General features: G+C 39.5%; 4 protein-coding genes and 1 long non-coding RNA gene across 6 annotated transcripts; 4 read left to right on the top strand and 1 right to left on the bottom strand.

The window, feature by feature from the left end:
• Positions 1 to 13,956: 13,956 nt before the first annotated feature.
• Positions 13,957 to 34,121, bottom strand: CkIIalpha (casein kinase II subunit alpha). Of its 2 annotated transcripts, XM_020957098.2 has the most exons (3): positions 33,887 to 34,019; positions 33,156 to 33,310; positions 13,957 to 15,305 (listed from the first exon to the last, which is right to left on the bottom strand). In XM_020957098.2, the coding sequence occupies exon 3, from the start codon at positions 15,173 to 15,175 to the stop codon at positions 14,165 to 14,167; it is 1,011 nt and encodes a 336-aa protein (XP_020812757.1). In that variant the 5' UTR covers positions 15,176 to 15,305; positions 33,156 to 33,310; positions 33,887 to 34,019; the 3' UTR covers positions 13,957 to 14,164. The 2 variants fall into 2 exon arrangements, with proteins under 2 accessions (XP_020812757.1, XP_020812758.1); XM_020957099.2 differs by lacking the exon at positions 33,156 to 33,310 and having other exon boundaries at positions 33,887 to 34,121.
• A 5,904-nt stretch (positions 34,122 to 40,025) lies between these two features.
• Positions 40,026 to 40,653, top strand: LOC147644634 (uncharacterized). The gene is made up of 3 exons (XR_015270187.1): positions 40,026 to 40,163; positions 40,240 to 40,320; positions 40,422 to 40,653. It is a non-coding gene; the product is annotated as an uncharacterized LOC147644634 (long non-coding RNA).
• A 10,521-nt stretch (positions 40,654 to 51,174) lies between these two features.
• Positions 51,175 to 51,672, top strand: LOC147644633 (uncharacterized). The gene has a single exon (XM_086826065.1). It carries the CDS (start codon positions 51,175 to 51,177, stop codon positions 51,670 to 51,672), a length of 498 nt encoding a protein of 165 aa, XP_086682191.1.
• A 702-nt stretch (positions 51,673 to 52,374) lies between these two features.
• On the top strand, positions 52,375 to 53,209 carry LOC147644632 (uncharacterized). Its single transcript, XM_086826064.1, has 2 exons — positions 52,375 to 52,913; positions 52,990 to 53,209. Exons 1-2 carry the CDS (start codon positions 52,375 to 52,377, stop codon positions 53,207 to 53,209), a joined length of 759 nt encoding a protein of 252 aa, XP_086682190.1.
• A 5,983-nt stretch (positions 53,210 to 59,192) lies between these two features.
• On the top strand, positions 59,193 to 59,579 carry LOC147644631 (uncharacterized; the record flags this gene model as incomplete). Its single annotated transcript, XM_086826063.1, has 1 exon — positions 59,193 to 59,579. A coding segment is annotated over exon 1 (387 nt), but the record flags the coding sequence as incomplete, so codon positions are not given.
• Between the last annotated feature and the right edge of the window lie 12,510 nt (positions 59,580 to 72,089).

The following is a 72,089-nucleotide window of genomic DNA, read 5'->3' as shown; positions in this document are numbered from 1 at the left end:
GTTGTAATTTATGAAAAGAGTTACTGTGCTTGCAATTGTATACCTCGATTCCAATCTGCTCTTTACATGTTGGCAAACTCACTTGCTTCAGCCGCCAATCATGAGATTGGTGTTAAACAAAAGTGTGGTATAATACTGCTGATGCATTTATCCAGGACAGGACTACAGTTGATTTAATCCAAAGGTACCCAGATACCCTATCATTAGGCATAAGTAAGTCCTTTCTGACTCTGTGGGTCAGTTCAGCTCGATCCGTAATGACGTGTTGTTTGTGATCCTGACTCAAACAGAGCTCTAAACATGGCCATCTGAATATTGCTTGCTTTTATTGACACTTTGTCTGTGGCCAGTAGGTTTTAGCTACGTACGGCCTCGGCAATGCTTTGCTTTATGGTCACATTCTTTGTTTTTGTACCCATTTAACGCGTTCGGGTATTGTTTTAGATATGTTGGATAATGACTCCTTTTGCAGAATGTTCAGTTTGGTAACTTCCCAGCGCTGGCGGAAGTACAAGTTGGTACTTCTTGTTCTCTTTTTGATTGTTGGCCCTGTTTCCAGTACTCGAATTCACTGTTTGTGTGTTGCCACAGGAGACGATTAAGAATCGTGTCGGGGAATGTTGTACGCGTCAACCAATGCTTCCCATGCGCTCGTGTAGATTTCTTTTTTTATGATCAATATGCTTTATCAATCTTTCAGCCTGTTCAGTAACGGTGGTTTTGAAATACCACATTATTCGTACTGTTGGCATGGTAGTGTCATGAACCATGAATTTGAATAAAGTTAGGGGTGTTTTATTCGCTTTTGTAAGCGGAACACGCTCCTATTTGCAACCATTCTTAGGTCGAAGGAATCAACAAATGTTAAAAAATGACTTGGGGGATTTCTAAAACTCTGAGTTCTAGTTAAACGGATTTTTCTTTAAAGTGTTGCTTTCTTGACGACCTTGAGAATGTCCAGGAAGGTTCCCAAGAGTTACTTAACATTTTCTGTCGGAATCACCAAATGTTGTGAGGAGGCTTTGAAGCCTGGCAGATACTGCATAAACTATTGCCTTTTGCTGTCGAAACTAGTACTTATATTAGGTGGACTGATAGTATGTGTTGAAGATCTGAAGACAGAGAGACAGCCTCTGATGAATGAGTAATGCTTCTGTTTGTGGTGAGAAAACTTACTGATTTTATTAATGAAACTTAACGGTATTTAGAGATAACAATGGTTTGACAAAAATTCGAATGTTAATAATGTTTAAGAAGTATTGTTGGTTTCGGTGTCCTATTCTATGGAGCTGAGTAAATTGCCCCACTCGTCTTCCTCATGTCAGCAGAATATGCATATGCTCATGACCTGGTAATTCATACTTTATTTTATGACAAAAACATATTGCTGCTATTGTGTATGATTTTTATCGCTTATAATTATTGCCGCGACTTAACAAAAATACTTAATTTATGGGTAATTTTTGTGAAGTATGTGAATAATTTAGCCTTGTTGTGTTTTAAACTTTTACAACTCGCATTCAGATATTCGATTTCTTTTTTAAATCCACGCAACGGAAGAAAAAATAGACACTTGCTTAAATATATATACATATATAAAAGAAACCCGTTTGCCGTTGTCGCCACATACCATGAAAACAGCTTGACCGATTTGGCTGTTTTTTTTTAGTTTTCTAATACTCTGTATAAGGTTCTTACGGAAACAAATATTAAGTAAATCTCTCAGAAAGATTGAAAAAAAAACATTTAATTATGTCATCTGTAATCGGTAATCTATTGATATCGATAACAAAAAAATCTGTGGTAATCAGTGACAACACATCCACCTCGGCTTGACCGATTTGGGTGAAAATTGGTAGGGACGTAGCTTAGAGCCAGGAGACGGACATAGGATACTTTTTATCCCGTTCAACAGAAAAGCGGGACATCCACCGCTGATATATTTTTTGCAAACCAATATATCAAGTAGTCGTTTCCTAAAATTTCAATTAAAACAAAATAAATGATGTGTTGGCATTTGTCTTTAAGGTGGTAAGTTGAAATGTGTTAATTATGTGGATCGTGCATTTAAGGTTATAGTCAAAAAGAACGACATGTATTCACAGAACTTAAACGAAGAAAGACAAAATATAATAAGAGAAAACGCGTGAGGAGACGAAGATCATTGGCACCAACGAAAAACTACAGTGATGATGAAAATTTAGATATTGGACCAATGACTACTATATGCCAATATTGCAATGCGTTAAAGTTCAAAAGATAAACGCCGGATTGTGCTGCGCAAGTGAAAAGTTAAAGTGGCTCCATTACTTTTCAAATATAAAACAAAAATAAAAAAATTAAGAATTTTTGACAGCACCTGTGTGCATCATCGATAGTGCAACTATACTCTCCTAGTGAGGGCTGCTGGAAGCAGGTCCTCTTTAGAGCTTTGATTGTAGTCTGGCGGACCTGGGCAAATATCTAAAATGCCACCGTACCCACTTACTTATGGGTCGTAAGAGGCCTTGCCGTAGCTTTGGGGCGAAGCTGCGGTCAACCTTTTCAGTGCCTCACACCTCTGCGCTTGCTCGAGAAAAGAGGGCGTTTATGAATACAAACCCCGAACACTGTCAGAGATCAACGAGAAGAAGATGCTGAGCAAGTAGTGCTCACAAATCCAACAACACATGTGTGGCTCAGTTGGAAACCACCGCAGAGACAGTCTGGCTATGGTTTTCTGACCTTCACAATGACGGTCGTCTGCTGTCTGAGAAGTGGGCGGAGATTGAAGCAAAGTTGACCGACATGGTATCCATCAGGTTGGTTAACATGCCGACCAGTCCCATTCCATTCTTCGATTCCTCATCCGTGATAAGGGGGCACTGGGTAATCAGGCGCGACGATGGGTTTTCTAGAAGCTCTTTAGCGGACTGTGTGGCAAAGATGGCCATATGTGGTGGCCTTAAGAATAGGCAAGTCCATGACAAGTCGAGCCAGCCGGTACGACATAAGGAAGGCCGATGTATTTGAGGAGGTCGATGACACCAACAAGTTGTTGGACGATATGGTCATCGACTATAAATCCCCAGATGCTCCCACAACTACTATCGAAACTTTTAGCGACTCTCACGATCGTTCTAAGGGATTAGGACATTAACATTGTTCTGATACAAAAGCGTTGGACAAAAGCAAATCACCGGAGTTTTGATTACCTCGGCACTGGGGAAACTTTCAAGGTTGGGAATGGGTTTTAGATCTCACCTTGCAGATTAAACAGGTTAAATACAAGGTCGAAACTTGGACAGTATCGACACAAAACTTTTTCCCAGACCATAGGTACATTTTCTTTGGCTTATCGGCACCGGTAAGTTAACCGGTACCGAGAAAAAACCCCGTATGACAGATTGGGGCAAACTCGGCTAAATTGTCAAATTTAAAGTCAGCAGCAGGAGGATTAAGATACAATCCTTCTTAAAGGAACTCGACAAATAGGTGGCGGACCTTACGAACGGTTTCCTAGAGACATGTATGGATTCATTCTCGAAGAAGCAGTACCCATCGTGGAAGTCCTTCAGCACAAGCTATGAAACCAGGGATTGGGAAACATACAAAGAAGCACAAAAAGTATACAAAAAAGCACTATTCAAAACCAAGGATTCCAGGAAGAGCTATTGTGAGTTACTATAAGGCATAAAGGACTCGGCGAGATTGAGAAAAACTCGTGCCGAAGGGTACACAAGCCCTACCCTTTTCAGTAGAGCAGACGATACGGCTACACTGACAGTAGAGGAGTCACTAGAGATACTAGTTGACACTAACTTTCCAGGGAACCAACGAGAGAGAGAGAGAGTCGACAGAAACAGCGCTCAACGAAGTTCTAGATCTTGTCGCGAAGGCACTAAAATACAAGCAAAAAACGATGGTCGCCTTCCTAGACATTCAAGGAGCGTTCAGTAACGTTAACGCCGATTTCATCCTGGGCTCCCTGAACTTGTTAGATATTGAGTGGAGTGGATCGGGGTTATGCTAAAGAGCAGGACGATTAAAGCCGAACTATGTGGCACTTACCTAATAACACATTGGAAGAGCTCAATGTGGGCGGTGTCAAAGCAGTAGCCTTGGCAGATGACATGGTACTGATACTTGCTGTCCTTAGGCTTTATCCTATCAGCGGAATAATGACACCTAAACAAATGGGCAAAAACCTGCGGATTAGGTATCAACCCCACAAAAACAGAACTGATGCTCTTCACTAGAAGAACCAAGATACCAACAAATAACATGGCCAGCGTAAGCGGCTTAGAGTTAAGACTAACAGAGCAACCAACCGACCGAGGAGCACAGCCGTGACGTACGGCATGTTTACGTACTAGATAGACGCAAGAGTAGGAAAATTAGTAACTGAACGAGGGGGCTCTCCACGTCTCCGTGAATAAGTTTATGTAAAAAGACGACGCCAAGCATCGTTCTACGGTTAACTAGGGAGGGCAAATTAATTAAGAAGTCTAAGTCTAAGTCTACTAGAGTAAGACGGCAATCTTAAATGAGCATCCCAGGATTAGCAAAAAAATCTTTTGGATAGATTCAATGCGATTACTATGGACTCCGAATTGAGGACTCCAAACACAAGAACCATACTCCAAAAGGCGAACGAATGATGTGACGCCTGTGGCTTTGTTAACCATTCCAGAAATATGCTCGCAGAACGAATGTTTAGGATCTAGTCGGACACCTAGATCGTCAACAAGAGAGATTATTTCCACAGCGCAGTCGTTAACCATATAAGTGGCAAACAGGGGAGTGACACGTGAAAATGTCATCAGTTTGCCTTTAGAGCTGTTGATATGTGAAGAGTTAGCGTGACACCACGTATAAAAGTTGCTAAGATCTAATTGTTAATCTGACTGGCATGAACTATCCCTATACTGCACCCAAAGTACTCTAGATTTTGTTAGAACCCGCGGCAGGTTATTGATAAACAGCGTGGCTACCTTGTGGGACGCCAGACGTGACACTGAGGCTCTTGGACTGAATATTTTTGAACAGAACCTTATGAGTCCTGTCACTAAGATAGCTCGAAATCCACTTCAGAAGGAAACCTTATAGAATCGAGTTCCCTTACAAGAAGAGAAGAAATTAACCGAGTCGAAAGTTTTACTAAAGTCTGTGTAGATTACATCGGTTTGAAGGTTACGTTATAAACCTCTAATAACAAATGAGGTAAGTTCGAAAAGATTAGTTGTGGTTGATCTTCGCCTGATAAAACCATGCTGAAATAGGGAAATGATGAATCTGCATAACAAAAGATTCCTTCCTAATGGGAAATTTTGAGGATTCTAAAGATAATTCGTAATTTGCACCAGTACTGAATTCTTTCATTTTTCCGATCGCGGAACGCCGTTGTCTCTTCTGGACACGCCACGCATAAGAAGTTACCGACAATGGGACGCGCGTCTTTGACACGGCAGCTGTCAAGCTGCATCGACGAGTCTTTAGCGGCGAGTTTCCGCCTGCCCACTACCAACAGTGGAAACGAGCATACTTGTTCGGCCACAGTGGGATCCAAGGCCGATAGATTGAGCCTCAGCTTCGTATTCGCACACAAGTCCGGAAGATGAGTGAGACGGTGCGGGCCCACTTTCGGGGCATTACTCTGGCGGGCAGCGGTTTTACTTACCGACGGTAGTCTTTGTGGTCCTGGGCGCAGGCTTCCTGAAGATCTGGGACGGACTGCCGCTGGCCCAAAGCACCGTCTTCGGATGGATAGTGACCGGAGCCTGCCACCAGCCGTAGATGCAACGACCCTGTTGCAATCCGTGTGATTGCCAGGGGGCGGAATTTTTAGGCGAGGGGCCCACTCTGTTCACGTAGCCTTCCGAGCGTGTCCGCGCTCACCCCTCTTGGTCTCACGCTCCGCTGCAGGTTGCGGCCGCCGTACAGACCACGGTCAACAGTTGTAATCATTAAAATTGTTTCTGTGTGTGACCGGTAAAAACATCTGATATGGGGATCACACATGTATGGTTTTTTTTTGCATCACTTGCAATTCCTGTTAACTGTAAACGGAGCGGCATCGAAACTCACTCTTTCGCTTCTGAATAAAAAAAAGAGCAGGAAAGGGGGTTATCAACTGCGTTAGTCCAATGAAACTCCAAACTCCAAAAATTCACATATTTTTTACCAGAAGAAGTATGCTTTCAAATTTTATACAGCTGTTTGAATAAAGAACCTTATTGGGCAAGAAGTCGAAAGAAATTTATCCTGACTTAAGGCAATTAATAGTAAAACTGAGTCTTGAGGGGAAAACTGTACGGGAAATTATGAAAATTGTAGGCAGAGCCCATAATTCTGTACAAAGAATGCTGAAAAATTATAATTTAAACATATCAATTATGTCAAAGCCACATTCTGGAAAGCCACCAAAACAGACAAACTTAGGAAAGCGGGACGTTTTGAAGTCTTTTAAGCTAAATCCTAGATTAACAGCCTTCAAAATTAATTAGGACATTAAGAAGAATCTTCATGGTGATACTATTCAAAAAATTGTAAAATAGGAGAACCTATATGCCAGCATTGCTCGGAAGAAGCCCTTGATATCGCCATCAAACAGGGAAGAGATTGCATTTTGCCAAAAAAAAAAAAAAAAAAAAATTCAACCAGGAGCCTAAAACTGTCTGGAACAAGGTTACTTTTACTTATTTGGCATAAAAGGGCGTGACCTTGTATGGCGCAAAAACGGTACAGCCTTAGATACCCAAAATCTGCAACTGACAGCCGCAAGTGCAGTTGGAAGATTGGAGTTTATTGAATCTACCGTGAATTATTTTCACCGCCTAACTTCTTTGTTATTATTCTTGTTGTTGTAGGCCGATTTCGCTGAAATGTATCGCATAGATTGATCTATACAGAAACAAGCAGAAAACGAAAACAAAAGATAAAGGTTCAAAGGACAATATTAAAAGCAAAAGAAAACATGAATTTTATTTTGAATATAGCTTAATAAACTCCATTCCCACAAATTGAAAGCCATCATCGATACCAAAGCAAATTATTTTAACTATTAATAAGTGACATTTGAAATTTTTGCTACAAAAAAATTTTACATTTTAATAATATTTAACTTAAGACGAAAAAAAACGGTGTACATATTACACTTGGATGCATCTATTCTATTACTTATATGTAGCATTTTTCTATGAACCGTTAACTTTAGAATTCCTTTTTAGCTTGCTTCAATCTATGCGATAAAAAAAAATTCAGGGAAATCGGTCAACACTAAGAATAACTAAAAAAAAAAAATTTGGTCGTTGTGTAAATACTTTTGACCACCTATGTTCATATATACGCATACTTTTTGTAGTAAAATATTTCATAAATTTCATTCTTAGATGTCCCATTACTTTTTTAAATTTTTGACGTTCGTTCGTTCGTTCTTCAATTTATCAATCAAATACTTTGCAATGTGTTGGTTGTAAATGTCGTTTGTTTTGGTTGCATGGCGGCCAGCAAATTTAAACCACATAAATTACACATATGTAAAATATATTGTGAAATTATAGTTTTGTCAAAAAAACCTATATGTTGTTAACTATATGTTTGGATCATTGTAACAATTCAACACGCGCTTTATGAAACAGTCAACAGAATGGAAGCACCCGCAACTAACTGTAGAGAACAAGCCTGGACTCGCCGTTTAACAGAAGAGAGAGAATAGAAAAAAGGAACCCACGTCAGATTTCACTTCGAATTTATTTTGAATTAAACGGTTAAGTAACAAGTACGTTGCGATTTTCTTGGGAAGTGGTACCCAACCCTGCAAACTCTGGTACCAACTCTCAGACATATTTGTATATAATTACATATATCAAGAGTTTCGAAAACATAACTAATATGACTACAGACTCTAACCGTCTGAGTCAATTCGAGACCAGACACTGCAATCCGCCAATCGAAGCTTGTTCAAAGCTAATTTTTGTTGGTTTTGAGGGGGTAAATTTTTTAAAAATCTGATTTGTATACCCTTGCAGGGTATTATAGTTTCAATCAGAAGTTTGCAATGCACTGAAGGAGGCACCTCCGACTATATGAAGTATAGCTATTCTTGATCAGGATCAACAGACGTCGATCTAGCCATGTCCGTCTGTCCGTTTCAACGCAAACTAGTCTATCAGTTTTGAAGCTATCTGAATAAAAATTTGTAGTTAGTCTTCTATATACTTTCACTCGAATATATGTCGGAACGAGCCGGATCGGACGACTATATCATATAGCTGCCATAGAAATGATCATTTGATGTAGAGGAAAAATGCAAATCTGTGAATGTAAATGTATAGGTGAATGAAATGAAAGCAGGTATTACTTCATTGTTTTTTAACATAAATATATATAATTTATATTGTATGGATTCCTAGTCACTGAAGTTCTATCAGCAAGGGTATATTAGCTTCGGCGTGCCGAAGTTAGCTTCCTTTCTTGTTTTTACTTAATCTTAATGCCGATATTCTTACGGTCATTTTAAGACATCTGGCTTAAAAATATCCCATTACTTGTAGATTCTACAGCCATTAGAAGTGAGCGCTGCCGGTATACCTTAGAGTACTTTCTTTATCTTATCTTTTGCGTTTTTAAATAAAAAATATCGTCTAAAAAATTTTTTTTCGAAGTGCTCCCATTTGTTAAAAAAAATGTTTTCCAAAAACGGCTACGTCATGGTATAGCCATACTTATATCTATACTATTATATAAAGAGGAAAGGTTTGATTTTTTGTTTGTTTGTTTGTATGAATTGAATAGGCTCGGAAAGTACTTGGCAGATTTGAAAAATTCTTTCACTGTTGGAAAGCTACATCATTCCTGAGTGACATAGGCTATATTTCATTTAAAAAAAAAAATAGGCATCCTTACTAAAATTACGATAACGTAATCCAAGGTGTTAAAAAAATATCAAAAAACTACCTTACATCTACCGCCCTCTACAGGCAGCCAAAGCATTTCCTGTCAAACATTCAAAACATATTGAAATAAGGAATTGGAGATAAAATTTTTATTTTTTTGTTCAGGTTCAGTAAGAAACGAAGTCATGCCACCCAAGAAGTCGAGTTTGGGTCGTCGTAATCGTAATACAGAAGCAAAAAGACGTAAGATTACGAATATAACTGACGAAGAACGGGCCTCCATCCGAGAGACTGAGCGGCTGAGAGCAATGCAGATGCACAAGGAAGAATCAGCAGAAAGACGAGCAGATAGGCTTGAGAGAAAACGATTAAGAGTTAGACAGTCGCGTTCTGCAGCAATCGATTTGATTCACTCTCAAAATAATGAACGCGACAGGGCAAGGGTAGCTGAAGCGCGTTTACAGCTTGCAGAAGATCAGATATAATCCAACTATTGATTACAGCTCGAATCGAATGTCGTTATTGGCCGGATGCATCAGGTCTGCATATACTGTCAGGCCTCTTAGATTGAATCAGACGAAACTTCGGTCCGAGGAATATATCCATTTGCGGGATGCTGTGATGAATGCTGCAACTATCTTGAAGGATGGCAAAACTGCTCATTCTACTTTTAAACTTCCACTATCCGTCAATCTTGAACAACAATCTACATGTTCCATCCGCAAAAATGGACCTATTGGTAAATTACTACAAGACGCCTCATTGATTATGTGGGACGAAGTCACGATGAGCCATAGAGCACATATAGAGGCCGTGAACAGAACCTTACAGGATCTAAGGAACTCCTCTGCAGTCATGGGCGGGATTACTTTTGTATTTGCTGGAGATTTTCGACAGACTCTCCCCGTTATTAACAGAGGCACGCGAGCAGATATCATCAAGGCATGCTTGAAATCGTCTCCCATATGGACTACGATTGAAACATTAAAATTAAGGATAAATATGAGAGCTCATATTCATGGAATCACTGATAGCGATTTCCCACAGCAACTGCTAAAATTTGGGGAAGGAATTTTTCCAACTCCAAATTTAAGCGGTCATTGTGACATTCTTCTGGATGAGTCTCTAGGCCAAATACTCCATAATTTGGAAAATTTAATAGATTCTGTATACCCTGATATCGAGAATTTGCACGAAAGAGACTTCCATTGGCTGTGTTCTCGGGCTATAGTATCACCTAAGAATGATACTGTCAATGAAATAAATAATCTGATTGTTCAAAAAGTCCCCGGCCAAACAAAAACATACAAATCGATCGACACTGTAACGAATATTGAAGATGCAGTCCATTATCCACAGGAATTTTTAAATTCGTTGAACCCTTCTGGACTGCCACCCCATGAATTGACGTTAAAAATCGGAATCCCAATCATGCTTTTAAGAAATTTAAACCCTCCGAGCATGTGTAATGGGACGAGGCTGCTTATTAAGGAGTTAAAGGACAATTTAATAGTAGCAACTGTTATCACTGGCCCAGCAAGTGGTCAACTAGCTCATATACCGAAGATACCGATGATCCCAACTGATCTGCCAATCCCATTTAAACGGCTTCAATTTCCGGTAAAAACATCTTTCGCATTAACAATTAACAAGTACCAAGGTCAAACCTTCGAATTAGTAGGGATCGATCTGCGAAATAAATGTTTTACTCATGGTCAACTGTATTTTGGTCTATCGCGAGTCGGAGCCCCTGAAAATCAATTTATTTTGCTGCCACAAAATAAAACAACATCAAATATTGTTTACAGAGAAGCACTAACAAAATAAATGTATTTTCTTTTAGGGTTATGACCTCAATAAATGAAAAAAAAAAAATAAAAATAAAAAATAAAATAAAAAAATAAATAAATAAATAAAAATATATTTTTTTTTTTCAACAAGTATTTTTTAGTTTAACATATGTACTTTGATGTACTAAAAAATAAAAAGTGGTATTAATAACTTTGTCAAAATGAATTTTTGAAAAACCCTCCAATTTTCGTTCCTTCAGGGTGGTCTACCCCCTTAATTGATCGATTTTGATTTTTGGATAAGATTTTTAAATGCCAAGACTATTGGTGAAGCTCATTCCATAGTATTCAATTCATAGTTTTTTTATTACTAAAATGTTTCGTTCAGTTGTAAAATTTGTGAGTATAAATTTATTAGAAGAGAAAATTCTTGAATCTATATATATATAAATGCTCTGTTCGTGTCTACTTCCTTTATAGACTTGAAAAGTTCTGAACCGTTTAAGCCCAAATTTTGACACAACATGCGTTGAGGTTTCAGCTCGGTTATTGTCTACTTTTGATGTTGATAGCTTATCTGCGTTTGCGAATATATCAGTTTTTTTTTTCGCGTTTCCCCATGTCCCTACTGCTGCGCCCTCTACAGGCAGCCAGCTGAATCAAAGCATTTCCTGTCAAACATCCCAAAAATATTAAAATAAGAAATAATAGATTAAAATTTTATTTTTTTGTTCAGTTAAAGTAAGAAACGAAGTCATGCAACCGAAGAAGTCGAGTTTGTGTCGTCGTACTCACAATACAGAAGCAAAATGACGTAAGATTACGAATATAACTGACGAAGAACGGGCCTCCATCCGAGAGACTGAGCGGCTGAGAGCAATGCAGATGCACAAGGAAGAATCAGCAGAAAGACGAGCAGATAGGCTTGAGAGAAAACGATTAAGAGTTAGACAGTCGCGTTCTGCAGCAATCGATTTGATTCACTCTCAAAATAATGAACGCGACAGGGCAAGGGTAGCTGAAGCGCGTTTACAGCTTGCAGAAGATCAAAACCTGCAATACAATCGTCTTGCATTCAGATATAATCCAACTGTTGATTGCAGCTCGAATCGCAATGTCGTTATTGGCCGGATGCATCAGGTGTGCACATACTGTCAGGCTCTCAAATTCAAAAACGAACCAAAAGGATTGTGTTGCGCTTTCGGGAAAGTGAAATTGCCTCAACTTGAAGCACCACCAGAGCCTCTGCACTCTCTATTCGCTGGATCTACTGCTGAATCGAAGCATTTCCTGTCGAACATTAGGAAAAGTACAACTCTTGCTTCCAAACGACGTCATTTGGTGCGGAAATTATAAATGCGCAATTCATGCCAACTTTTAAAATCAAAGGACAAATCTATCACAAAGCAGGTTCCCTGCTTCCGTTCCCAGACAGCGAACACAAATTTCTTCAAATGTACTTCATTGGTGATGATGGAGATGAAGTAGATGCACGTTATGGAATCAATACCTCGCTGAAGAGGCACATTATTTCGCAGCTACAGAAGCTTTTTCACGAAAGGAACAATTTGGTGCGTTTGTTCAAAACAGCAATCGATATGATATCTTCGGATACCAATAAAATTGTCATTCATGCAGACAAAACGCCTGCTGGAGAACATATCAGGAGATATAATGCTCCAACTATAGACGAAGTGGCAATTGTCATAGTCGGGGATCAGTGCCAACCTCGAGATATTATTCTCCATCGACGAAACGATCAATTGGTAAACGTCGCAGAAACTCACCGTTGTTACGCTGCTTTGCAGTATCCACTAATCTTCTGGGATGGTGCCGATGGATACCATTTCAATGTGAAGATGGTAGATCCAGTCAATGGTGTAGAAACGAATAAAAAGTGCAGCGCGATGAACTTTTACTCATACCGATTAATGGTTCGGAGGACCGATGACAATCATATATTGAAATGTCGTCAGTTGTTTCATCAGTACATTGTCGATATGTATGCAAAAATTGAAACAGAACGTTTGCTGTTCCTCCGATTGAATCAGACGAAACTTCGGTCCGAGGAATATATCCATTTGCGGGATGCTGTGATGAATGACCGTAATACAACCAACGTTAGAAAGCTCACGATTTTGCCATCCTCATACATAGGTAGTCCACGCCACATGCATGAATATGCTCAAGATGCCATGGCATATGTTCGTTGCTACGGCCGTCCAGATTTATTTATCACCTTCACATGCAATCCAGCTTGGGACGAGATAGTACAGCTGTTATTTCCTGGACAATCATATAGGAATAGGCATGACATCACAGCCCGTGTTTTCAGACAACAGCTCAAGTCACTGATGGATTTCATTGTGAAACATGGAGTTTTTGGATCTATGCGGTGCTGGATGTATTCAGTGGAATGGCAGAAGAGAGGATTGCCGCATGCGCACATACTGATTTGGCTGTATGATAAAATTACTCCAAACGAAATCGACGATGTTATATGCGCTGAGATTCGGATTTGCATGAAGTTGTCATCAAGAACATGATCCATGGCCCTTATGGTACCCTCAACCCATGTTGACCATGAATGGTAGACGGGAAGTGTTCCAAGCGATATCCTCGAGCATTTGCAGCCAGCACCGTAACAGGGGACGATGGATATCCTCTGTATAGGAGACGGTCAACTGAAGATGGCGGGACTTCGGCAACTTTAAAAATGAGAATTGGTGATATTAAGGTGGACAATCGTTGGGTGGTTCCATACTCACCCCTATTGTCAAAATCATACAAAGCGCACATCAACGTAGAATATTGCAATTCCGTGAAATCGATTAAATATAACCGCAAGTACGTGAATAAAGGCAGCGATATGGCAGTTTTTGGTGTTCAGGCAGAAAATGGTGACAGCAATGCAGTACGAGTTGTCGATGAAATCTCTCAATACCAGGCTGGAAGATACATAAGCAGCAACGAGGCTGCATGGCGAATTTTTTCGTTCCCAATTCATGACCGCTATCCAGCTGTAGTTCACATGGCAATCAATTTGGAGAATGGTCACAGAACTAAATGTGCAAGTAAGAGTCCTGAATCTGCCTACGACAACTCTGACTGCCTTCTTCACCTTATGCCAGGAAGATGCTTTTGCCAGAACCTTGATGTATTCTGAAGTGCCCTCTTAACCACAATATGCCACAGAGAAACGTGGCAGGGTACAGCTAGTTATTTATGAATTCTTTTAAATACGAACCAGTTTTAAAAATTAAAAATATACAACCAAAAATAGTTCATAATATTGTAGAGAACTAGTCATTTTATTGTAAGAACTTGGTTTTACGTGGATGTATCTTTCCTCTATAAACAGTTAATCAAATAAATTTTAAAGACAGTACCTTAATTTTATTTTCAGATTTTATATTTTTCATAATTATTATCATAAATGTTAAATGGCTGCTATCCCGATCTTGAAAAACATAGTATTCATCAAAATGAAATCTTTTCCTATTGCTGATTATTGGGGTTCATTTGCCCGTTGACAATCGGTAAAAAATATGGATGAGCCATAGCTTCACGAGCAGTAAGACGGTCAACATGATCATAGCGTAATAATTTATCCAGAAAGTCGAGTGCTTCAGGAGAAACTAGATGTTGGTTATCAGAATGAACAAACCTTTCCCATCGCTTTCGTGAGTGCCTTTGCAGAATGTCGTGGAAACGTGGATCTAGGTCAATATTGTATTTATCTAAATAAGCGTAGAGCTCTTCGGTGCCCAGCACCTTGGCAATGCGTACCAATTGATCGTAATTATCATGACCATGGAAGAAAGGCTCTTTTCGAAATATCATAGATGCCAACATACAGCCTAATGACCACATATCAAGTGAATAGTCGTACATCTGGTAATCTACCAGTAACTCGGGTCCTTTGAAATACCGAGATGCTACGCGAACATTATACTCTTGACCAGGATGATAAAATTCAGCGAGGCCCCAATCTATAAGACGTAGTTTACGGTTTTCATGATCGATCATTACATTATGGGGCTTGACATCACGATGCATAATTCCCATGCTGTGGCAGTAGTCAAGAGCCTTCAAAAGCTCAAACAAATAGTATCGAATCTCATAATCAGTTAATGTTTGGTAAAGTTGTTTAAAGTCCGTGTTGTTGACGTGTTCAAAAATTAATGCCGGCGTCCGAGACACTGGATCCTTGACAACAGCTAGCAAAGTTATAATATTAGTTCCACCGCGCAAATTCTCCAAAATCTTAATTTCCCGCTTAATCTTCTTCTTTTTTACGGGTTTTAAAATTTTAACCACGCACTTCTCTGTGGTAGTAATATTAATAGCCTCGAATACCTCAGAATACTTTCCACGTCCTAATTTACGGACCAATTGATAATCGTCTTGATTTCCCCAATCGACAACATAATTTTCATAATCCCAATATTCATCTGGTTTGTGTGCATTCACATCTGTGTACACACGAGCTGCACTTGGGAGAGTCATTTCCTCCAAAAAATCGGTCTTTGTTTGCTTTGCTGTTAAAAAAGCTTCGTGAATTACCACCAAGTCTTCGTGAGATGATTGAGTTTTAAATCGATTGGTCCAAGAAACAATATAAAGATTGTTTGACAGTCTGAAAGAAAAAATATTTATTAATAGAGACAATATTATATAGGGATTCAGTTTGGGGCTGTGTATTTTTTGTGATAAAATAAATATGAACATGGAACACTTAAAAAACTGGGCGGAAGTAGATGTGCGCTGAAGCTATCGTAAAGCTCAGCAGCATGTATACGAGGTGTGATCAAAAAGTAAGGTGACTTTTCAAATTTCTCGGGCTACATATTTTCGATTATCGATTTTTTTGTTTTGTTATGTTGGTACACTCTTCCCTAACATCTGAACCAAGTTTCAAGTGAATCCTCTCTTTTTTTATGGTTGTGAGAGGCGTAAAGGTTACAAGTTATTTTGCGTGCTCGTCGATTTTTTTTTCTATCACAAAAAATATGGGATCAAAGGATTTGCATAAAATTGTGTAAAAAATAAAATTAAGTGCTCTGAAACACTTTAAATGTTGATAGTGGCATACGGTGAAACTGTTCTGAGTAAAAAAAAAAATTTGACAATTGGTACAAACTCTTCCAAGATGGCCGGGAAGATGCCAATGACGATCCTCGCTCTGGACGCCCAAGCACGTCAGCAACTGATGAAAACGTTCAAGCAGTGAAGAAAAATTTTTTGGAAAATCTTTGAATCACTATCAGAGAAGTTGCTGAAGATGTCGGTATATCGCTTGGCTCGTGCCATGAAATTTTTTCAATCGTTTTGGGCATGAGACGTCTCAGCGAAGTTTGTTCCGAAATTGCTGAATTTTGACCAACAGAAACGTCGCATGAGCATAGCTCAAGAGTTGTTGAATGACGTCATCGACGACCCAGATTTACTCAAAAGGGTAATAACTGGTGACGAATCATGGGTATATGGTTATGATATCGAAACCAAGGCCCAATCGTCCCAATGGAAGAGCCCTTTGGTCCAAATCGCCGAGCACGCAAAACAACTTGTAACCTTTACGCCCTCACAACCAAACAAAAAAGGGGATTCACTTGAAACTTGATTCAGATGTTAGGGAAGAGTATACCAACATAACAAAACAAAAAAAATCGATGATTGAAAATATGTAGCTCGAGAAATTTGAAAAGTCACTTTACTTCTAATGAGCTTGAAGTATGCGAGCCGATGCAATATTAGTAAGTTTCAAAATTGTTGTATGCCATTATTTTTCTTATCAATTGATTATACGTTCAGAATCTTTGAATAGTAATGCGCATTTCAAAGAAAGCGCACAGAAATTTCGGTCTGTGCCTGCCACTTCCTGCGAGTCGGAACCGCAGAACGCACCTGAACCCGGACATAGTTGATAAACATTAATAAAAATCTACACTTTATGAGGCTAAGTGAATAATTTTTCTGTTGTTAATACAACCATAAGTGTGTATTTAATTTTAGGTGAAAAACATAAAATGCATAAATGTCCCCATACATTGATGTTTTTGCACCTCTAGACGGAAGTCAGTAAATAATGTTGACATGTTGCGGAACACCCTAATAAAGACAAATTTGCTAAGAACATATTAAAAAAAAACTGCTATTGCTGGTGCCAACGCAAATGGGGAAGTTTCAACAGAATTAATTCCCAAATTTTTAGAACACTGAGCGTGAAAGTAAGGATAGACCATTTTTAAAATAATCTTGATCTGCGTGCAACAGATATGAATGTTGTCATTAACTTTGATAGCGCTAGCTTTTATATTCTTTGAGATCTGTTTAGACAAAATTCAGTTTATAAATTTATCATTGTGTCCGGAAAGTTAAGTATAGAATGTTATTTAATTGCGTATCAATGATTAACTTATCATATCTTAACAACCTGCACTTCTTTTAATTAAATTCGTTCCTATAAAATAAATTAACAAACATTTAAAATAATAAAAATGATTTTTATATTGGTCTCTGGCAGTCTGACAGACAGAAAACATGTGGTTAAACAAACAATGAAATAACAACAAAATAACTCCGTGGTTTACTTTTGCTCTCCCCTCGACACTTAGTATTCATAACGGGTTTAAGTTTAGGTGTAGGGTTAGATACCAATAAAACTAGTAATAGTTAGAAAGTGGTTTGATGATGATCATGAAACAATCGTAGCCACAGCTGCTGCTTGCATGTTGACGAGTTATTATTGTTATATTTTGGCAAAGTCGCGCCATTGATTTTAAATTCTTATTAGGTCGCTGCTAATAAACACTGAGTTAATTTTATTATATCCAGTACTGGATATCCGATAATAAATAAAATAATTAAGGCAACAAAGGAAGCTAACATCGGTACCCCGAATGAAAAACCAACAGCACATACGTACAATAAAATTTAATCTTATTTATTTAAACCTGACATATATTTGAAAAAAAAAAACAAGAAAGGTAAACAGCATGCCGAAGTTTACATACCCTTGCAAATAGAAATTCGATGACTAGGAATTAATACAATACAAATTATATAAATTTATGTTAAAAAACAATGAAGTAATTACATGCTTTCATTTCATTCACCTATTCATATTATTTTTAAAGTTTTACATTCAGAGATTTGCATTATTCCTCTAAATCTAACAAACGTTTGTATCGTACAAAAAATCCTTTACAAATTTGGGTTTAAATTAAATATTTATTAACAAGTAATAGATTTTTTTCTTATAACTATATCCTATAGCTGCCATAGCAGCGATCGATAAATTAATACCATAAAAAATTAAAACTTCTTCAGTTTTCAACAGATTTTCATCCAATTTGAGATATACATATACGTAAAGTATTGAGGTACAGTCTGATAAGGGATACACATTTAATTTAGGTGTGAATGGCGTTCGACCGATCGAGAGAGCAGAAGGAACATGTTGCAGTTGCAGAAAAGAAGTCATTTTCAGGAGTCGTTTTTGAATACAATTAAAATAGAAAGCTTATAGAAGTCGTTTGATTTGAATATCAGTTGTCAAAGTTGCTAAAGTCGTCTGAAGTTGTTGTTTAAATATTCCAATCTATATATATCAAAATGCTCTGTTCGTGTCTACTTCCTTTATAGACTTGAAAAGTTCTGAACCGTTTAAGCCCAAATTTTTACACAACATGCGTTGAGGTTCCAGCTCGGTTATTGTCTACTTTTGATGTTGATAGCTTATCTGCGTTTGCGAATATATCAATTTTTTAGCGTTTCCCCGTGCCCCTACTGCTGCGCCCTCTACAGGCAGCCAGCTGAATCGAAGCATTTCCTGTCAAACATTCAAAACATATTGAAATAAGGAATTGGAGATAAAATTTTTATTTTTTTGTTCAGGTTCAGTAAGAAACGAAGTCATGCCACCCAAGAAGTCGAGTTTGGGTCGTCGTACTCGCAATACAGAAGCAAACAGACGTAAGATTACGAATATGACTGACGAAGAACGGGCCTCCATCCGAGAGACTGAGCGGCTAAGAGCAATGCAGATGCACAACGCGGAATCAGCAGAAAGACGAGCAGATAGGCTTTAGAGAAAACGATTGAGAATTATGCAGTCGCGTTCTGCAGCAATCGATTTGATTCACTCTCAAAATAGTGAACGCGACAGGGCAAGGGTATCTGAAGCGCGTTTAAAGCTTGCAGAAGATCAAAACCTGCAATACAATCGGCTTGCATTCAGATATAATCCAACTGTTGATTGCAGCTCGAATCGCAATGTCGTTATTGGCCGGATGCATCAGGTCTGCATATACTGTCAGGCTCCTTCGATTGAATCAGACGAATATTAGGTCCGAGGAATATATCCATTTGCGGGATGCTGTGATGAATGACCGTAATACAACCAACGTTGGAAAGCTCACGATTTTGCCATCCTCAAATATAGGTAGTCCACGCCACATGCATGAATATGCTCAAGATGCCATGGCATATGTTCGTTGCTACGGCCGTCCAGATTTATTTATCACCTTCACATGCAATCCAGCTTGGGACGAGATAGTACAGCTGTTATTTCCTGGACAATCATATAGGAATAGGCATGACATCACAGCCCGTGTTTTCAGACAACAGCTCAAGTCACTGATGGATTTCATTGTGAAACATGGAGTTTTTGGATCTGTGCGGTGCTGGATGTATTCAGTAGAATGGCAGAAGAGAGGATTGCCGCATGCGCACATACTGATTTGGCTGTATGATAAAATTACTCCAGACGAAATCGACGATGTTATATGCGCTAAGATTCGGATTTGCATGAAGTTGTCATCAAGAACATGATCCATGGCCCTTATGGTACCCTCAACCCATGTTGACCATGAATGGTAGACGGGAAGTGTTTCAAGCGATATCCTCGAGCATTTACAGCCAACACCGTAACAGGGGACGATGGATATCCTCTGTATAGGAGACGGTCAACTGAAGATGGCGGGACTTCGGCAACTTTAAACATGAGAATTGGTGATATTGAGGTAGACAATCGTTGGGTGGTTCCATACTCACCACTATTGTCAAAATCATACAAAGCGCACATCAACGTAGAATATTGCAATTCCGTGAAATCGATTAAATATAACTGCAAGTACGAGAATAAAGGCAGCGATATGGCAGTTTTTGGTGTTCAGGCAGAAAATGGTGACAGCAATGCAGTACGAGTTGTCGATGAAATCTCTCAATACCAGGCTGGAAGATACATAAGCAGCAACGAGGCTACATGGCGAATTTTTTCGTTCCCAATTCATGACCGCTATCCAGCTGTAGTTCACTTGTATTTCACAGAACTAAATGTGCAAGAAAGAGTCCTCAATCCGCCTACGACAACTCTGACTGCCTTCTTCACCTTATGCCAGGAAGATGCTTTTGCCATAACCTTGATGTATTCAGAAGTGCCCTCTTAACCACAATATGCCACAGAGAAAAGTGGCAGGGTACAGATAGTATATATATATAATTCTAAAACGGACGACTATATCATATACCTGCCATACAAACGATCGTTAGATATTAAGGAAAATGCAAAACTTTAAATGTAAGAGTGTAAATATAATATCTAAAGGTGAATGAATTGAAATTGAAAGCAGGCATTACTTCATTTTTTTGAACATAAATATATTTAATTTATATTGTATTAATTCTTAGTGATCTAAGTTCTATCTGCAAGGGTATATAAACATCGGCGTGACAGGTCAGCTTCCTTTCTTGTTTTTAATTACACTGCTTGGTAAAGAATAATATGCTTCAATTTTATTTAGTAAAATTGATGACTACGCTTTTTATTGCTCCAATTATGGCCCCAGAGGCACTTAATTGTTTTAATCCTTCGTGTACTTTCTCTCCTAGACAAAAATCCCCAAATGTTCTCCATAATCTTAATGTCAGGGGAGTAAGGTACAATTTAACATTTTGGTTTTTAATCCACTACTTTACAATCCGAGCGGTATGTATCGCAGCGTTGTCATGTTGGTATGTCCATAGAATATGACCCCATATATCTCAGAAAACTGGGGAAAAGCCTTTTCAAGCACACTCTTGTACACATTCGCGTTCATCTTCAAGGTGACAAATTGGAGCTCATATGTTCTATAGAAAGATATATAAAAACACCATTCCTTTCGCATATCGTGAAAATAGTAATGATATCCATCCGGTTCACCAAGGTTGAACTTCTTTTCGTCGAAGAAGTCCACCGTCTTCCACTCCTTGTTCCACGACATGTGTTCTCGGACAAATTGTAATCCTGCTTCCTTACGAGCATCAATGAGAGGTGTTTTTTTTTTTTCATTTTCATTCTCTTCAAGTGTTTGGCGCTTCGAATAATTTGTTTAACCGTGGCCACATTTGCACTTACTCTGCATTTTTCACTTTTTTTAAAAGCAGAAGGAAGCAGAAAGAATTTGAGACAGTTCGCAGGATAAGTCGTCTTTCCAATGCCGTTGTTGCATATTTTTTTTCCTCCATAATTTTCCCATAGCCTCCTTCATTACGAAAAAAATACTTAAAACTTAAATACTATTTTATGCTGTTTTCAACTAGATTCGATATAGCCTCTTATTTGACTTATATACACAGTTTTACAAAAAGTTGTAGAATAATATAAAATGGCTATGTCTCACATTCGATCAAATTCTGTTGAAAACTGAAAATGTTATACTTTTTTTGGTAAAAATTTTCCGATCATTCTTATGGCAGCTATGTATATGATATAGTCGTACGATTCGGCCCGTTCCGACATATTCACGAGTGAGAGTATATAGAAGGCTAACTGCAAAGATTTATTCAGATAGCTTCAAAACTGAGAGACTAGTTTGCGTAGAAACGGACAGACGGACAGAAGGACAGATGGACAGATGGACCGACGGACATGGCTAGATCGACTCGGCTGTTGATCCTGATCAAGAATATATATACTTTATATGGTTGGAGGTGCCTCCTTCACTGCGTTGCAAACTTCTGACTGAAATTATAATACCCTGCAAGGGTATAAATATGTAATAAATCCACCTGTGTATTCTTAATTATGTCAATTTCTGAGATTCAATGTTAAGAAGCGTCACGAAATAGCTATCGGCAGCTCACCAAAGAGTTTTTTGATCAACATTGTCTAATTAAAATTAAGCATTCCAGGAAGAGGGCCAAATTTTCGGTAGGATAGGGGTAAAATTTTGATTTACAGCCTCCTCATCAACAGCTCTACGCAGGAAAGCGCTTTCTTCGCGGGATGATTACTGGTGAGTGAGTAAGTGCTGGCTCGTAGCCATTATTTGTAATAACGGCCCAAATGCGCCATACTAAGTCCTACTAGAATTTGAGTCCCAGTTCCATATGAAACATGAAAGGACTTCGGCACGCCGAAGTTAATATACCCTTGCAGATAGAACTTCGATGACTTCCTGGATTCCTTCCATACAATATAAAATATATATATTAATGTTAAAAAAAACAATGAAGTAATACCTGCTTTCATTTCATTCACCTATACATATTATATTTTCAGTTTTACATTCACAGATTTGCATTTTTGCTCCACATCTAACGATCGTTTGTATGGCACCTATGTGATATAGTCGTCCGATTTTCATAAAATTTGCAACAAAATTTAAGACTGATATAAAATGGCTATATTTCAAATTTAATGAAAATCTGCTGAAAACTTAAAACGTTATAATTTTTAATTGTATTCATTTTTTGATCGTTCGTGATATAGTAGTAGGGTTTTTTTTATAACTTTACACAAAATTTAGATTAAAATAAAATGATATTTGAGGAAAATCTGGTGAAAACTGAAGAAGTTATAATCTTTAATTTTATTAACTTCTTTTATTTCTTATAAAATGGCTATGTATCAAATTTGATGAAAATCTGTTGAAAACTGAAAATGTTATACTTTTTAATTGACTTAATTTCTCGATCGTTCCTAAAGGAGCTATATGATATAGTCGTCCAATTTTCATAAAATTTTACACAAAATTGTAGAATAATATGAAATGGCTATATCTCAAATTTGATTAAATTCTGTTGAAAACTAAAAATGTTATCGCCACCGCGATTGTCAGTCTTCCGACAACAGCCACCGCCATTCTCATTCCTCTCAAATATCTCGATCGTTCCTATGGGAGCTATATGATATATTAGTCCGATTTTCATAACATTTTACACAAAATTGTAGAATAATATGAAACGGCTATATCTCAAATTTGATGAAAATCTGTTGAAAACTGAAAATGTTATACTTTTTAATTGAATTAATTTCTCGATCGTTCCTATGGGAGCTATATGATATAGTCGTCAGATTTTCATCAAATTTTACACAAAATATAGAAGGTTAACTGCAAAGTTTCATTCAGATAGCTTCAAAACTGAGAGACTAGTTTGCGTAGAAACGGACAGACGGACATGGCTAGATCGACTCGGATGGTGATCAAGAATATATATACTTTATATGGTCGGAGGTGCCTCCTTCACTGCGTTGCAAACTTCTGACTGAAATTATAATACCCGGCAAGGGTCTAAAAAAATACAAAATAACTCAAAATCAACGTTAGCACCAATCAAAAGCTTATAATGCTATATGTTGAAACTTTCATCAGAAAAAATTGTTTCCTTTTCACCTGTTACTTAAAATGCGTACAAATGTCGCGTGCGCGAGTTTATAAATGCCCATATATAAAAATAAAGTAAACAACATTTTCCCTTACTTGAGCAAATCCAAAATATTTAAATGGGTTAAGGTGACCACCAAGGCCTCTTTTTTTTTTCTTCTCTAGTTAATTGATAAAAAAATTTATTTTTCTTTTGAGTTCTAAATAAATATTATATATTTTAGTTTGATCGACTGTGAAATGCTAGAAACTTTCCGTCGTTGCTAAACTGAAGATCTGCTGCAAGTTTGGTAGATGGGTGATATATCGCTTAATAACTCCCATGTTTATCTTTATCATTCGCAAAGGGTCATTATTCGAAAACATTTTAAACCGAACGATTATAGCTTAGTTTTCATTATTTGAGAGAACCGAAGAGATAAGATAAGATACAATAATTATAAAAATTATGAAAATTTGACTACTACACTCCTGTTCATAATTATACGACACCTATGGAATTTTTGTTTCAGCGGTCGTAGGAGAATGGAATCACACAGTAGATCAAAATAAAGTATGCCGAATAATAGCACAAGGAGTTGTGCACAAAATGCGCTATTCATATCCTTGCTTGCATCACTCGTTTTCAAGTAACGGTAAAAAGAGCACACACGCCTTGATTTAGGCTACCCGAAAATTGTTTCAAAATGATACGACACATTTCATTATTTTTGTTTACAGCTAATATTTAATTGGTTTAATTGTTTATAACTAAATATTAATAGTTTATAACGGCGCCTTGTGCTTTTCCTACTTCAAAAATTCTTTTAGGCATTGAATTTTTAAGGTTTTTTAAGATATTTTGGTCCAAGAGAGACCATTGTCTTAATATTTCATTTATGAGACTTTTAACAGTCTGAAATGTGTTGTTGTTGGCGTAAACCCGCCTGGCTAAGATACCCCTGATGTTTTCAATCGGTTTTAGGTTAGGAGAGCAAGCCGGCCAATCCAAAACATTTATTTTATTGTCATTAAGGAACCGTTGCGTCTCTTTGCATTCGCATTATCCTGCATAAAAACATAATTTTGGTCCTTATTTTGATCCGAAAATGACAGAGGACGATCTTGTAACACATTTTTGTAGTCTGGACTTTTCATTTCTGAGCTTGTAAAGCACTGTTCAAGCGTACCAGACGCATGAAAGGCTCCCCAGATAGTCCTACGGGACACAGGACGACTGCAACACGCAGAAAGTGAGGCACACGATGAAGAAGAATTGCTTGCATTGCTAAATACTCGACGTTTGTCGCGATCAGATAGCTCCGGCTTTCTTCCAGAGCTACGCCTGACACCATACCCATCCACATTTTTCAAAAATTTGGTAATAATACAGCGTTTTCGACCCATCAGCCGGCATATTTGGCTAACATTAAAGTCAGACTCGTTATACGCCTTAATTTTTCCCTTCTCTCCTTCGCTTTAAAAGCTACCATGCGGCATTTTATTAAAAAATGAATAAAATTTTTAACAAAATTATAAAAAAACCAATAAACACTAAACCTTCTTCTTTAGCCGCAATAATTGAAATGTGTCATATCATTATGAAACAATTTTCGGGTAGCCTAAATCAAGGCGTGTGTGCTCTTTTTACCGTTACTTGAAAACGAGTGATGCAAGCAAGGATATGAATAGCGCATTTTGTGCACAACTCCTTGTGCTATTATTCGGCATACTTTATTTTGATCTACTGTGTGATTCCATTCTCCTACGACCGCTGAAACAAAAATTCCATAGGTGTCGTATAATTATGAACAGGAGTGTATATATATAGCTGCCATAGGAACGATCAAGAAATTCATACAATTAAAAATTAAAACTTTTCCAGTTTTCAACAGATTTTCATTTAATTTGAGATATAGCCATTTTATATTACTCTACAATTTTGTGTAAAATGTTATGAGAAGACTAACTACAAAGTTTCGAATGCTTGACTTCAACATATATAAAAACGCTTACAATGTAGCTTAGCATAAAGATAAGGCGACAGAAGAAGAAGAGATAGAGAAATAGATAACGAAAGAGAAAATCTAAGAGCGCAGCAGGTGCAGCCATAAACCCATGAGCGCATGATTAGGTGCTAGCGGTCTGCTCCGAACATACTCCCCCCGTTGGAAGAGGTACTGTTCCAACTTCGTCGGCAACGTGGGGCAGAACGGCTTGGTACGAATTTAAGGCCTCCAATTGGCCAATAACCTTTCCGCACTGTGGTCAGCAACGCTTGTGATGCTGCATGTGAATATTTTCTCTTATCGTAAGAGAGCTGTTGCATTGCTCTTGTAGCCAAGAAGTCAGCTGGCTTTACTAGGGCAGCAGTAGGATCCTTGACGACGGCAGCTAAGACAGCCTGAGGAGTTGACGCACTCGGCAGCCCTCCAGACACGATCCAACCAAGTTTGGTGTTCTGAAGGGTTGGCAACGCGCTATCCAAATGAAATTGTCCCGTAGCCATAAACCCATGAGCGCATGATTAGGTGCTAGCGGTCTGCTCCGAACATACTCCCCCCGTTGGAAGAGGTACTGTTCCAACTTCGTCGGCAACGTGGGGCAGAACGGCTTGGTACGAATTTAAGGCCTCCAATTGGCCAATAACCTTTCCGCACTGTGGTCAGCAACGCTTGTGATGCTGCATGTGAATATTTTCTCTTATCGTAAGAGAGCTGTTGCATTGCTCTTGTAGCCAAGAAGTCAGCTGGCTTTACTAGGGCAGCAGTAGGATCCTTGACGACGGCAGCTAAGACAGCCTGAGGAGTTGACGCACTCGGCAGCCCTCCAGACACGATCCAACCAAGTTTGGTGTTCTGAAGGGTTGGCAACGCGCTATCCAAATGAAATTGTCCCGTAGCCATTATTTCAAAAGAGTCCAGATCCAATTAGAATAGAATAGATCTTATTCGATCTGATCGATTGAAATAAGGATCAGCAAGCGATATATTTTGCGGAATTTTCCATGAAATGAGGCTGATAATCAGTGATACTGTTCGTTACAACCGCGGAGAATGAGGCACGATAGCTTGCATCCCGGGATTGCGCTACAATGTCGACTGCCTTATCGGAATTCAGAGAGGAATCCCCAATCCCAGAGACTAGGGTATGCGACTTTCGATAATTCAAATGTAGTTTGTTTGCTAGCCGAGAAGTTATGAAGTTTACCTGAGACGACGAGTCTTGCTCGGCAAGGCATAAATTCTCCAGCCTTATTTCTCACACATATAATAGCGGTTGGAAGCAACACGTAATCAATGGGCAGAATATTTGTGGGTTTTGGTGGAGGGTTCGATGAACGCGAAAATGATGCTAATGCTGATGAAGATGTTAATGGCTGAGAGTTCAGATATTGATCGGATGATAGAGATGAGACGGTGGATGGGACAGATGGGTCCTGATTGAAATGCAACAATAAGTGGTGCTTCAATTGACAATATTTGCAGTGCGTTGACTTGCATTGCTGCAAACTATGCCCCTTGCGCAAACAGCTGAGGCACAGGTGCAACTTTCTTTGTCTAAATCGAAAATGCGGACTCAAATTTAAAAATCGAGAGCATTTTGGCAAATAATGATCCCTCGCATTACAAAACGTACTTAGCGGAAGATTTGAGCTACCAGCTGAAGCAACGGAGCTATAGCTATGCAGGGCTTTTCCCACCTGCCGGCTTGGTGTTTGCGTTACCAAGGCTTGATCCATATTTTCCATCATCCTACACCTTCTCTGCAAAAACGACTCCATAGAATCCCACGTAGATAGATCGCTGATGGACAAATCCTCTTCCCATTTTTCCCGCGTCCTCTGATCGAGCTTAAGTGCGACGATGTGAATCAGCAATCCGTCCAAGATTTGTTGCGTAGTGGCCAGGGTACGGATTGCTCGCAGATGCGAATTCATGCAATCGCTTAACTCCCGAAGACCCTTGGCAGATCCCTTTTAACCCAAATATTGCCTGTATGTGGCCCGATAATTTAGAAATTTATTATCGAATCGATTTTTGAGTAAGTCCAAAGCCTTTCTATAATTGGCATTCGAGGGCTCAAGCGAACATATGGTCTCTAGAGCCACGCCGCCTAAAGTTGACCTTAGATATTGTAATTTTTCAATATCACTTAGCTCTTTATCATTTCCGATGACCGTGGTGAACGTCGCAATAAAATCCGGCCAATCAGAATAGGATCCATGGAACCGAGCTATCTTCAAAATTGGCAACCGAGGCTTCCTAGATCGGAAAGAAATATCCGGATGATTAATAATGTCTATGGATGTTGAATTTGCAGCGGTTGCAGCCGGCAATTGCGATTTGCGAAGCGCCGCTAAACCTCGTTTTATCTTCGCCTTCACATCCATGAACGCCGTGGAGAATTTGATCCGATGGTCGCTTGCTATCTCCGAAAAGTCCAATTTTTCCAGCGAAGTCTGTGCGGAATGAAAGGCTAGGTTTAAGGAATTAATCCACTCCAGCCGCGCCAGTAAATCAGCTTCATCAAACTGATCTACAGTCTCCGGGCTTATATAATAATTCATCGAGCTCAATTGCCGCAAAAGGGATTGGACTTTGGCTCGGTAGAAGTCCACTTCACTTGGCGGCTCATTTTGATGCTGAACCGAGTTTTCCGTATTGGACATTTTTACTTTCTCAAGTGAAAAGAATTAAAAGAAAAATGTCTGACCGCTTCGGTATGTATGAACCCGTTTAGTCTTCACCGCGCAAAGTTAGAGATTAATCAGCGTCACCGAGCTGCAACGGAAACTCGACAATGTTGTTGTTGTAATTGTCTGCCTCGCAACAGCGAAGTTTTGGCACACGCGCGCCTATGCTATATATGCATATGTATACATATGTTCAATAGGCGCTATTTACGACGCGAGCCACCTTATTATATAATGTTTGGCACAGCACAGCTTTTGTTTAACAGCGCGATGGAACCGAAAATCAGCGGCCGGCTATATGCACTCAGCTTGTTATGTACAAGGTATGTGTGTGAGTTTGCTTGTGTGCTTATGTCCGAATGCCAGTAAGCGACAGTGGAGCAAAGCGATTTATTTAAACAATATTAAACAGCGAACGCCGGGTTGCAGGCTCCGAGCCAAAGAATCACGTCGGGGTCTCCAGAATGTATATGGGGAAGACAACCAATTTGCCACCCTTGAGCAATAATTATAACGCACGAATAGGTTATTATATGCTGTGTATTTCGTTTTCGTTTGTTCTCTGGTTGGAGCTGCAACTAACGATCGAATTCTTGACTTCAACATATATAAAAACGCTTACAATGTAGCTTAGCATAAAGATAGACGACAGAAGAAGAAGAGATAGAGAAATAGATAACGAAAGAGAAAAGCTAAGAGCGCAGCAGATGCAGCCAAACACCCATGAGCGCATGATTAGGCGCTAGCGGTCTGCTCCGAACAACAATGAAGTAATACCTGCTTTTATTTCATTCACTTATACATATTATATTTGCAGTTTTACATTCACAGATTTGCATTTTTCTTCTACATCAAACGATCGTTTGTATGGCACCTACGTACATATATGATATCGTCGTCCGATTTTCACAATTGACACAAAAATTTGAGACTAATATAAAATGGCTATACCTCAAATTTGATGAAAATCTGTTCAAAACAGAAAAAGTTATAATTTTTAATTGTATTAATTTCTCGATCGTTCCTATGGGAGCTATATAATATAGTAGTCAGACTTTCATAAAATTGTAGAGTATAATAAAATGGCTATATCTCAAATTTGATCAAATTCAGTTGAAAACTGAAATTGTTATAATTTTTTTTGTAAAAATTTTCCGATCATTCCTATGGCAGCTATATGATATAGTCGTCCGATCCGGCCCGTTCCGACATATATATGAGTGGGAGTTTATAAAAGATTAACTACAAAGTTTCATTCAGATAGCTTCAAAACTGAGAGACTAGTTTGCGTAGAAACGGACAGACGGACAGACGGTCATGGCTAGATCGACAGATAAAAGATAAATACTTAATAAACATTTTGTGAAACTTTCAAAAAAAAATTAAAATGGCGGTCATTACGACGCCATTTTTGGCAGTCCCTCGGAGAAAGGTCCTTCTGCGTTGTCAGCAGAATTTCTTTCAGGATTTTTTAAAATAAAAAATGGAAATTGGATTTTTGGCAGACGTTTTTATAAAAAAATCCAAATTTCGATTCAAATTTCTCGACATTTTTTTTGAATAGTTACGATTACAAAAAAATCCTTTTAAAACCTTGTTAATGATATCTCGAAGACCTGTGTAAAATTTTATTAAGATAGGTTGAGTAGTTTGCGAGAAATCTTGACAACCGAATTCGAAAACATAGTTTTGAGAAAAACGCTTTTAAAGTTATACCTACTGAGCGCTCTGCTTCGAGCGAAACTATTAGTTGGATCCACTTAAATATTTTTGACAATATTCTAAAGATGATTTTTTGAAACCGTGAAATCCATGTAACCCCTGAAGTCGGATGCTGATGATAATATGACTCTTATTTCGACCGAGACAATGGGAGCCGTGAATACTGGAGTTGTGACCGCGACTGTCGATATGTGGAATGACCAGAATGTGAAAAGGGATTTTTTAGGTGTTAACGAAAAAAACTTTAAACTTCATGACGTAATCAAACCAATCAACCAAACAAAGGTTTCAAGTGCATCAAGTTCGTATTGTAAAACAATTTATTAAAGACTTACTCAAAAAAGAGTAAGTATTGAGCTTTGGCTTTACTTAATTATTATATATTATTCGCTCTTTGTATACTAGTATTCGAAAGAGTATGAAAACATATGTATGAAATGTTGCCTTTAATGACAAAAATTAAGTTTTCATTCGTTATTGTAGCAAAACCACGAAACCTTGAAAAATATTTCATTAATTTCCCATTCCTAAGATTAAATAAAAAAAGCTTCTGTAAAATTGGATTTTTTTCCTGTTTGTTTGTTTCCTTTTTTTTTTTTATACCCTTGCAGGGTATTATAATTTCAGTCAGAAGTTTGCAACGCAGTGAAGGAGGCACCTCCGACTATATAAAGTATATACATATATTCTTGATCAGGATCAACAGCCGAGTCGATCTAGCCATGTCCGTCTGTCCGTCTGTCCGTTTCTACGCAAACTAGTCTCTCAGTTTTGAAGCTATCTGAACGAAACTTTGTAGTTAGCCTTCTATATACTCTGACTCGTATATATGTCGGAACGGGCCGGATCGGACGACTATATCATATAGCTGCCATAGGAATGATCGGAAAATTTAAAAAAAAAAAAATTTTAACTTTTTCAGTTTTCAATAGAATTGGATCAAATTTGAGATATAGCCATTTTCCTATACTCTACAATTTTGCATTAAATTTTATGAAAATCGGACTACTATATCATATAGCTCCCATAGGAACGATCGAGAAATTAATACAATTAAATTTATAACTTTTTCTGTATTCAGCTGATTTTCATCAAATTTGAGGTATAGCCATTTTATATTAGTCTTAAATTTTGTGTCAAATTTCATGAAAATCGGACGACTATATCATATAGGTGCCATACAAACGATCGTTAGATGTAGGGGAAAAATGCAAATCTGCGAATGTAAAACTGCAAATATAATATGTATAGGTGAATGAAATGAAAGCAGGTATTACTTCATTGTTTTTTAACACAAATATATATAATTGTATGGATTCCTAGTCATAGAAGTTCTATCTGCAAGGGTATATAAACTTCGGCGTGCCGAAGTTAGCTTCCTTTCTTGTTGAAATTAAAGTGTTTTGCATGTCGGAAATGGGAAACTTTGATACCAGTTCCCATGAAATCCATAAAGTCCAAACCCAATCCTACCAATATATAAACAAAGTGCCTAAAACAACATTCTTCTCAAATCTAGTAGCTGGTTCTAATTCACACTATATTGAAACTATATTTGATAAAATTGAAAGATACTGCAGAGAAAAATTTTATTCTCTTTTGTCAAAGTTACAATACAATACCAATACAAGCTAGTAGCGCAGCAGTTGAGAAGTATTTTCCTTAGCAGGAAACATAATTACAGAAAAAAGAAATAGATTATGCCCGAAATCTGTATTCCCCTTTTTTTTTGCATTCTTGTTACAAAAATTTTAACAAACCGGTCATTCCTTTATTTTATTAAAGTTATTCTTATTTTATTTCTTTTTAATGTTTACTTCTCATGTTTAACGTTATAAATGTAGAATTTTCCATTTTAAAATAGTAAAAAACATAGCCACTAAACACAAGAAATATATAGAAATAAGTGTATTAAGTATTAATATGAAGTTCCCTTTTAACATGTTTTAAAATATTTAATATTTATGCATTTATTATTATAAAAATTAAAAAAAAAAAAACAATAAAACCGCCTTTAATTTCATATATGCAATGTGCGTAATTTGGGTGCCTCGAACAGCAAAAACACACACACGACTTTTTTTGGTGTTCTCTTTCACCCTTTTTTTCTTAGACCGTCTTGCTTGGACCCATGATAAATATATGTATGCGGACGATCTTCGCTTGTGTGTCGGGTCATTCGAATCATTGTGCTTAAGCAGTAACAAAAAACATGCGGGTGCGAAATACACTCGGGTGTTTTTTATTACCGCAATTGGGTACTATATACACCCGGGTATGTCAGACACTCAGTGTTTCGCTGGTGCACTTGTAGTTGTGGTGGCTTGTTGCAGTTCTTTCCCTGCAGTACCGAGCGTCATCAATAGGCCACTGTCATCAACGCGCCGACTGCGACTTCTACCGAGGCGACGCTCTGCCGACTGCGACTTCTGCCGAATCGACCCTCTGCCGACTGCGACTTCTACTACGACGCTCGATGTTTCATCGATGTGTCATCAACAAAACATCGATGAATTGATGATGAATTGTTAATGAATTTGTTGATGAATTGTTGATGAATCATCGATTTATTGTTGATGAATTGTTATTGATGACAGCCTAGGACATGCCCATGTTAAATAAATCAACAGTTTGTATGGCCTGTCATCGATGAAAAATCAACAGCACCCCTTTAACTGTAGATGAAACGTTGTTTTTTTGTAGATGACAGGCACTGCAGGGTTGATTCCGACTTATACATATATGTACGAGTCATCAACAATTCATCAACAAATTCATCAACAATTCATCAACAAAACATCGATGAATTGATGATGAATTTGTTGATGAATTGTTGATGAATCATCGATTTATTGTTGATGAATTGTTATTGATGACAGCCTAGGACATGCCCATGTTAAATAAATCAACAGTTTGTATGGCCTGTCATCGATGAAAAATCAACAGCACACCTTTAACTGTAGATGAAACGTTGATTTTTTGTAGATGACAGGTACTGCAGGGTTGATTCCGACTTATACATATAAGTACGAGTGAGAGCATAAAGAGCAAGTCATTCAGATAGCTTAAAGAGTGAGAAACTAGTTTGCAAATAATCGAACAGGACATGGCTATATCGACTCGGAAGATAATGCTGATCAAAAATATATAAAATTTATAATTTCGACAATGTCTCCTTCACAAATTTAAGACTAAAATTAGAACACCCTGCAAGGGTGACTGACTAATTATTTAAGAGTAATTTATGATTTTGTTAAATAAGTTTTGGGACCCAATAATTATTTCGACCAGGAATGGCAACAGGACCGATTTTTCCAATATCAGCCAAAGCCCTGATTTAGCTACATGTATGTATCTGTAAGAGTATTAAGACTTATGCACGATAAACATGTGCTGCAGTATTTAAAAATTTAGAAATAAATGTTGTAATTGAACGTACCCAATTTTTAATTGAACATCATAGCCAATAGACGACCGTTGCCAAATTTTCGTCAGGTTGCTTCGCTCTTGGGAATATACGATGGATCGTCGACGTATACCACTGATGGGAGCTAATCGACATTGAAAGCCGGCTAAGCACCGTAGAGTTTTGCACTAATTTATAAAATATATAAATGAACATAATTTAACTAAAAATAGCTTCTGCGAAATTGTAGGCCTTTAATCAATTATCTTAATAATTTAATCGAAAAAACAATTTTTTTTAAAGGTTCATTTTTGCTTTTATATACTTTTATTTTACAAGTAAATATGTGTATAATCATATTTATATTGCACAAACTGAGCGGTAATATTGAAACGTATAGTATTTAAATATATATGTACATTTAATAGAATTTTAATGTACATATGTACATACATATGTATATTAATAAGACTACAGCATTTGTTAATGTATGAACCAAATACATAAAGAACATTTCCTCATATTATTTGTTTAATTCACATTTATACGTAAATGAAAGAAAAAAAAGTTCACGGCTTTTCTCTTAAAGGTATTAATGAAATAGGAATGTAAAATGCCGCTTAATATTATACATACGTTAGTATAATATTCATATACAGACACAGGTACTTAACACTAAATATTGCTTGAATTAAGAACATGCACGAATATATAAATTTTAATATTGAAAAAATCAGCTTCTTAATAAATAAAGAAACACTTACATTTAGTAAAGGCAGCGTGCGTGGTTATAATTTTTTTTTATTATATGAAGGTTACACACTGTCTATTATAGAATTAGTAATGCATAACCTGAATACGTAAAGAAGCGGCAACAACTATTCAACACTTTTGAAACGTTGGATAAGAAACAAAAAGCTGACCTCAGAAATTGAAGAAAGTATTAAATATGACGAAATCATTTTGACCGTTAAAAAATTTTCACAGTTCATCCGTGTGAAACAGTTGGCATTTTTTGCAGATGTGAAACTTCGATTCCCAAAGAGTTAGATCTCGATTCTCCATCCGATACCAGCTAAATGAACAGCAGGGGCTCATTCAAAGCATAAACAAAGCTGGTAAAAATAGCTTCTGCGGAAAAAGTAAACAACTATTTTGGGCTGTTCAACAAAAGAAAACATGCAGATTGCGACAGATTATGTTGGCAATAAATTAAAATATATTAGATAACGATGCATAAAAAATTCTCTTACGATTTTTCTTAAAAAAAAAGAATATGCCCCGAAGAATATACATTGTGGTAGAGGCCCACAAAATCTATTCAAAATAAACAAAAAACACATAAAATATAGGAGTGATATAAATTAGCAGCAATTCGAGGCAATTTGGGGACAGAATATTTTGGCATATTTTAAACTTTGGCGCCTTCAATGTTCAATCGTTCCATGCAATCTTTAAAATTTTCATAGAGAATGGTCTAATTTTCAGCAAGAATAAGAAGAATTCACAGTTGGATCAAAGAACTATCGTTAAAACTATCGATCGAACCATCGGTAAAATAATGGATACTAAAATGAGAAATTTTGGAACTGCAAAACCCTATCAACTATCCGTTCAGCGGATAGAGGAAAGCATACGGACCAGTGACTTGTATGAGTAATATTTTTTAACGACAAATGTATCGATATATGGAAAAATAATTGGTTTGAAACGTTTTGTTATAGACGGGCTTCCCGTCAAGATAAAGATGATTGGGCTTATAAAAAAACTGAAATGAATAAGTGCAGAGATTTTCTAATATGCTCTATTATTAATTACTATTATTAATAAAGTGTGACAGTCATCAATCAAATAAATTTGTATTTTATATGGCGCATCCATTTCTTGAAAATAAATTTATTTATCTATTTCCATGATTGCAATACCACGCGTTAAAATTGTGGGTACCCCAAAATCTAAAATTTGTTGTTTAATTTTTTAATATTAGAGTTCCACTGAATAATTGCCATACAATTTTAATTATGGTAAATCCTTGCAAAAATAAAAAATCGGGTTTAATATGTGAGGCGAAACAGGAAAAAATAGTTTATATACTATTTATTTAGGCATGTAGAATCCAGTTTCACCATTTTGTTTATATTTATGATAAACCGAGCAATTCGTTCAGTTGTGATCGGATGGTAGATGCGATATGTTAAAACCGAAAAGCCGACATCGGCCAAAAGCTGTTTCACTTAGGTAGACTTTATCGAAATATATTATAAACTTAACTTTGAATTTGTTTTTATCGACATTTCAACAATCGATATATGCCAAGACAACATATTTCGTGTAAAGGAAGCGTCATATTTAACGCTCGTATTTTGTTGATCCTGATGGAAGATACATATCTTGCTCGGCAAATAAGTTTTTATTTATATAAGTTAAAGATTATAAGTTATTTTTCATTAAAAAATAATCTTTATTGATTTGAGTTGGATTAAGAACTGAATTTGCATAAGCTTAACAATCGTTTATAGGCTGCTTGTTGGTCCATCGCTGTCTCTGTTCTCATTAGCTGCTTATGACGTTTTGTCACTATTGGCCGCTTCTAATTACCATTGGTCAATGCATTGATTTTCACTTTCTTTTGGGTAGCGATCGTGGGACCACTAATCCGGAAGTTTTCTGAGTTGGTAGTAAATTGAACTTCTGGTTTCTTCACTTGGTTGCGCCATATGTACTGAGCTTGCATCTTCTTTGTCAACGATTTTAGAAACTAGATTGTTAACTTATACATACAAAAAACATTATACATTATACAATGCACAGTGGTTTCATCCATAGGCCAAAATTAAAAAAAAAAAATATCAACTAAACGTTTATTTTTTTTAAATATTATCCAAAGGAAGAACATGAGAGCTGTTGAAATATTTTTATTCAAAACCGAAAGTGTATTTTTTAGAATAGTTATTCCAAGTTGACGGTATTTTTCATTTGATCATTTATGTGTGTTGGGAATACCTTAATATATAGTAGGTTTACCAAAACAGCAAGAAATGAATGAGAATATATTTTGATCATATTATACTGTTCTCCAACAAAGTCCATCCGTGAGAACCAGTTTGGATTTTCGCAGATGTAAAACTCCGATTCCCATGGAGTTTCACCTCCATCCACTAGTCGGTATCAGCTGATCAAACAGCTGTGGCTTATCCAAAACAGTAACATAGTTGGTTGAAGTGTCTTCTGCTCAACCAAAATTAAATATTTACCATATATTTGGCTGTTTACCAACAGAAAAACTGAAGAGCGTGTACGATTTTGTTGGCAACATATTTAACCAAATTCGATGGTAAGAAATATGAGATTCTCAAGTGATTTTTGCTTCACAAAAAATAAATGCACCCTAGAGTGTGCACAGTGGTAGAGGATCAATAGAGGATCAATAGAGCCATATTTACTCATTAAGTAGAAAATGCAATTCATATAAATCAAATATTTTTTGGCCATATATTTTTTTTTAACTTTTAGTTTTGGTACTTTCTTTCCTTTCATTTTTCAATTGTTCCTTGCCATCTCTGGATGTTAACAAAAATTCTTAGCACGGATGGAGAAAATACAAAACTGATAGAATAATGTAGTGCTGGGTATATCAGGCAATGAAAAATGAACTAACAGAATGTGCACATGTGCTTCGGTTAGACGTGTCAAAAAGAAGTGAATTATTTATATAGTGAAAGTTTGCTAAAAAACGAGTCATGCCGCAACCGTCTAACAAAAATTCAATGAACTGTTAGCGAAATTTTAATAAAACACCAATCACAAAACCGGAGATCGTGATAACAAAACGAGAAAATCAGAGCTATTAAATGGAAGGTCAAAAGAAAATAAAAATTGAGAGGAAGGAAAATTAACTTATTAGGGAGTACACTATATACAAGCTAATTCGATTTACCAGATTCTTCAACGAAGAGAAATTCAATCGCATATACATTAACTACAAAATTAAAATAAAACAAGAAAGGAAGCTAACTTCGGCACGCTTAAGTTTATATACCCTTGCAGATAGAACTTCTATGACTTGGAATCCCAACAATATAAATTATATTTATTTGTGTTAAAAAACAATGAAGTAATACCTGCATTCATTTCATTCACCTTTACATATTATATTTGCAGATGTGCATTTTTCTCCACATCTAACGATCGTTTGTATGGCCCTTATATGATATAGTCGTCCGATTTTCATAAAATTTTACACAAAATTTAAATGGCTATACCTCAAATTTGATGAAAATCTGTTGAAAACTGAAAATGTTATAATTTTTAATTGTCTTAATTTCTCGATCGTTCCTATGGGAGCTATATGATATAGTTGTCCGATTTTCATAAAATTTTATACAAAATTGTAAAGTATAGTAAAATGGCTATATCTCAAATTTGATCAAATTCTGTTGAAAACTGAAATTGTTATAATTTTTTTTGGAAAAATTATTCGATCATTCCTATGGCAGCTATATGATATAGTCGTCCTATCCGGCCCGTTCCGACATATATACGAGTGAGAGTATATAGAAGGCTAAGTGCAAAGTTTCATTCAGATAGCTTCAAAACTGAGAGACTAGTTTGTGTAGAAACGGACAGACGGACAGACGGACAGAAGGACAGACGGACATGGCTAGATCGACTCGGCTGTTGATCCTGATCAAGAATATATATACTTTATATGGTCGGAGGTGCCTCCTTCACTGCGTTGCAAACTTCTGACTGAAATTATAATACCCTGCAAGGGTATAATTATACACAAACCAAATGCAGATCAGCCAGCACCTCATTAACTCAGACCAAAGATCTGCACTCGATGCGCAGAAACCGGTCATCCCGCACGCACGTGCAGCAATACACAGAGGATATTTTTATGGGTGTGCAGAAAAAATGACACAACAATTACGGAGTGCTGCAGTGTAGGGCCTGGTAACCTAGGAATAAATAAAATTTGCGGCACTGGCGACCAATAAGACCTGAAACGAAACCGTTCGTTTTTTCATACCTGGATGACATCGTAGTCATTGGCCGAGGCAAGAGGAAATTCTCTGAAAAACTGCAAACCTGAGGATCAAGCACAAATACCATTTTTTACAATCAATTTAAGTATCTAAGGCACGGGGTAAGCGATCATGGATTCTAACAGACCCGAATAAGGATAAGCGACAATTCAGGACTTTTCAACACCGAAAACCATAAAGGAAGTAAAGTCTTCTGGTAATGGCATCTTAGTACCCACGGTTCCTACCCAATATCATGGCGCCACCCGGATAGCGACAGACCTTGATTAAAAAAGAAGAAAGTTTGAATGGAGGAAAGGGCAATGCTGTTATAGTCCAACTTCACAAGCCAGTCCTCTGCAACGAGGAATTTTGTATTATAGGGAGAAGTATCTCTTAGGATTTTTCAATTCACAAATACTAGCCAGAAAAATGTTGAAGAGAATTTCGGAAGCATTGTGCATTGACTTTGCATGATAACTACCACGCAAAAAGCAGGGAAACACAACGTTTTTGGTAAAATTGGAACAAATTTTAAGATGTGTAGAACCCGCAGCAATTTGACAGGGTAAGCCAAACGTTCTTTTTAGGAGATTTTTATCAATGCCAGTTTACTAGCCGCAAAACGTTGGAAATGGTACCATAATTACAAAATATTTCCAATATGATATTTATGTTCCTATATTATGTGTAGGTGAAGTTGTTTTTTTATTTATTAATTAATTTTAATTATAAATTATTAATAATTGTCATTCATTTTTTTTTTTATTATTCTGATTTCTCTGTCAAATGTTTTCTGGATGGTCGACATTGCCAAATATGTATGCGAAGGTAGAGCGCCAAGAGAATAATAAAAACAACAACAACGCCCTGCCGGTTTAAAATTAATGTCGACCGAAGGGTGTGTTTTTTGTTGTTACGTTGTTACGCTTCTCTTTTATTTGACACTGGCATAAGTTAGATTTTAAATTATTATTTGTATTGGTGGCAAAAATATATATGCTTAAAGGGGGAGGTCCTGCCGCTAAAAAAAATCCTTGGAAAATGCGAAGGAAATCCCGCGTCGCAAACGAAAGTTATAGGTGGAAAAAAAGTTTAGGGCTTCGTGGGGGAATCGGATCGTCAACTTAATTTTGTTGCTTACATAGTACCGACAACGTTTAAATATAAGGAACGAGCTCCCGACCGATAAGGTAAGCTTAACAGTGCGAGAGAATGCGCCGATAGGTGAAGTGCGAACTAGCTGTCCCTGAGCTCGTTAAGTAGCGAGCAAAGCTCGAGGACTCGGCACCGGGCGATCACTTATACCGAGGAGAGTAGAGCGGGAGCTCGTCCACGTGAACGTTCTAACCCCGATCAACGAAGGCCGAAGGTCGTGCTTTCAATGGATGAAAATTTCAAAGGAATTTTCGTAATCCCGTTTGTTCAGAGCAGATTTCTCGCGCCTAATTATGCGCGCATAGGTGTATCGATGCACCCTTAGGCGCTCTTCTCTTTGTTATATATTGCTCTCTCTTCTTCTGTCGCCTTATCTATTAAGCAAAACTACATTTGTAAACTAATATATATTGAACCCAAGCGCCCGATCGGCAGTTGCAGCTCTGACGAGAGAACAATAAAACAAGAACATAAATACGGCATATAATCGATCTATTCGTGCGATAGTTATTATTGCTCAAATTCAGGAAATTCGTTGTCTTCCCCATAAACACCTTTCGGTGTCGGCGTCTTGATACTTGTAGCGGGAGAGCGCAGTGGTTTTGTTTACTTTCTCCTTGAGTGTGCCACCAGCGAGTATTGCGAGCATTTTTGGGCAGAGTTTCTAACGGGTTATTCGCGTTTCTAGGGTGGTAGTCCAGAAAAAGTCCGCAGTGAATATTCTGAGCTGTTTTCTGTAGCTTTCCTCGAAAGAGCTAGCCCCGACTGATCTGCTAGCGAGTATAGCCGTGACTTTTCCGCCATCGAGTATTCCGGGCTCTTTTCTGAAGTTCTTCTAGCCCGGGTTGCGTCGCCAGTGAGTATTCCGGGAATTTTCGGGTAGAGTTCCTAGTATGTTAGCGACGAACGTGTTCCTATTTTCCTGTTTCCAGCAGATTACTCACGCGCCAGAAAGTATTCCGGGCATTTCAGGCTGAATTTCTAGGACTCCTAGCTGGTATTACTTGGTAAAGGTGTGTAGCAAGTTTTATAAAAGTTTATGTGATGACCCGAGCAAGAATTTCCCAAAAATAATTAATTTATTTTTAATAATACTCATTAACTTTATCTATAGAGGAATCACGAGGGCCGTCCGGTTCAACCTAACATAACCTAGAGAGGAATCTAGGCGGAATGAGACGCCGACCACAGCGACCATCGCATCGTTACAGAATGGCGCCTGAGCAGAGACTAGTTGAGGATTTCGATTCGGTTCCAAAGCCTCGAATATCAAAAGAAATCATCAATAGTTTAGATTGTAAGCATTAAAATTTTGTTGGTCATTATCTTAATGACCCAAAATCGAATACACCATTTCGTAATTGGGGCCAAGTGGATCTCGTAGAAATGGCGAAAGAGAACAGAATAACCCCCAACAAAACTCACTCTTAGTCTCGCATGAAAGAGGATTTGGTAACTGTAGGAGCAACACCCTCCAGTTACCCAGAACCACCTCAGCCCCTATTTTAAAGGTTCTGCTGCAAGCCGACTCCCGACGCGGAACATATTCGCGTCCGGAGGGAACCTTGTGTGCCACCCTGTTCAACAAAATGGCCCGATGGGGCCTTACGTTAGACGAATACGCTATGAAACATATCTAGAAGGGGGGGCAATACGTACAAAATCGATTTAAGGGCGTTACCCCAAGCGATGCCGGTGCTATTGTTTGGAAGGGCTGACAGTTGGTTCCGGACGAGTCGCCTTCAAGACTAAAGTGGAAAACCTTCTGGAAGGAGTTCCTCGACTCAGAAATTAAGTAAGCTGTATAAGTTCTATCTGATCGATATTCAAAACCTTACGAAACGAGCGGGATGAACTATGGCCTAATAATTCGAGGGTATGTAGAAAATATGTTACCAGAGTATCAACGGTACACTCGACGACAGGATTTTCGAACGCTCGATAAACTAACGCATCTCGTCTAGAACTTGAAGGTAAGAAGGAGCCAAGCAGATTCCATCATCCTGCTGTTTCCGATCGCGGGGGTTCAACTTCCCCATTCGATGAAGCCATGACACCTTAATGGGACGGCGGTACCCAAATTAAAATGGCAATCCGGAATGCAACATGGAACCATCATTTCGAAATCAGAGGAACCGCTTAATGTGCGGTAAAGTAAAGTAAAATTCTGATGGGATAGTGGGAGGCGCGGCCTTTGTACCCTGTGTGGCTAAGAGCAGCGAAGATCGGTCATAGAAAAGACAGGAGAGAGGTTCGCACCCGTCGTTGCAAACCGACGCTAGCGATCGCTGCTTAGGAGCGGTCCTATTACAAACCATAGACAGAGTAAAACGACTCATAGCTCAGGCCGAGAAAAACTACACAGTAACCGAAAAGGAGTGGTTGTCAATCGTATAAGCCATTCGAAAAATGCGATACTACCTGGGTATAGTTTTGAAGTTGTGACCGATTATCTGGCGTTAAAGTGGTAAAATCAATTGATAACCCAACTGGACGGTCTCAAAAACCAGTATCAGTTCGATCTGGAATATGGACGGTGGAAGTTTTACATGGTGGCTGCGTCCTTTTGCGCCAGCCCATGGATACTGTGCAACAAGCAGAAATAGAGCCATCTCAGGGGCTGACCCGAGCATGTCAAGAACCCGACACGTTATCAAGTAAAGGCATGATTATCGAGTCAAAGGAAGCCAAATTTAATGAAGACAAAAAACTTACCACGGAAGAATGATTACGTCCAATGGAAACTGTATGTTGAAATATCACTAACTAGACTTACAGGAATGCGATCACCCGAGAGCCGGACACTTTGGGACATGGAAAACTATCAAACGAGTCACGCAAAAGTATTACTGTCTAGAACTTTTCCGGGAAATCACTCAGTATGTAGGCATGTTCACCCGCCCATTGCAGGAACCGGTCAGCGTAGTATGTGCAGACTCCATGTCAGTTTTCTGAGATCTCCGCATGGGAATACAATGCTATTAGTAGTTTAGATGCCTTTACCAAATGGGTGGAATTGGTCCCTAGTCCTTTATATGTATCAAAGAGACTCAGGGTATTTTTAAGCGTTCTGTGAGACCCTCGGAATGGAGCTAAACGTGCCCTAAACGTAATAGTTTAAATTTCGTCGCGATTTTTTTGCTTGCTTGATATTTGGGTTTGCCGTCGGGAGGCGATCGTGATGAGTGACTTAGGAGTTAGAGCACCCGCTTTACTTAAAATCCAGCTCGAGGCAAACTATTCCTTACCTTATTTTTTAATTTCTTAGTTTAAGATTTGTTAAAGATTTATAAAATTAACGTAAACAAAATTCAAGTTAATCAATACTTATATTTAGCTGTGACTATATTATATTTATATGACTTATATGTTTTACGCTTGAAAAATTATGCAACATTTCCAAATTTAAACTTTTCTTAGGGTTTTTCATTTTCTTCAACAGTTTTAGCCAAAAGATATAAATTATAAATACTTTTTTATAAATAAATTATAAATTAAATATATTAATTTTTTTCTCAAAAAAAAGTAGACATACTTTTGAAAATATAAACAAACGAACAAAGAGCAGCGAAGAACGGTCGTAGAAAAGACAGAGTGAGTAGTAAAAGTGAGTAGAGTGAAGTGGGTACATTGGAAAGTAATCGAACCGCAGGCAGAGAAATGTGAAAAAGGAATAGAGCAAGTGCATAGTGCCCAAAGCCGAACAACAGCAAGGAGAAATACATATATTAATCAGAAGATATACACATAGAACGTGTTTAATAATTGGAATTTAAATTTAATAGTGGTATGAACTAAATGGAAGGTTCGATTGTAGCAGAGTCGAACATTTGAGAGCATTGACGGCTCGAGGTGGCGTCGAGCAGTTCGATGGAACGGTCGGCTGTTGATAAACGTCGGCAGGCGTTGTGGTTGATTGATGTTGCAGTATTGGTGATGGTTGTTCAGGATCGGTGACAGTCGGGAGGTTGCAGACAACTCGGGTCGAGTTGATTGTCGACAAGTGCAAGCCAATACAGAATAGATGTGAGTGGTTCGATCGGTTTAGATACAATGGGACGTCGATGCAGCGGACTAGAAATTCTAGGGCAGGGTTTATAATTCAAACTAAAGTATTTTCTCTGTTTTTATGTATTAGGTGACTGCATTATAATGCAGTACCGCATGTCATCAATAGGCCACTGTCATCAACAAGTCATCAACGCGCCGACTGCGACTTCTACCAAGTCGACGCTCTGCCAAATTCGAATTCTACTACGACGCTCTGCCCACGATACAGTTACGATGGTAGTCTAGACGGCAGTCGTCAGTTCCATGGCCCGAATCGTCGATAAATTTTGTTGATAAAACTTCAATGAATTGTTAATGAAACATCTATGAATTGTTGATGAATCATCGATGAATTCATGATGAATTGATACATTTTTATTGATGACAGCGTAGGAAATGCCCATGTTAAATTCATCAACAGTTTGTATGGCCTGTTATCGATGAATTATCAACAGCACCCCCTTGACTGTTGATGAAACGTTGATGAATTACTGATGACTGGTACTGCAGGGTACACAGAGCGGCTGCTTAACATGATAATGGGGTAAAGTACCATGTACAATTAAAGATTTAATAATACGTAGAATATATGTAATGCTTTCACTTGTATTACGCGGCGAGCTGTGGAACACGGGGTGTCCGTTTAGCGAAGGGAGGTACTGAGTCGATAAAAACAATAAAAGAATAAAGTGATATCTAATAATTAACATGTATTAGGCGGCGCACTATAATGCACAGGTGGACGTTTAGCATGGAGATGGAAGTATATATACATATATTAATAAAGAAATAAATATATAGAAAATTAAATAAATAAATAACAAAGAAGCGGGATATGGGACTATTCATATTCACAGGGTCATAGTTTAGCATGAGGATGGTTAAAACAAGTTTAAAAAAAGAATACCCCATTGACAATGACTGTCCGCATTTGGTTGTGATACTGTATCGCACAGCTGGTCAGCTAGCTTCAGCATGCCGGATAAAAAAAACTGGAAGGACTAGAAAAAAAAAATTAATAAAACATTAAATCGCACATACAACAGGAAGTACGAGATAAATAAAAAGAAGAGTCAGTCCAATAACATAAAATCCAGATTTGTTATGACAGAAGAGTATAGGCCTACAGTAATGGTGGCAACAAATGTTTTAGAATCTATCACGAAATATACCTGGTAGAAAATTTTCAGAAGTACGAGGGAGACTCTGGCAAATTAGATGGATTTGTAGAAGCGGTGAGCAGGTGCTAGGCCTAATCAAAGGAGAAGAGATTTCAAATTTAGGGTAATCGCAATAAGAGCGTTAAGAAGCAATATTGTAGGAGCAGCAGATAAAGTCCTCGATTTAGATGAGTCGGAGCTAAATTAGAAACAGATAAAGAGAGTATTGATTACCGATTTAAAAAAAAAGAGATCTGAGCAGGATTTGATTATAGAATTGACCAATATTAAAGAAAAGAAGTTGGAATTAGAGGCCTTATACACCATCACCCTTAAAAAGGACCTAGTGAGTCTGGCTAAGTCCAGCGAGCGAGGCATATTGTTAAGGAGCGAAAAGACCAAGTGGTATAAAGAGATGGCCTTAACAGCCATTGTATCAGCCTTTAAAGGACGGAAAGGGGTAACTATCAGGAACATGGGGGTAACCAATATAATTAAGGCCTATGAAATAGCCTGCAGAGAAAAGAGTTTGTATACCTTAGAGGAAGCACAATTGGAAGCAAAGGGTCAAGGACTGACTGAGTCACAGGGCAAAGAGGTCAAAAAACTCCGAAACAGGAGCCAGGAATGCAAGATAACCCATAGCTGGAGTCGTAGACTGGCAGTATCGGTCGGCAGGAAGTACTCAACCGCTGTTCCCAATGCCGTTTCCGATGCCCAACATAAATGGATGGCCAGGATTTGAATATCCGTATCCAATGATAAGTAACCCATTTAGAGCAGACAGTTTTAATCAGGGGAAACTTCCAGCTATTCAAGACCATACCGAAACTTTCAGAACAATAACAATAATTGGAACAGTAATAGTGGAATTATGAACAAAATAATCGGGATATTCAGTGGTAGGGCAAAAACAACTAACCTAGAGAGGGTCAGCTATGAATCCAGGCGGCTGAAGATGGCAGTGGCCACATAAGGATGTCTAGAAATTAGAACTATTTCGGACAATCGTATAACTCGCACAAACTAAGGCAGTCGAATAGTTCGGCCAAATCAAAACGGTCACATAATTCGACTAGTAACTCAGAGTGGGGTGGAAATCCGCTGTTATAACATCCAAGAGGAAAATGGAAATTTTTTGCAATCTTCCTCAAGCAACCAACAGGATATTTAAGGACTAGGATTGGCCACTCAACCCTACTTTATGTATTGATCAAAATCTATCCGGAAGATCTCCGCTTGCTAGTGGAATGCTCTTCGCGAGCACTGCAGTGTTATATGTTGGGAGAACTTCTCTCCGTTCCCCTTAAGGCAAGATAACCAATTCAATACAATAAATTCAAACAGCGTTAGCTGGAGTCAGATTCATGAGCTTCTGCTCTTTATTATAATAAAATCAAAACTGAAACTTATTTACTGTACTCAAGCTAAACGTGGCCGGCAAGCCGGACGCTCGTCAGGCCAAAGTGTTGAAACTAGCAAAATAGCATAATTCACCATACCGGGAACCAATGGGATCCAGGCACGGCCTTAAAGGCGTTTATGCTGAATTTGCACACTAGGGTGATTCAACAATCATCCAAGACTTATAACGACTTATGGCTAGTGATTTATCGTGGTAACTACTCTCCCTTTAAAAGTATGATCGTCCTCGGTCATCTGAAACTTATCAATGACCTGTTGTACTTCTTGTGCAGCTCGTCTTTTCCTCAACATTCGGAAGAGTAGAATGGAGTAGCTAATAAGAATGCTGATTCTCAGGCCGACCGCGAACCAGATGTCTGTAGTTCCAGCCGATTTTACCTCCTCCTTAAGCCCTAGGATAAAATCCAAGTTTTGTTGGTTTATTCTTTGGAGATGTGGGATGCTTAGCGATGGGCTGTGGCCGATGATATTTAGTAAAGGGAATGCCGCCATGCCCGGTGATTTCTTGATGGCTTCACGCATGTTGGAATATTTGGTGCCATTGATGAAGGCCACCCGCTCAAAAGTTATAAGATATGAGCCATTGGTAATTATTTCGGGACCATTGTCAGTGCTAACTTTAGCGGGGCACTCGTTGATTATTATCATCCCGTCGTGTGATGGTGATACTTCTGTACCCCCTGCATAGAGGCGTCGGGCGCAAGTAACTTGGGCTGCCAGCTTGCAGAACGATGCGTATGTTGTCAAAACGCAATCGGTTACTGCAAGGAGATTATTGTTACATTCGGTTACTACGTTGTCCTGTAGTTTCAGGATGGTGTGTTGGTGTGATACGGGAAAGATTATAACCTGTTTGCACCTCTCTTTAATGTTAGGATTGGCAATTAGCACATGAATACTATCGGACTGAAAGATTTTAATTTTGGATGCCTCTATTAGGCTAATGATTGGAACTTCTTGGTGGTGATCAATTAATACAGACTTCAAATCATTATGGTTAAAAATAGCTGGTTTTATAATATTGGCTTTTGCAAGCGTGACAGTAAGCATTCAATTTTCAATCTCGGTTATTAATATTTTATTTCTTGTCAAGGGAACGGCGTACAATTGTGAAGTGTCAACCATATTATTTTGCTTGTCTTTAATGATTTTGTTACCTGCCTCTGTTAGTTTATCAATTTTATTCTGTGTTTCTTTATTAATAATTACCTGTCTGTTATTGGATTCCATTAGTCTGGACTCGGACATTTTTAGCATCTAGGAGGCGGATGCATCGGGGGTGCCCGCTATTACCTTAAGTGCAGGACCTAAAGAGTCTAAGCTTCTAGCAATCCTATGGTGTACTTTTAATACGGACAATAAATGGTTTATGTCGATGTCTAACAGCTTTCGCATTTGCGACACTGGGAATAACTCGGACAACATAGCAGTTTCTTCTATCACAGTAGAAAACTCTGTGAGATTACTTGAATGTCGCAGCACATTTCTCTGTTCCCACACCAGTCCCACTCCGTCTGTATTGGGGATATATTGGTCGTGCGAAGTCGGTCACTCTAGCCTTGACTATGCCTAACGTTATCAAAACGATTGCCGCAATCCTGTAAGAAAGCGAAATATTAAATCTATTGTGCGCATAAGGGGGATGTATAACTAGTGTAAGGCGAGTGTAAAAATGGTAGAAAAAATTATGAGGAACTTTATTTGAGGTTGTCCTTATGGACCACCCTCCCTTTAATGACGACAGATGTTCCCATGTCTGTTTGTACACGTTCTTCTGTGTACAGTGTGGTTAGTTTGTTCCCTAACCTTTTGTTATTTTAAAGGTATACCTTTTCGCCTACCACAAAAATTCGGTTTTGTCTGGTCGGGTGGCACCTCTCTGGATTAGCCCGTTGCGTCTTTTCGATACTGTGTCTTATTGCCAATTTTTGTTCGTTGTTGGCTAAGTGCATGGCTTTTATAAGTTCCAGGTTGATGACTGAGTGCACTGTTTTATTGTACTCTGCAGTAGCTCTCATGACAAGTTCAATTTTAATACACCTAGCTATTTCTGTTAGGGTGCCGTGGAATCGTTCCACCCGCCCATTGGAGCTACTGTGTAAAGGGGTGCGTTAACAATATCTATGTCAAATTGGTTTATTAATAATGACTTTATGGTCTCCGAATTGAAGGACGCCTCATTGTCGCAGTATATTATTCTGGTTTTTGGGAAGAAATTCACCAGTTGTAAGATGGAGCTACGTACGTCCAATATGGCTCTAGATAATAATGGTTTTACTATGGCAAATTTGAAAAATTTGTCAATACAGGTTAAGAACAACTTCTTGTCTGTAGAATAGATGTCAATATGCAGCATTTCGCCCGCATACGATGGGATAGGTGTGACCCCCAACTCCTGCTTCTTGGTGTGTCTGCTGTAATTCGCCTTAGTGTATGTTCTGCAGTTTGTGACCACTTCATTGGAAAGTTTGGACATTTTGAGAAAATAGTAATCCTGAAGGACTTGTTTCACATTTTCCTGAGCAGCCCTGTGGGCGCGGTTGTGTTCGCTCCTAATTATTTCAACCAGAATTTGGTTGCTGGAAATTCTATAACCAAGGCGTGCTGGATGCATGCTAATGTGGGAAGGTCGCAGTAAATGGCGTTTACCACACCTACGTTAACAACTTCCTTGAGTAAACTGAACAGGGAGTTTTTATTGTCAAAGTGGATTGTATGTCGGTTCTTGCTTCCGAAAATTATGAAGTGTGATTCCTGTAGCAATTTAAAGGTTTATTGGTAGATTCGACCGTATAGGTCTACGAGATTTAGCTGCGCACAGTGGCAACGTCAGACTGGGGTTCGTTTTCTATTGCGTTAATGTTTTGGCGGGACAAGACGTCGGCCACAAAATTCTCCCTACCAGGTTTGTAAAAAATTTTAGCAGTATGCTCTTCGATGAATGCTTTCCAACGTTTAATTTTCGCATTAGTGTTACGTTCAGAAGGCGAGCGGCTGATGGTCCGTAAAAATCCGGATCTCTTTGGTGCCATATAGGTAATTTTGTAATTTTCCTATGGCCCAAACGATAACTAACAATTATCTTTCATTAGTTGCGTAGTTCAGCACGCGATCTTTCAATGTGCGAGATATCATAGTAATGGGTAATACCGCTTGCTGAGGAATCGGTGGTCAAGTCGAAGGGAGTTTCTCATGTTGGCTTGGCATAGGAATTTAAGAACTGCGTCAATGTGCCTAACGTGGTCGGATGCGATCTCAGAGAAGATTATTACATCGTCAACATAGATTTTTTCCAGATTTCTTCACGCAGCACATCGTCAATTGCCCTTTGAAAGATGCTTCCTGCATTTTTCAGTCCAAAGGGTAGACGGCAAAATTCATATTTTCCACCATTTTCGGAGAAAGCCGTCTGCCGCGGAACGGATAAGCTAACGCGCTAGAATATTGATAGTCAGTCAGTTTGAATTACGGTCTACTAAGGCGAACCTTCGTTAAGTATGTATTTGGTATTCGAACTATGTTTGTAACTGGCCACACTGTTTATGGCCGAAAGTTATGTTAAGTTCGGCGCCACGGTTTATTCGATCGGCGATCCCAGTAGAGAAGGGAGGAGATGCTGCGGTATGTATAAGGAATAGGTTGAGGTTTAATCTAAGTTTGTATTCCTCAACAGAATAAAACTCACTCACTCAAGTAGATGCTCATTACCAGGCTTCAAGGTCAAGTGTATTTGGTATTTTCTTGATTCGGTGGAGCTCTAAGTGTTGGACGCAATTCCCGGGATTTAGATCGGCGTCATTTCTTTTATTCGCATTCTTTATTGGCACTTAGAGTCGGAACTCTCACGGCATTTGGGAACACACGTACACAGTTAAACGCGTGACATGCTGACGACACATTCGCCCAGACAGAGCCTCAGACTTAATCAACCTGAGGCTACCGCAGCTACGACCACATCTGCAGCATTCGACATACCGACTCTAGCGGCCACGGACTCTAGAGGAAGAAATCGGGGTAAAACGCACCACTAGACCTGCCCAGGCGGAAGCGCCAGGACAGGATGTGGACCCCACGACTTCACAGATTGAGAAGCTCATGGCAAGGATCGCAAATCTAGAGAAGGAGCTCCTACAGGCAAGGGCAAATGAAGGACTTGCGGCGCCCGCCAGGAATCCCGTTAGGAACGGGTCGAGTGGCGTCGGAGTGAGCGGTGCGGCGAATACACTCCTAGGAGAGGCGCCATATTTGAGTGCAACGGTAAGGCAGCTCTTGAGTGAAATTTGCCAACGGAATCACTAGAGTCAGTGACGCCATCTTATGATGAACAGTTGCCGGCACAATTGAGTGCAAATCTGCCGCCACAATTGAGTGGTAATGCGGCAATATGGCAACAAGTCACACGGACGGACTGTACAACTGTAAGCTACTCGCCGCCATGTTGCGTGACGACCACGGTGCAGCCAGAACGAGATTAATTCACGCACCACGGGAGCCACAACGCAGATTCGATGTACCCACCACATCACTCGGCAGTCAAATCACTGCTTATTCATCCCAACAACGTACAGGCCGTAATGAAACAGCTTCGCTTTCGATATGGGCGTCCGGAGCAATTGATCCGGAGCCAACTGGAGAGCGTGCGGGAGCTACAGCCAATTCAGGACCACAACATAGGATTGTATCGTTTGCCACGAGGGTGTTACATGCAAACGCGAGCTTCCGGTCCAAGGCGAGCATCAGGAAGACATGGAACAGAAGGGGTATAGTGACCACCCCAGAGGTTTCCTCAAGTGTGAAGAGCAACACGCCATCAAGGATTGCAAGGAATTCAACAACGCCCCTATCAGGACGCGATTGGAGTTCGTCAAGAAGCGTCGGATCTGTTTCGCGTGCCATGAAACCGGGCACATGGTACGGTTCTGCAAGAGGAGCCGTAAGTGCAACGTCTACGGATGCCAGTGGAAGCATCACTTCTTGCTGCATGACGAAGCCGATAGCCCCAGACGGTCATAACAGTCAGACGGTGGCCACAGGAGGGAGCTACGGAGCAACCACAGACGGGAGCTACACGAGGTCATCAGCCAACGCAAGCGGATGCCGCAATCAGCGGATTCAACAGGAGCAGATACCAAATTAGGATGGGTAGTATATGGACCTGTGAGACGTCAAGCGAGTCCACTGACGGAGAGATCGTGCCTTCTAGCCGTTATCCAGGATGACGCTCTGGAGAAGATGGTCAGCGATTATTTCGAAATAGAGAACTTCGGAGTGAAGCCAACGCCACCGGTCGCAGCCAGCGACGATGAACGGGCCCTGGGCATCTTGGAGCGGACTACTAAACGGATAGGTCAAGGATACCAGACTGGGCTGCTATGGAAGGATGACGAGATGAGACTGCCAGACAGTTACAACATGGCATTACGGCGACTCGTCAGCATCGAAAGGAAAATGAAGCGCGACGCGAACTTCGCGCAGGCCTACAATGCGATCATGGATGACTACGTCACGAAGGGATACGCACGACGACTAGAGCAGCAGGAGGTCACTTATGGTAACCGTGACAAGTTGTGGTACCTGCCGCACTTCGCGGTCGAAAACCCAAAGAATCCTGGGAAGATCCGTCTAGTTTTCGATGCAGCAGCCAAAGCGAACGGCGTATCCCTGAATTCAGCACTACTGAAAAGACCCCAAAACTACAAATCTACTCCCGGCTGTCCACTTCCACTTTAGGGAAGGAGCCGTGGGAGTCTGTACGAACATCAAGGAGATGTTCCACCAGGTATTGATGCAGCCACAATATAGATGCCAGATAGATTGCCAGGCGAGCTAGCCACGGCATTTGAGAGCTGGCGACAAGAGATGAGCTATGTCAAGTTGTTCCGATGTCCATCTTACTATTTTGGTACTGGACGAGTACGAGCACTCCAGCTGCAAGTCTTCGTGGACTCCAGCCAGTTGGCGTTTGCTGCGACGGCGTATTGGCGGGCCACCTACGCAAAAGACGACGTGCGGGTGCATTTCGTATGTTCCAAAACGATTCAATAAGGACAATGTCAGTCCCGAGATTGCAACTACAGGCGGCCGTGCTGGGAACACGGCTGATGAACACTGTGAAACAGGAACACAGTGTAGAGATAAGCAGATACGTACTCTGGACGGATTCCAAAACAGTGCAGCACTGGATAAGCAGCACCCACCGGCGGTATAAACAGTTTGTTGGAAACCGGGTGGCAGAAATCCAGGAGTCGACGGAAGTATCCCAATGGAGATGGGTACCAACTGACGAGAACGTATTATTATTTATTTTGGACCGTTGCACGTGACGATTGGACGTCGCATCGAAAAGAGGTGGCACTGTTCACCTGTTTAACCACGGGGGCCATCCATTTGGAGATGGCCCATGATTTATCTACAGATTCCTGTATCATCGCTATGAGGAACTTCATGAGCCGGCGAGGACCGGTGGTCAAGATGAGGAGCGATAATGGGAAAAACTTCGTTGGAGCCAATCGAGAAGCCAGAAGATTCAACGAGGTTTTCGAGCCAGAGAAGATCCAGGGCGAGCTGTCGCCCAAAGGAATCGAGTGGATATTTAACTGCCCAGCGAACCCAGCTAAGGGTGGCGCCTGGGAAAGGATGGTCCAGTGCGTCAAGAAGGTGCTGGCCCATACGATAAGGGAGCTGGCTCCCATGGAACATGTTCTGGAGAACCTGTTGATCGAGGCGGAGAACATAGTAAATTCTCGCCCACTAACGCATCTGCCAGTTACTGTGGACCAGGACGCTTCACTGACTCCCAACGACTTGCTGAAAGGAGTACCCAATCTGCCGGATCTACCCGGAGACAATGGACAGCCGTTGGAGAGGTGCGCCACAAAGAAGCAGTGGCGTCTGGCAAGGATGATGCGAGACCGCTTCTGGAAGCGATGGGTGCACGAGTACCTGCCTACTCTTCTGCGCAGGGAGAAATGGTGTGCGCAGGGAGAAATGGTGTGCGCAGGGAGAAATGGTGCGCACATGTCGAGTCCCTGCGCCAAGGAAACTTAGTGTTCATCTGCAATCCGGCTATACCACGTCGAGAGTGGAACGAGGAATCGTGGAGGAGGTGTTCACTGGAGTAGATGGAGTGCCCAGACGAGCGACGGTACGGACTGACGATCGAGCTAGAATGATTCGTCCCGCTTCGAAGCTAGCTGTTCTGTATGTGGTGAATGCGGCTGCTTCACGGTGGCGGGGATGTCGCGGAACGAATAAGCTAACCCGCTAGAATATCGAAGGTCAGTCAGTTTGAATTACGCGCCACTAAGGCGAAGGGGGCCCCTAGGCCAAATATGTGTATCAAACACTTTTCTCTTACTCTACTGGAGCAATGAATGGAAGTCACAGTAAATGGCGACCGGTTCAATGAAGGGTAGGCGGGACCTTCCTCTGAAAAATTAATCAGGTCATTTGGGTCAGGGGTGTCACTGTCATGCTCGATTGCACTCAGCGCAGAAGCGTCTTGGTTTGAATTGGTGGGTTGCTTGACATTGTAAAGTCGCTGGCGCCTTTGCCCGGTCATTCTCTCTAAAGAGTTCGGCCTTTTTGGCGCCTGTTGGTTTGAGGAATGTGTGTTAAGTCCCTGCCTAAAATTCGTGGAATGCTTTTTTACAAAGTTTGAATTTTTTCAAGGCCACGATCGACCACGAAGTTTTTCCCTTGTGTTTCGGGCTCTTAGTTTTGACCCTTGCGGAAATCAGTATTTTGATTCCCCTGCTTGACCGCTTTGGCATATGTGGCTGCGAACATACTTCGTTCGAAGCTGGCCTCAGCTTCCCTAGCTAGAGCCAGTGATGCTGACAGATCTTTGGGCTGTGCTGGAAAAACAACAGCCCTATGGGTTTTCTTTAAACCGCAAATAAATAAATAAATTATATCCTCTTTATTAAGCTTAGAGTCCCTGTCAGTGTCATGTGCCATGACGATCTTATTGGTAACGAGAGTCAATTTTCGTTCGACCACATCGTAAACTGAATTAGGCTCTGGTCCCCTTGACGGACAGACTCAGTTCCCTGCCGTAACAGGCCCAAGGATGTTTTGTCTGCATAGGAGCAGTCTAATCTATCCAGAATGGCGTCAAAGTTAAGCATGGTATTATGAAAAACTAATAGTGCTCGCGCTGGTCCCTTAATTTTGTTTCTTATAATAGTTACCGCTTGGAATTGCGCTGCACTGTCCGGATATGGTTCGAATAAAATCTGAGATTGACTTTACTGCGTGTTACGCTATATCGCAGTGTCTTGCAATAGGTTTTACTGCTATCCTCTCATAGCGTTACATTTCTGGAGCCTCTATGCGCAAATTGTTTAATTCTTCATTAGCTGCCTCAATTTTTGCTTTGAATTCAGCTTTGAGCTTTTCTTCTCGACGGGCCAGAGCGGCATTAATTAATATTTCTACAGCACCCGCATTGATATTGTCGGGTATGATGGTCCCGTTTGCTCTTGCTAAGTTCATAAATTTAAAAAGAAACAACCGAGTTTTTGGTATCCAAATAAAATCGATTTTTTTGCTGAAGGCAGCAGTGCTGATATTTGACACCGCTAGCTTTTATTTATATGTCACTGTTCGGAGCAGACCGCTAGCGCCTAATTATACGCGCAAAGATGTATAGCTGCACCTGCTGCCCTCTTAGCTCTTATCTTTTCTCTATTTCTCTCTTCTTCTTCTTCTGTCGTCTTATCTTTTAAGCTTTTATTGGAGCCAAGCTTTCGATCGGAAGTTGCAGCTCCGACGAGAGAGCGTTAAAACAAGAAAATAAATACGGCATATAATCGAATGGCAAATTCGTTGTCTTCCCCATAAACAGTCACGTTTACAGTGGCACTTGATTTTAAAATTTCTCTGCACTTTGTTACTTTGAGTGTGTTGTTATTTTTTGTATTGAAGTGTAGGGATTCTTATTTTATTTCTCCCTGTATTAAAGTTTGCATTACTGATTGATTAAACAACTTACATATTTTTCTGTGTGTGGGCTCTAACCTTGTTGGGCGCTAATTATGTTTCACTTGTGTGTCCAAGTTGTCCCTCGCCGCAGTTCGTGAGGAAGGGGGTTGGTGACGTAATCGCCGATGGCCGAATGCTCTGTTGGTGCGATTGGCGGAAATCTTCTTCTGCGCTTGCTAGTGTTATATGTCGGGAGAACTTCTCTCCGTTGATATCTGCCATTAAGGCAAGATAACCAATTCAATACAATAAATTCATGCAGCGTTCATAAGTGATTCAATAATCACCCAAGACACCGACTTATGGCTACTCATTAACCGTGTTAACTTATACTCTCACTCGTATATATATCGGGCCAGATCGGACGACTATATCATTTAGCTGTCATACAAACTAAAACTGTAATTGTAAAACTGTAAATATGTTTTTTTACATTAATTTATATTCCTAGTGATCAAACTGCAAGGGTATAAAAAATTCGACGTCCCGAAATTAGTTTTTTTTCTTGTTGGTTGCTATTTTATAAAAGTAAGCAAAAGTCCTAGTTCAGTGGCTCGAAGATTATTAGGTACAGACATAAAATAGTTAATATAAATAGTACAATAAAATAGTTAAAATAGTAATTTCGAATCGACACAGCAGTTAAACTAGGCAAGATATAAGTAAAATTTAAACGCAGTATTTTTCAGGTACTCTAAATATATTATAATAGTTAAAAAAATAATATTGTACCGAAAACCGCCAGATTCGAAGAGTCCGCGATATTTATGGCCGTTGGCAACGCGAGAAACCGCGAATTTCTTCATAGGCGCAATTATGGGAGCTTTTGACAGCCAGGAGGCCTGGTCTCTCTAAGTGCTCTCGTTTCCTTCTCTTCTTCTCACGAACGTGTCCGGAAAAGCACGCGCCGCTGATCACTAATAAAGAAAAGCTAAGAAATATCCACCTTGACACATGGGTCCAGTAAGAGATCTGAACGAGTAAGTGGGTCCGACCGGGTTCTAGACAGCCACACCTATTAAAAAGTTCCGTTCGGCTTTTCGTAGTGAACTCTACCCGTGGCCCGACCACTGCAGAAATTCGTTACATTGGTGTCCGGTGTGGGGTCACTAGGGTTTGCGAAAACCCTGACCTTCGAAAATGCCTAAGAATTCCGCTTGCCACCGCCGTCAGGCCTCATCCAAAGGTCGTAATCAGGAAGAACTGCGTGATAGAGTCGCATCGCCTGGACGCCGTGGACCGAGCCGTCGACCGCTCGTTCCGGTGAACGGAACAAAAAGTTGACGCTTTGGATCAGTCGCTCCACCTTAAGTTGGAGCAGAAGTTCGAGCAAATGTGGTGTTTAACTAAGGTATGGATACCGGAGCAGGTGCAGATGCGTCCTGGGCGAGTTGCTACCCGCGGCGTAAATAGCGTAAAGAGTAACGCTTCATCGACGGGATCCGGGAGACCGGATACCAGGTCTCTATCATCAGCAGCAATCCGCGATCTTTGACAGCGGCGTTGGACATGGCTTGCCGCATCGAAGCACAATGTCGACGACGCCCAGCGGCCGCCGTGATGACAGTCGCAGCCGTGCATGCAGCAGATCACATCGGCGTATCCCGAGCAGGAAACCGAGGCCCTCACAGAAATGACGTTGCCGGCCCAGGCTCCCCCCGTAGCCCTGTGTCATCCTCGGGAAACTAACTGCCGTCAACTTCTCGGGGCGGAGGTTGACGGCCAACCCCGAAAGCCCCAGCGAGTATCCACTCCCCACGTCTCTTGCCCCTCTTTATTCAAGACCCTTCGCCGCACACCAGCGCGCCACCGCCGCCCAATGAGCAACCTGGCGCCCGCCATAGTCTTTCTTCTAAGGAAGTCGAAGTCGGCCTGGCTCCCTTGCTATCGCCGCCGCCGCCCGAAGAGGGTGTCGCTCCATCTTGGGACGTAGAGCCTGCCGCAATCAAGAATACCGCCACTCTACGCCGACAAAGAGACTCGTCGAGCAATCCAAAATAACTGCTGTCACAACGGGACCCCCCTCAAAGGAGGCGATGGTCGTTCGTTCACACTTGTCGCAGGAGCCGGCGTCAGGCGAGATCACCCGCCGTTCCGCAAGGACTTCGATCCGAATTGTACTACAGAACAGTATACCCATCGACCTGACCCATGAGAACTCCATCTTGGGCCGTTTCTTTGCCGAGTGCCCATCTGAAGACCGGCCAGAAACCCCCCTAACTGCGGGGAAGCAAAGGAAATCTGGAAACCCTGACGCTGAACTTCGCAGGGTCCAGCCCCCACCCAGTCAAGCTACGTATACGTGTAGTGCCGCTGGTGGCCCACATTTACACTGTTTGATACTTTTACAGAGGCATCCGGTACCGGTGCCGCTGTCTCCTTACTAAATGGTAGCGTTCTGCCAGAACAACTGCCGAGTACACCGTGCCGAGTGACTCTACAAGGGCCCTCGGCAGAACAACAATAACAATACCCAGCACCGAAATTTTCTTTATTCGACTGCACCCACCTATATCCCGCCATATAGCGACAACCACATAGCAGTTCGGTACAGGTCGGAAAAACGGCTTCCTCTGTCCTTGCTGGAACGTGAGAGAGCCTATGCCTGCATCGAGCCCAGAAGTAGACGGGGACGGAGCATCCTACCCCGCAGAAGTGCCCCGGGACTTGCCGGCCCACCTTCACCCACAATGGACGGATTATCGACGTCTGAACGACATCACCGTCAAGGAACGACATCTTAGCCACTATGCACGGTGCGTGCTGGTTCTCTACCATGGACATCCAGAGCGGCTACTGGCAGGTGGAGATGGACGAGGACTCTAGACCTAAAACCGCGCTTGCCCCCTTTGAGCCATTGATGGACGGTTTGTTCTCTGGTTCTACACGGAAATTCGCACTGGTTTACCTCGACGACATCACCGTACATTCTCGTGCCGCCGAGCAGCATCTGGACCACTTGCAGCAAGTCTTCGATAGATTGCAGAGCGTAGGGCTGAAGCTAAGTCCCAACAAGTGTCACTTCTTTCGAACCGAGGTAAACTATCTGGGTCACATTGTTAGCCGCGAGGGCTTAAGGGCGTGTACAGAAAAGGTTCGATAAGTCGTCGATTGGCAACCACCTCGGAACAAAAAAGAAGTGCGTCCCTTTGTGAGTCTATGTTCTTACTATCGAAAGTGTATTCCGGACTTCGCCACAATAGCGCGTTCTTTGCACGGCCTAACAAAAGCTAAGCGCCCCTTCACATGGTCAACAACTGCTCACGGTTCCTTCGAGGCGCTCAAAGTCACAATGCCCCCGGAGCTAACTTTTCCCGCTCCCAAAGGGGGCAGTGATCGGTCAACGGCAAGACGACCAGGACCGTGTACTGGAGTATTACAGCAAGTAGGCGAGAACTGCTAGCAGTTGTCTTGGCTACGAAGTATTTCCACGACTACCTATATGGCCGAAGTGTCTCCGATGGCTGTTAAACTTTCGGGAGCCGGAAGGACAACTAGCTCGATGGATTGAACTACTCCAACAGTACGACATGGACATCCACCACCGCAGCGAAAGGCAGCATGGAAAAGCCGGCGCCTTATGTCGCCGACCCTGTGGCGACTGCCTCGTATGTACGACGGCCGAGCAAAACGATGGCCACGAGATCCTTTTTTTGCAAACTCTACCCATCGACATCGCTCGCAGCCAGGAAAAGACCCCACTCCCGCCTTGATTTTTCAGTGGCTAGAGAAGGGAGAGCGACCGGCAAAACCTACAACATGGAGTGAAAGCCCCGAAGTAAAGGCGTATTGCCATTTGTTCGAACAGCTCTTCATGGATAAAGGCCTGCTGATGATTACTACCAAAACGGCAGACCCAGCTCTGGTAGTACCTCGCTCTCTTCAGGAAGGAGCTTTGGCATAAAAAAGACGATTGCCAAGCTAAAGAAACGCTACTTTTGGATCGGACAAACCGATCGAGTTGCGATCGACATACTGGGTCCGCTGCCCACTACAGCACTAGGAAACCACTACATCGCTGCCCAATCAAACGGCCGAAACGGTAGCCCGAGCGCTCATCCAAGAAGTCTTTTGTCGATTTGAAGTCTTCTTCATCCTTCACTCGGAACTAAACCGAAACTTCAAGTCAGAGGTATTCCAAGCTTGCCTGCGACTGCTTGACGTAAAAAAGACTCGTACTACGCCGTTGCACCTTCAATCGGACGGAATGGTTGAGAGGTTTAACCGAACTCTCATGGACGATCTGGCGAAATTCGTGGCCGTAGATGTGGGCCTATCGATCGGCTCCGCATAAGACGGCTGGGTTTTCACCATCGCTACTGACCCTGGGACGCGAACTCCGGCCACCAAGCGAATTGTTGTATGGGCGACCGTCCCCGAATCCAGAAAGTTACCCCGCATTCGTGGACCAAATACAGAACCGCCTCCGACAAACGCAGCAGATCGGACGACAACATTTTATTGCCGCCAACGTCAACAAGTCACAATATGAATTTCGGTCGAACCCAATGGAATTCGTCGTTGGAGACGAAGTATGGCTATACGCTCCAACTCGAAGGGTGGGACGAAGCCCTATGTTGCAGTCGGATTGGATTGGACCCGCCACCGTCATCCGACGTCACTCTGACCTAGTGCCATTCCGCTCGGCTTTCGTAATGAACTCAGCCCGTGGCCCAATCATGGTAGAAATTCGTCACAATATTATACAAAAATAATAACAAAAGAATGGTTTGAATTGTTGAAAACAATTTTTCATATAAACAACCAAAGAACATGGCGATTCTGGAGCCGAAGCTGATTTCGTGCACAGCTTTTAAAATAAAACCAGAAAGGAAGCTGATGAAAGGGCGCTGAAGTTTATATACCCTCACAGATATGACTTCGATCACTAGAAATTAATACCAAATAAATCTACTATATAAAAATAAGTCGGGATTTCCTTCCTGACGCCATAACTCCGGAAAAAACTTGTTTTAAAAACTTGTTGATTCTAATTGAGGATCAATGATTGACTATTGCAAATAAGGTACTGATTGAAGTAAGATTGATTGCGCAAAATCGACCGATGCACGTTGCATTCAACCAAGAATTGGATCGAGAGATGCAATACAGTTTTGATACATTTCAGAAATTCGTTCGAAATAATGTGCCGTTCCTGAATGAACGATAAAAACAATTATACGAAACATAAATGCAAGCGGTGGACAATAATACTGGACAATACGACAATAAACACATTTTATAATACAACATATAATATTTCCCGACCTAGGGCAATGGGAAATTGTTGATGGAATACAAACTCAATACAAGGGATGAGTGCACAATGGCACATTAGAAATCACTTGAAGCACTCAACTTCACACTGAAGGATCTTCGGCGAAAAAAGAACATCTTTGTGGCTTGATGATATTGTTGACAGGCGATTTCAGGGAGATGTTGCCAGTAATTCCCCGTGGAACGTCTGCAGATAATTGAATGATTGCCTGAAGGCATCACCTTCATGGAATAACATAACAACATTATTGCTAACCACTAATATGAGGGTTCAATTTCAAAATGATCAAAGTGCTGCACAATTTTCCAAACAGTTGTTAGCTGTTGGAAATGGAAAAGTCTCAGTTGATGCGACATCTGGGTTAATTACTCTTACCGACGACTTTTGCCGATTTGTAGACTCTCAATTAGCTCTTATTGAAAATGTTTTCCCAAACATTAGGGGGAATTATCAAATTATGCTTCGTTAAGCAACGAGCATACAATAATGATGTGCACGCACTGAATGTCACCATTCAATTTCTGTCAATTTGGTGACATACAAATCAGTTGTTTCTATAACAAATCCCGATAACGTAGTAAATTATCCAACGGAGTTTATGAACTCTCTGGAGTTACCAGGATTTCCATCACATAACTTGATATTGTGTAATTTGAATCCACCATGACTTTGCAACGGTACTCGACTTTCGGTAAAAAGACTGATGCCGATTTTGATTGAGGCAACCATTATTAACGGAAAGTACTCAGGTGAAAATATATGTTTTCCTCGAATACCAATCATTCCGACTGATCTTCCGTTTGACTTCAAACGATTGCAATTTTCAGTTCGCCTTGCCTTCGCAATGACAAGTCGCAAGACCAATCGCAGTGTTTGCAGGATAAATTAAGAAATTCATTGTTTTTCACATGGGCGTTTATACGTTGCATGTTTACGAGTTGGGAAACCATCCGCTTTGTTTGTGTTAATGTCAGACCAAAAATAAAAAAATGTGGTTTGCCAAAGAGCACTTCAATGAAACGGATAAGTTTTGGACACGTATAACGCTTCGATTTAGTATTTACGTTAATTCACTTTCATTACTTACAGAAGTTCAACTAAGTAACACTTAATTTGTGTAATGGAACTAAATTCATTACAGTTGTGATAGGAGCTAAAAATTTTTCCTTTTCAAGTATGAAACAAAGAATAATTTTTCTTCATCTTTTAATCACCAAATGATTAATGTATGTTACATAAGCTTTCTGGTTGCGCAACGGATTTGCTAGTTGTATATATTTATGTTAACAAGTTGGTAATACCAAAATGATAAATTTTTTATACTCTATTATAGAGTATTATAATTTCATTCAGAAGTTTGTAACGCAGTGAAGGAGACACCTCCGACCATATAAAGTATATTATACATTCTTGATTAGCATCAACAGCCGAGTCCATATCGGTCTGTCCGTCTATCTTTCAGTTTTGAAGCTATCTGAACTAAACTTTGCAGTTCGTCTTCTATATATAGTCCCATTCGCCGGATCGGACGACTATACCATATAGCCAAAGGAACGACCGAAAAATGTTTACAAAAAAATTATAACTTTTTCAGTTTACAAAAGGTTTTCATTAAATTAAAGATGTAGCCATTTTTATTTTATACTACTATATGATAGCTGCCATAGGAACGATCGAGGAATTAATACAATTCAAAATTATAACTCTTTCGGCTTTCAACAGATTTTCATCAAATTTGAGATATAGCCCGTTTATATTATTCTAGAATATCGGGTTTCATTTTATGAAAATCGGCTGCCATAAAAAACTATCGTTAGATATAGAGGAAAATAGGTGAATGAAATGAAAGCAGGCATTTCTTCATTGTTTTTTTTTAACATAAATATATATCTATACTATTATATAAAGAGGAAAGGTTTGATTGTTTGTTTGTTTATATGAATTGAATAGTTTCCGAAAGTACTTGGCAGATTTGAAAAATTCTTTCACTGTTGGAAAGCTACATCATTCCTGAGTGACATAGGCTATATTTCATTATAAAAAAAAATAGGCATCCTTACTAAAATTACGATAACGTAATCCAAGGTGTTAAAAAAATATCAAAAAACTACCTTACATCTACCGCCCTCTACAGGCAGCCAGCTGAATCAAAGCATTTCCTGTCAAACATTCAAAACATATTGAAATAAGGAATTGGAGATACAAATTTTATTTTTTTGTTCAGGTTCAGTAAGAAACGAAGTCATGCCACCCAAGAAGTCGAGTTTGGGTCGTCGTACTCGCAATACAGAAGCAAAAAGACGTAAGATTACGAATATGACTGACGAAGAACGGGCCTCCATCCGAGAGACTGAGCGGCTGAGAGCAATGCAGATGCACAACGAAGAATCAGCAGTAAGACGAGCAGATAGGCTTGAGAGAAAACGATTGAGAGTTAGGCAGTCGCGTTCTGCAGCAATTGATTTGATTCACACTCAACGAAGAATCAGCAGTAAGACGAGCAGATAGGCTTGAGAGAAAACGATTGAGAGTTAGGCAGTCGCGTTCTGCAGCAATTGATTTGATTCACTCTAAAAATAATGAACGCGACAGGGCAAGGGTAGCTGAAGCTCGTTTACAGCTTGCAGAAGATCAAAACCTGCAATACAATCGTCTTGCATTCAGATATAATCCAACTATTGATTACAGCTCGAATCGAATGTCGTTATTGGCCGGATGCATCAGGTCTGCATATACTGTCAGGCCTCTTCGATTGAATCAGACGAAACTTCGGTCCGAGGAATATATCCATTTGCGGAATGCTGTGATGAATGCTGCAACTCTCTTGAAGGATGGCAAAACTGCTCATTCTACTTTTAAACTTCCACTATCCGTCAATCTTGAACAACAATCTACATGTTCCATCCGCAAAAATGGACCTATTGGTAAATTACTACAAGACGCCTCATTGATTATGTGGGACGAAGTCACGATGAGCCATAGAGCACATATAGAGGCCGTGAACAGAACCTTACAGGATCTAAGGAACTCCTCTGCAGTCATGGGCGGGATTACTTTTGTATTTGCTGGAGATTTTCGACAGACTCTCCCCGTTATTAACAGAGGCACGCGAGCAGATATCATCAAGGCATGCTTGAAATCGTCTCCCATATGGACTACGATTGAAACATTAAAATTAAGGATAAATATGAGAGCTCATATTCATGGAATCACTGATAGCGATTTCCCACAGCAACTGCTAAAATTTGGGGAAGGAATTTTTCCAACTCCAAATTTAAGCGGTCATTGTGACATTCTTCTGGATGAGTCTCTAGGCCAAATACTCCATAATTTGGAAAATTTAATAGATTCTGTATACCCTGATATCGAGAATTTGCACGAAAGAGACTTCCATTAGCTGTGTTCTCGGGCTATAGTATCACCTAAGAATGATACTTTCAATCAAATAAATAATCTGATTGTTCAAAAAGTCCCCGGTCAAACAAAAACATACAAATCGATCGACACTGTAACGAATATTGAAGATGCAGTCCATTATCCACAGGAATTTTTAAATTCGTTGAACCCTTCTGGACTGCCACCCCATGAATTGACGTAAAAAATCGGAATCCCAATCATGCTTTTAAGAAATTTAAACCCTCCGAGCATGTGTAATGGGACGAGGCTGCTTATTAAGGAGTTAAAGGACAATTTAATAGTAGCAACTGTTATCACTGGCCCAGCAAGTGGTCAACTAGCTCATATACCGAGGATACCGATGATCCCAACTGATCTGCCAATCCCATTTAAACGGCTTCAATTTCCGGTAAAAACATCTTTCGCATTAACAATTAACAAGTCCCAAGGTCAAACCTTCGAATTAGTAGGGATCGATCTGCGAAATAAATGATTTACTCATGGTCAACTGTATGTTGGTCTATCGAGAGTCGGAGCCCCTGAAAATCAATTTATTTTGCTGCCACAAAATAAAACAACATCAAATATTGTTTACAGAGAAGCACTAACAAAATAAATGTATTTTCTTTTAGGGTTATGACCTCAATAATTGAAAAAAAAAAATAAATAAAGGATGAATTAGTGTCATATTATTATTATTATTATGAATGTGTTAAAATTGACAAATCTAAATGTAATGTTTAATGACCGTGCGAAGCCGGGACGGGCCGCTAGTAATTTATATTGTATTAATTCCTAGTGATCAAAGTTTCATCTGCAAGGTATATAAACTTGGAAGTTAGTTTCCTTTCATGTTTTAAGATTTTTTTTTAGATGATGTGAGCTTTTAATATTGAGCTTTGAACATAAAAAATCGTTAACTTTTTTTTACTTTTAGCTAAAATTAAACAAAAAAATAAAAACATAACCAATCGCAATAGTTTTTACTTTAAATAATAAATACATTCATTAGGTTGGGGCTTGAACAGAAAAATCGCTACCGGGCAGGTGTCCATTATTTTCTCCTTTTTCTGGCTAAAATAGTCAAAAGCTGGTAAAAGCCGGCGACTACACTATTTCAACGACCTGCGTGCATATTTCCTGAACCAGAATCAATTTCGATCAGCTGCGGTCAGCAGCGAATCTGGAAATGCGAAGCAAAAAACAAAAAATTCGAGGTAAAAATAGCTAAATTCCAAAACAACTCAGGGATAACTATAGCAAGCAACTGTTTTGTAGCGATAATACTTGGAATCTGTCTCGAAAATGCTTAAGAAATGCTTAATCTATTAAAACTTACATTGATATAGGTTTACTTTTAGTGAAGCAAACAATAAAAATAAGAGAAAATAACAAAAACATGTTTAATAAGGAATTGAAGAAAATAACAATATTAAAGCTAAACACATAAAATAATTTTTTTAACAATTCTATGATTATAATCTATTTTTATACCCTTGCAGGGTATTATAATTTCAGTCAGAAGTTTGCAACGCTGTGAAGAAGGCACCTCCGACTATCTAAAGTATATATAATCTTGATCAGGATCAACAGCCGAGTTGATCTAGCCATGTCCGTCTGTCCGTCTGCCCGTCTGTCCGTTTTGTCTGTTTTGAAGCTATATGAATGAAACTTTGCAGTTAGTCTTCTATATACTCTCACTCGTATATATCACATCGGAACGGGCCGGATCGGACGACTATATCATATAGCTGCCATAGGAATGATCGGACAATTTTTATAAGAAAAACTAGCTGTACCCTGCCACGTTTCTCTGTGGCATATTATGGTTAAGAGGGCACTTCTGAATAAATCAAGGTTCTGGGAAAATCATATTCCTGGCATAAGGTGAAGAAGGCAGTCAGAGTTGTCGCTGGCGGATTCAGGACTCTTTCTTGCACATTTCTTTCTGTGAAATAGACACGTTGACCATTCTCCAAATGGACTGCCAAGTGAACTAAAGCTGGATAGCGTTCATGAATGGGGAACGAAAAAATTCTCCATGCAGCCTCGTTGCTGCTTATGTATCTTCCAGCCTGGTATTGAGATATTTCATTGAGGGTACCGCATGGGCCATGGATCATGTTCTTGATGACAACTTCATGCAAATCCGTATCAACCTCGGCTCATGCAGTCTCAGCGCATATAACATCGTCGATTTCATCTGGAGTAATTTTATTATACAGCCAAATCAGTATGTGCGCATGCGGCAATCCTTTCTTCTGCCATTCTACTGAATACATCCAGCACCGCACAGATCCAAAAACTCCATGTTTCACAATGAAATCCATCAGTGACTTGAGCTTTTCTCTGAAAACACGGGCTGTGATGTCATGCCTATCCCTATACGATTGTCCAGGAAATAACAGCTGTACTATCTCGTCCCAAGCTGGATTGCATGTGAAGGTGATAAATAAGTCTGGTCGGCCGTATCAACGAACATATGCCATGGCATTTTGAGCATATTCATGCATGTGGCGTGGACTACCTATGTATGAGGATGGCAAAATCGTGAGCTTTCCAACGTTGGTTGTATTACGGTCATTCATCACAGCATCCCGCAAATGTATATATTCATCGGATCGAAGTTTCGTCTGATTCAATCGGAGGAACAGCAAACGTTCTGTTTCAATTTTTGCATACATATCGACAATGTACTGATGAAACAACTGACGACATTTCAATATATGATTGCAATCGGTCCTCCAAACCATTAACCTGTATGAGTAAAAGTTCATCGCGCTGCACTTTTTATTCGTTTCTACACCATTGACTGGATCTACCATCTTCACATTGAAATGGTATCCATCGGCACCATCCCAGAAGATAAGTGGATACTGCAAAGCATCGTAAAAACGGTGAGTTTCTGCGATGTTTACCAATCGATCGTTTCGTCGATGGAGAACAATATCTCGAGGTTGAAACTGATCCCCGACTATGACAATTGCCACTTCGTCTATAGTTGGAGCATTATATCTCCTGATATGTTCTCCAGCAGGCGTTTTGTCTGCATGAATGACAATTTTATGGGTATCCGAAGGCATCATATCGATTGCTGTTTTGAATAAACGCACCAAATTGTTCCGTTCGTGAAAAAGCTTCTGTAGCTGCGAAATAATGTGCGTCTTCAGCGATTTATTGATTCCATAACGTGCATCTACTTCATCTCCATCATCACCAGTGAAGTACATTTGAAGAAATTTGTGTTGTTGTGTTGAAAGCAAGAGTTGTATTTCCTAATGTTCGACAGGAAATGCTTCGATTCAGCAGTAGATCCAGCAAATAGAGAGTGCAGAGGCTCTGGTGGTGCTTCAAGTTGAGGCAATTCCACTTTCCCGGAAGCGCAACACAATCCTTTTGGTTCGTTTTTGAATTTGAGAGCCTGACAGTATATGCAGACCTGATGCATCCGGCCAATAACGACATTCGATTCGAGCTGTAATCAACAGTTGGATTATATCTGAATGCAAGACGATTGCATTGCAGGTTTTGATCTGCTACAAGCTGTAAACGCGCTTCAGCTACCCTTGCCCTGTCGCGTTCATTATTTTGAGAGTGAATCAAATCGATTGCTGCAGAACGCGACTGCTTAACTCTCAATCGTTTTCTCTCAAGCCTATCTGCTCGTCTTTCTGCTGATTCCTCGTTGTGCATCTGCATTGCTCTCAGCCGCTCAGTCTCTCGGATGGAGGCCCGTTCTTCGTCAGTCATATTCGTAATCTTACGTCTTTTTGCTTCTGTATTGCGAGTTCGACGACCCAAACTCGACTTCTTGGGTGGCATGACTTCGTTTCTTACTGAACCTGAACAAAAAAATAAAATTTTTATCTCCAATTTCTTATTTCAATATGTTTTGAATGTTTGACAGGAAATGCTTTGATGGCTTCCTGTAGAGGGCGCAGCAGTAGGGGCACGGGGAAACGCTAAAAAAATTGATATATTCGCAAATGCAGATAAGCTATCAACATCAAAAGTAGACAATAACCGAGCTGGAACCTCAACGCATGCTGTGTAAAAATTTGGGCTCAAGCGGTTCAGAACTTTTCAAGTTTCTTCTTTCAATATGTTTTAAATGTTTTACAGGAAATGCTCGATTCAGCTGGCTGCCTGTAGAGGGCGCAGCAGTAGGGGACGGGGAAACGCTAAAAAAATTGATATATTCGCAACCGCAGATAAGCTATCAACATCAAAAGTAGACAATAACCGAGCTGGAACCTCAAGGCATGTTGTGTAAAAATTTGGGCTTAAACGGTTCAGAACTTTTCAAGTCTATGAAAGAAGTAGATACGAACAGAGCATTTTTATATATATAGATAAGAGAAAGTAATAAAATTAAAGATTAAAACTTCTTCAGTTTTCACCAGATTTTCATCTAATATGAGATATAGCCATTTTATTTTAATATACAATTTTGTGTAAAGATATAAGAAAACCCGGACTACAATATCACATAGCTGCCATAGGAATGATCAAAACATGAGTACAATTAAAAATTATAACGTTTTCAGTTTTCATCAGATTTTCATTAAATTTTAGATATAGCCATTTTATATCAGTCTCAAATTTTGTGTCAAATTTTATGAAAATCGGTCGAGAAATTTGAGAGGAATGAGAATGCCTACTTATTCCACATATATGTACACCCATGAATCATCATCGAATGATAACCATACAGTCATCGGACACCAAAACTCCACACGAGTCCGACAGTAGAATAAACACAAGTCCCCAGTAGTAGACTAAAAAATTTTATTGTCTAAACATCCTTTCTTATTTGTCGCGGTCACACGCTCAAAGTTCGGACTCGTTAGCTCGAAAACAAAATTATCAAATTTCAAAAGAGCACTTGTATCCAAGAGCGAATGCACTTGAATCCAAGAGAAATTAAAGAGTCAATTAAGCTCTCTCTCAGAATCTTACGAAATCCATCAAGATCCACAAAAGCTCGAAACCGAGGCTTGATCGTCACACATTCTAGTTCAATAAGTAGAGTTCAGTTTGAGACACGAAATTATTCGGTCGGTGTTCTTCTCATTAAAATATCTTGTAAATTATTCGGTTAAATAAAAATCGGACGACTATATCAAATAGCTCCCATAGAAACGATCGAGAAATTAATTCAATTAAAAAGTATAACATTTTTAGTTTTCAACAGATTTTCATCAAATTTGAGTTATAGCACTTTCATATTATTCTACAATTTTATTATTATATCATATAGCTCCCATAGGAACGATCGAGAAATTTGAGAGGAATGAGAATGGCGGTGGCTGTTGTCGGAAGACTGACAGCCGCGGTGGCAAACATATTTTCAGTTTTCAACAGATTTTCATCAAATTTGATACATAGCCATTTTATAAGAAATAAAATAAGTTAATAAAATTAAAGATTATAACTTCTTCAGTTTTCACCAGATTTTCATCAAATATCATTTTATTTTAATCTAAATTTTGTGTAAAGTTATAAAAAAAACCCGACTACTATATCACGAACGATCAAAAAATGAATACAATTAAAAATTATAACGTTTTAAGTTTTCAGCAGATTTTCATTAAATTTGAAATATAGCCATTTTATAACAGTCTTAAATTTTGTTGCAAATTTTATGAAAATCGGAAGACTATATCACATAGGTGCCATACAAACGATCGTTAGATGTGGAGCAAAAATGCAAATCTGTGAATGTAAAACTGAAAATATAATATGTATAGGTGAATGAAATGAGAGCAGGTATTACTTCATTGTTTTTTAAAAATGATATATATATTTTATATTGTATGGAAGGAATCCAGGAAGTCATCGAAGTTCTATCTGCAAGGGTATATAAACTTCGGCGTGCCGAAGCTAGCTTCCTTTCTTGTTTCATTCTGATACCCAATAAAAAGGCAAAAGGGTGGGCGTCAAACATTTTCCAATACATATATACATTTTACAAAATTATAATCAAATGGCATTTAAAACTATCGATTATATTATTTGATTTAAAAGGTTTCTTTTTGAAACATAAAATGAGAAATGGCGCTAATGTGAGGCGGTTTAAATGCTGCATTTGATTGGAATGCCGCCATGTTTGAAATCAGCATCACTACTGTAACGCTTGGATATGAATATCCGTGGCGTCATCTAGGAGTCAGCAAGTGAGTTGTTAAGCGACCCCTGGCGGTAGGCATAGGAGGGTTGCGGAGCGTGTTGAACTTTAAGAGAGTTTAACAGGGCCAAGATTTCGCCTTTCACCCGAAGAATTTGCTATCTTTGGGAAGGTCGATCGACTCTTTCTCGCTTGTAGGTATAGCGGGCTGGTTCTTACAATTTTGGCCTTGCAACCGAGCAGATGAATGCTGCTGAAGACAAGCTCTAAGTTTAATAAGTGACACTCAAGAAATTGGAGAAGAAGGAAAAAAGAAGAAAGAACCTTTTGGTAAGCGAGAGGCTTTGAATTAAGCACGTCGCTAAGAAAATTCTTGTATAGGAATATCGGCAGCTTTAAATTTTCGGCGCCGAATTGGGCAGCAGAAAAACGCTCAGGCCTCAGGAAGAGGGGAGCGGAGACAGCCAAGCCCAAAGAGGAGGATATGAAGAAGCGGTACTCATCCAAGCGCGGGAGACCGGCGTCGAAAGGAGAAGGAGGAGCGCTAACTGCACCCCCCTTTGCCATGGGGATTAATTACTTAGCGGCAGTGGACTGACCGTTGAATTTTTTTTTTTTCGTGCTTCATATGCTTCCGTGTTCTGCCAGCTTTGAGCAATGCTAGATTTTCTTTTTCTTTTTTATTGATTCTGTGGCCAAATTTAATCAGCGATACGCCAAAATGTAAGTCGCCTATCAAACGTCATGCCGCATTTCCCATAATCCAATTATTACATACATGTTAAAAAGTAGGGAAATGAGCCCCGTCAGAGTTGGCCTTAAAGAAGAGCCATCGGGCGCGATCGCCATTTAATTTGTAAATCCACCTTTGTATTCTTAATTATGTCAGTTTCTGAGATTCAATGTTAAGAAGCGTCACGAAATAGCTATCGGCAGCTCACCAAAGAGTTTTTTGATCAACATTGTCTAATTAAAATTAAGCATTCCAGGAAGAGGGCCAAATTTTTGGTAGGATAGGGGTAAAATTTTGATTTACAGCCTCCTCATCAACAGCTCTACGCAGGAAAGCGCTTTCTTCGCGGGATGATTACTGGTGAGTGAGTAAGTGCTGGCTCGTAGCCATTATTTGTAATAACGGCCCAAATGCGCCATACTAAGTCCTACTAGAATTTGAGTCCCAGTTCCATATGAAACAAGAAAGGACTTCGGCACGCCGAAGTTAATATACCCTTGCAGATAGAACTTCGATGACTTCCTGTATTCCTTCCATGCAATATAAAATATATATATTAATGTTAAAAAAAACAATGAAGTAATACCTGCTCTCATTTCATTCACCTATACATATTATATTTTCAGTTTTACATTCACAGATTTGCATTTTTGCTCCACATCTAACGATCGTTTGTATGGCACCTATGTGATATAGTCGTCCGATTTTCATAAAATTTGCAACAAAATTTAAGACTGATATAAAATGGCTATATTTCAAATTTAATGAAAATCTGCTGAAAACTTAAAACGTTATAATTTTTAATTGTATTCATTTTTTGATCGTTCGTGATATAGTAGTCGGGTTTTTTTTATAACTTTACACAAAATTTAGATTAAAATAAAATGATATTTGATGAAAATCTGGTGAAAACTGAAGAAGTTATAATCTTTAATTTTATTAACTTCTTTTATTTCTTATAAAATGGCTATGTATCAAATTTGATGAAAATCTGTTGAAAACTGAAAATGTTATACTTTTTAATTGAATTAATTTCTCGATCGTTCCTATAGGAGCTATATGATATAGTCGTCCAATTTTCATAAAATTGTACACAAAATTGTAGAATAATATGAAATGGCTATATCTCAAATTTGATTAAATTCTGTTGAAAACTAAAAATTTTATCGCCACCGCGATTGTCAGTCTTCCGACAACAGCCACCGCCATTCTCATTCCTCTCAAATTTCTCGATCGTTCCTATGGGAGCTATATGATATATTAGTCCGATTTTCATAACATTTTACACAAAATTGTAGAATAATATGAAACGGCTATATCTCAAATTTGATGAAAATCTGTTGAAAACTGAAAATGTTATACTTTTTAATTGAATTAATTTCTCGATCGTTCCTATGGGAGCTATATGATATAGTCGTCCGATTTTCATCAAATTTTACACAAAATTGTAGAATAATATGAAATGGCTATATCTCAAATTTGATCAAATTCTGTTGAAAACTAAAGATGTTATAATTTTTTTTGTAAAAATTTTTCGATCATTCCTATGGCAGCTATATGATAAAGTCGTCCGATCCGGCCCGTTCCGACATATATACGAGTGAGAGTATATAGAAGACTAACTGCAA

The sequence above is a fragment of the Drosophila serrata genome, unplaced genomic scaffold (genome assembly GCF_035046125.1).
Source record: "Drosophila serrata isolate PLE 108 unplaced genomic scaffold, ASM3504612v1 contig_127, whole genome shotgun sequence".
NCBI classification, from domain to species: domain Eukaryota; kingdom Metazoa; phylum Arthropoda; class Insecta; order Diptera; family Drosophilidae; genus Drosophila; species Drosophila serrata.
Note: the sequence above shows the minus strand (reverse complement) of the source record. Positions and strands in the feature narration are given on the sequence as shown.

Excerpts from the sequence above, each read along its gene's own strand:
- CkIIalpha (XM_020957099.2), bottom strand. The coding sequence starts at position 15,175 with ATGACTCTCCCAAGTGCAGCTCGTGTGTACACAGATGTGAATGCACAC.
- LOC147644632 (XM_086826064.1), top strand. The coding sequence starts at position 52,375 with ATGAGGAACTTCATGAGCCGGCGAGGACCGGTGGTCAAGATGAGGAGC. Across the intron at positions 52,914-52,989 it reads CTTCTGCGCAGGGAGAAATG|TGTTCATCTGCAATCCGGCT; the intron begins GTGTGCGCAGGG and ends AAGGAAACTTAG.
- LOC147644633 (XM_086826065.1), top strand. The coding sequence starts at position 51,175 with ATGGTCAGCGATTATTTCGAAATAGAGAACTTCGGAGTGAAGCCAACG.